Genomic DNA, 72,089 nt, shown 5'->3' with positions numbered 1-72,089 from the left:
CAGCACAACCAGCTCGGGTCTCAGACCCACCACCTCGGGCCTTGCCGGAAGACCGAGCTGCACGTTTCAGGTAACCCTCGGAACAATAACCATAGCTTGCTTCAAGCCGACAATCTCCGTGGGATCGACCCTTACTCACATAAGGTATTACTTGGACGACCCAGTGCACTTGCTGGTTAGTGGCACCAGAGTTGTGAAACGTGTAAATCACAATTTCGTGCACCACGTATGCGCAGCTGTGTGCGCACGCACGGGGGCAAAAAGAGTGGATGTGCATGCGCACAACCTGTGCTAACGCTCCCACCAGAGGGACTGCAAGCTTGCGTGCGGTTACACAATGCTGTGCGCTCGCACAAAGTAGCGAAAATATGGTATGTGTGTGTACGCATGAGTAGGTGCACATGCACAGATGTCCTATTTTGTAAAATTTTTCTTTCATTTCTAAGATGTTATGCCTTAGCTCAATCAACATTTCAACCCCAAAATATTCAAAACATCACAAAATCATGATCCATTTGAAATTCAACCTATCTAAACTCAAATTTAAACTAACCCCTAAGCTAACTAAGATAAATAAAAATGCAAGAAACCAAGACTACAGACAAAGAGAAAGGGTAAGAAAGATGTTACCATGGTGGGGTGTCTCCCACCTAGCACTTTGGTTTATATTCCTTAAGTTAGAATTGTTGAGAAGGCTCTTGCTAGGCTGGCTTGTGTTTCCACTCCTCCTTGAACCTCCATCCGTGCTTGGTCCTTAAGGTTCCTCTGGGATCCCACATTTGAGTTCCCCATTCACCTTCTTGCGGATTTTTATGCTCCAAGCCGGATGGACAAGTTCCCAATTGACCCTTGAAGTACCTCAACACTCTCCAGAATCCACTTAATCGTGCTTCACACCATGCTTGAGTCCCAAAGCTTGATTTGGCTCTCTTGATGAGCTTTAGACTCACTTGGCAACTAACACTCAATTTCTCCACCATGTACCAACCCAAGAAGGACCTTGAGTTGGTAATCCGTTTTCAAGATAGTATATTGGTGGGGGCCAATAAAGCTCATAGGTGAAATTGCCACCCACTCAATATGCTCTTGGAACAGAATTGCTTCCTCGCCAACTTCCTCTTCTCCATCGCTCAAGTCATAACAAGGAGGTTGTGAGAAGTCTACCTCCATGTCTCTCTCAAACTCAATGGGAAGAGGCTCATTAAGATCATTGAGGGGATTGACCAAGGAGGACAAAAAATCATTAATGATGGAATCATCCTCTTGATCAATCTCCCTCAACTCCTCCTTTCTCTCCTCCGGTTCACATACTTCCCTTTCTTCCTCTAGTTGCACTTCAAGCTCTAACACTTCTTCTTTCCATTGTGGCTCTATGCTCTCCTCTTCACTACAAGCCTTAGTTGTTCCCTCTCATTCCTCAAGAGGAATGCCTCAATCGGATGAGCGTAGAAGGATTAAGCGGTTTACCGTTTCGCCTATAGTAGCCATGAAGTGACCTTGTGTCCTTCGAAATCCTTCTTGCTCTTGGAGAAATGCTTGAAGGTCTTGTGGTTCTTGGGCCAAGGGTCGGGAAGCTTCATAATTAGATAGGAGGGAAGGTTCATTAGTTGGAAAGAAGGTTGGATATGTGGAAGGTAGTTCATGTTGATAGGCATCTCGAGGTGGTGTGTAAGGAGGTGGATGATGGTATTGATGTGGTGTTTGAAAATATGGTGATTGAGGGTTGTGTTGAGGGTGGGGGTCATAGGTACATGGTGGTGGAGGTGTATAGTCATAGTGAAATCTACCATATCCTTGGTTTGGGTATGCATATTGGGGAGGGTATGGTTCATTGTAATATGGAGGGGGTTGCTCCTCCTAAAATTGATGCTCCAAACCCATGATGCAATCCACAATTGAAGTTATCAAACCCTACAAAATGATCACAACCAAACTCCAAACCAAGAGGGTGATAACTCATAGAGAAAATGAAAAATAAAAACTAAAGACATCAAGTGACAAAAGAAATAAAATGCTAATTATCAACAAAAGCAAACCAATTACCAAAAAGTATGTATTCACACTATGGACATATTTACAACAACCAAAATATAGCACTCATGACGCTAGCTCCCCAGCAACGGCGCCAAAATTTGATAAGGAGAATTTTACCAATTCGGAATTAAATAGATTTCCATTGTGAGTATAGTCCAAACCGGTAATGAATCCTCTCAATCAAATTTAATTCAAAAGGATAGTCACAAATCAAAGTAAATATAAATCAAGAGTATTTAGACTCCCGGGTCTTTCTTCCTAGGAACTAATGCCAATGAGCGCACACAATTTTGGTTGTGGAAAGCAAGGGGGGTTTCAATAATTGAAGTAAACAAAAAAAGAGATAAAAGAACAAGCCCAAATTGCAATTAATAAACTAATAAAGAAATAAAGGAACTATGTATGCAATATGAACAAGTAAAGCTATAAAGTGAATGAAAAGTGGTTCAAAACATAAATGAAACCTTGACTTGGGATGAGTTATGGAATCCCTTCCTTGCCATGACCACAACTATGATAATTGTGATGGATTAATCTCACTAAGTCAACCCTCACATCGGAGAGTAAGTCGAGTGAGCATAATTGTTATCAATCCACAAGTCCTGGCTAACTTACTAATTACCTTAGTAAAAAGCTAGCGTTAGTGGAAACAATAACAACTAACAACCCAAGAATTATCACTAAATGTTGGATATTATGGCTCTAGTAATCCATACACTCATTTTTTCCAAGCTAAGGGGTGGAAATTACCCCATAATCAAAATTGGCATTTTATCAAACACATAGTGGGTGATGACAAGTCATCATATACCCATTTTTCACGCTAATTTCACTTGTTTTGTTAGCATTTATGCACTTTCTTGCATCCTAAGTAAGTGATTTGGAGTGAAAATGCATAACTTCTCTAGATCAAGCAACCACCATGAAATTAATGTTAAATCATGAGGTTTAAGCTAATTTTAATTGCATTTTAATTGATTTATAAGTCTCTTGAATTTAGTGATACTTTGAGTGGTTGTTTTGGTTTATTGTAGGTGAAGAAAAGAAAAGAAAATGAAAAGCGTGGCCTAAAAAGTGTAGCAAAAGAAAGAAGAGCGTGGCCGAATCAAGATGAAGCGTGCCGCATTGCAATGGGGGAAGCAACATTGCCCTCCACAAGGGCAGACTGCCCTCTAGGAGAGCAACATAGAGAACCAAACAAGAATAGGCAACTCTGCCCTGCCCACTACAAGGGCAGAGCACAAAATGGTGCCTTGGGACTAAGAGAAAGCAAACTCTGCCCTGCCCTTGTGGAGGGCAGAATCGGGCACTTCAAGGAAAGAAAACAAGAAAAAAAGGTCACCCATGCATGCTACAAGGTTCGAACAAGGAACCATGAGGAAGCCAAGCACTAAGGTCCACTACCGTGCCAAGAAGCCAAGAAAAAAATAGCGTGTTTGCCTCCTCCCAGTTTCGAACACGGGCCATGAAGGAAAGGACCTTGCCCTGCCCTTGGCGCGGGCAGGGCAGCATTTGGATGGCACATGAACTTGGCGCACCAAGAAGCACCAACGCGCGCACCAATTCCTTCCTTGGCACGATCCGCGCGCACCAACCCATCCCTGGCGCACCAATCTCTTCCTGCCCTGCCCTTGGCGCGGGCAGGGCAGCGTCCCACGCGCATCAACAAAATTTTGGCGCACCGTGGCCGCGCCAGACTCGCACGTTGCCGCACCAAGTCTCGAGCCATGCATCAATTTTCTGCCCTGCCCTCCACAAGGGCAGGGCAGCCTCCTGGGAGTGAATTTCATGGGCCGAAAATTTAAATTAAAATCCCATTTTAGTTCATTTCTTCACCAAATCAAAAGCCCATCCAAGTCCCAAAATCCAAGAATAGAAAGTGTATAAATAGGAGTTAGTTTGATGTAATTAGAACCTTTTTAGCTACCTTGAGCTTTTACTTTTACTTTTTACCACCTAGACTTTTACCTTAGCTTTGGAATTTCATTTTTCTTTGAGCTTTCTTGAGAGACTTGTCCGAGAACTAAGAGGATCAAGGGAGAATTGACTGATCTCCTTCCTCATTTTCCCTTGGGCAATTCTACTCTCTTGTTTTCTGAGTTTTGGGTGTGTGAAATTGGGGGAATTCTGTCCCAATTCCCATTCAAACTCTTTGCACTTTGTTTTCTGCATAATTCAATTCCAATTCTGTTCTTCTATTACTTCTTCTTTAATTTTCTATCAATTGCTTAGTAAATTCAGATCTGGGAAGGAAATTGGGTTTTAGGCTCTGCTACCTAAGCCCTTGGGTCCTGAGATCACAACTTATTTTGGGTTCTTCTGTGAACCTTTACTGCATTTTATTTTCTTTCTGTTTGAATGCTATTTGCTTCTGATTTAAATTCTGCTCAATCAATTGCTGCAATTTACTTCTTCTTTGTTTAGATCTTGCAATCCCATTCCTCAATTCCCTTTTATATTCAAGCCATTTATCTTTCTTGCCATTTAAGTTACTGCACTTTAAGTTTCTTGCACTTTAAGTTTCAGTCATTTACTTTCTTGCTCTTTAAGATTCTGCAAATTTACAATTCTGTTCTTCAATTTACTGCACTTTTTCCTTCCCCCTTTACATTTACTGTCATTTACTTCCTGTTAAACACAACTCACTCAATCAAAACTTGATTCGCTTGACTAAATCACCCACTAAACTAAAATTGCTCAATCCTTCAATCCCTGTGGGATCGACCTCACTCATGTGAGTTATTATTACTTGATGCGACCCGGTACACTTGCCGGTGAGTTTTGTGTTGGGTCGTTTTCCACACATCAGTGGGAATAAACATAAAACATGGAAAAATTGGTAAATTAATGAAAGCTATGAACCACAAATGATCAAAATCAATAAAAGCAACACAAATAAATATAAAATAAGCATCAAACATCAAATTAGCAACTAGGAATCCAAAATAGCAAACTATGTAGATATTGACAAAGGAAATTAAAGTAGAAGAAAGTGTAGAACAAGTAGTGTAATAAAAGAGGAATTAAAGAAATACTTACAATGAGATAGCAAAATCCACGAACAAAATTGAAGTATAAAATGCTACATTGAAACCCTAATTAAAAACTCTAAGAGAGAAAACCTAAAAATAAACTACTCTAAAACTACTCCTAAAAATTATTCTATGAAGGATGGTAATGTATGATATGATATATAGTTGCTTCCCCCTTCAAATATGCTCCAAAGCCTTCAAAAATGGGCCAAAAAGGCGCCAAAATGCGAGTGCACGTGCATTTTTAATGAAGGCACGCATTGTTACCTGTGCGTCTGCACATGTCTGTGCATTGGCACACTTGCTGATTTTCTTCCTGTGTGTGGGCACAGACCTGTGCATCCGCACAGGTCCTGATTTCCATTCTATCCTGAGCATGGGCACAGCCTGTGCGTGGGCACAGCCTGTGTGAACGCACAGGTCCTGATTTTGACCCATGTGCGTGGGCACAGGCTAAAATGCTTTTTTCTCCTTTGTTATCTTCATGTTTTCTCCCTTTTTGCATGCTTTCTTCCATTTCTACCAAACCATTCTTGCATCTAGGACCTGAAATCACTCAACAAACATATCATGGCATCGAATGGAATAAAAGTGAGATTAAATTGCTCAATTTAAGCACAAAAATGCATGTTTTCACATTTAGGCTCACTTTACGGATCAAACACAAAAGTATGTTATTTTGGTGAATAAGTGCGAGTTTATGTGATGAAATCCATCCAATTCAAGCTAAAATATATCGGAAAATATGGACTCATCAGTAGGTGAGGGTATTGAGGTGGTGTATAAAGAGGTGATGGATCATATGGTTGGTGGCAAGGTATATAAAAATTTGGATTGCATGGAGGTGGATGGTGTGGTGGTTGAAGGATTGGTAGTTGAGGGTTGTGTAGGGGGGTGCATTCATACTTTTGGGTTTGGTATGCACATAGGGGAGAGTTTGGCTCGTTGTAATATGGAGGAGGTTGCTCCTTCCTCAATTGATTCTCCCACTCCATGATGCATCCTAATTTGAAGTCATCATACCCTACAACACAATCACAACCAAGCTCCAAGCAGCAAGGGTAATAACTCATAAAGAAAGTAGAAAATAAAAGCAAAAGACATCAATAAAACAAGAAAACAAACAACTAAGTATTAACAAAAACAACCAAATAACCAAAAAGTAAGCTATTTACACTATAGACATATTCACAACAACCAAAAACATAACACCAATTACATTCCCCGGCAATGGCACCAAAAACTTGACGTGAAAGGGATTTGTACCGGTTCGGAAAATAGATAAAATAATTCCGTTGTGAGTATAGTGCAAACCAACAATCTATCCTCTCAATCAAAGTTTGATATTTTTCAATTAAAAATAATACCGAGAGTAATTAAACCTCGGGTCGTTCTCCTTAGGAATGCAATTGAAATGTCACGCTCTTGGTTGTGAGGATACGGGGTTTTGAAATCAAAGAACGAAAGATTAAAGGAACTAAGAATAAAAGAACTAAGAAATGATTAAAATTGAAATTAATGTAAGTAAAGAAAAGATAAAGTCAAAACTAGTGAAAATGCTATAAATGCATAAAGAGCCTTGACTTGTGAATAAAGATCCAAGGAATCCTATCATCGCCATAACCACAACTATGATAATTATAATTATGCATAAAGAGCCTTGACTTGTGAATAAGGATCCAAGGAATCCTATCATTCACCTAGTCAACCCCTAGCATCGAGGAGTAAGTCAAGCAAGCATAATTGACTTTAATCCATAAGTCCTAGCTAACCTACCAAATTAATTGGTAAAAAGCTAGCGTCAATGGAAACAAGAGTCAACTAACTACCCAAGAATTACCACTAAATGTCAGACTTTATGACTTTGGAATCCTAAGAACTCATTTTCCAAGCCAAGGTGTGAAAATCTACTCAAAATCTAAAGTTGGCATTTTCACAAACACCTTGTGGGCATAAAATCAAAACATGGAAATTTGCTAAGGAAAATGAAAACTATAACCAAACTATTCACAATATTAACAATAAACATTCAAACAAGTAAATATAAATCATAAAAAACTAAATTCATCAACCAAAACTTCAAGAAACCAAAAATTGCATATATTGACAAAGTAACTTGAACTAAGAGAAAATATGGCAAGAGTAGTATAATTAAAGAGAAAACTGAAGAGTACATACAATAAGAGAAGCAAAATTCAAGATCAAACTTGAAACTATAAAAAGCTACAATAAAAATTAAATAAACCTTAAGAGAGAATTTCCTACACTACTCCTACTCCTAATTATCTTTGGAAGCTTCCTAAAAACTAATAAAACCTAATATACGCTAATGCTTTTATATGTGATGTTGTCCCCTTCATATAGCCTTGAAATTCAGCTTCAGCACACTCAAAACTGAGCCAAAATGCCCCCAAAATCACGAGCCACATGCTTCATTAACAAAGTCACGCGCTGGTACCTGTGCGTACGCGCACTTGCTGATTTTTCCTCCTGTGCGTACGCACAGAAGTTGTGCATAGGCACACTTGCTGATTTTCATCTTGTGCGTACGCATTAAAAGTGTGCGTGGGCATACTCTGAAATACTTTTCTCCTTTGTTTTCTTCATGTGTTCTCCCTTTTTGCATGCTTTCTTCCACTTCTACCAAACCATTCTTGCCTCTAGGACCTGAAATCACTCAACAAACATATCACGGCATCGAATGGAATAAAATTGGAACTAAATTACTCAATTTAAGCAGAAAATGCATGTTTTCACATTTAGGTTCAATTTAGGGATCAAACACAAAAGTATGCTATTTTAATGAACAAGTGTGAGTTTATATGATGAAATCTATCCAATTCAAGGCAAAAATTATCATCAAATATTAACTCATCAGCGTCCAAGGGGGTGCTACCAGCTTTCTTCCTTTTTAGCTCCAAACTCTGCCAAACTACTCCGAATTTCACCTGAAATCATAAAAGCACTAAAATAACTCAAAGTAGCATCTAAAGGATATTTTAGCACTGAAATCAAGTAAAACTAAATAAATCCAACTAAAAACAACTATAAAATTCTAAGAAAAAAGGTACAAGATGCTCATATATCATGGGTTGAGTGGGCAAATGGGATTTGTATCTATCTGTTGTGATTCTTAGGTAAAGTGATCATTTAACAATTTTCAAGATGGCATTAAATTTGTGTAGTAAGAGAGACAGGTGTTTTTCATATTTGCCTTTCTTCTTTTATTTTCCTATCTCATATATATTCGCAGGGTCTTCTTTCGACTTTTCAGAGACTTTTCTCCTTCTTTTCTATTTCCTCCGTTCTATATTCCGTGCACTACTTCTACTCAATTTCAGCATTTTCTTGTGACCATTATGGGCTTTGTGTTTTGTGCCTCTTTGTGCATTTTGCATTTCTATGAAAGGTACGCCATTTTTTATCCTATTACTTACTCCTTTTGTCATTTTTGTTTTATGTCTTTTAGGTTACTATTTTTAGGGTTGACTGGTAGTCTATTTTATATTCTACCTTTCTATATTCCTTCTGTTGTGTGTAGGTAGATAGGGGGTGCCACTATTTTTTGCTTAAAGAATTTAGTAGTTAGTGGATTGTTGATGTGAGATTGACATAGGATAGGATTTATATGTGCTCTGCATTTTTGGGTTGTAGGCTGATAATGGTGCCCCCTTTAGCTATAAGTATGGTGAGATAGAGGGCGGTTCAAGAGAACCCAGGTCTGATTTCCCCGACCAGGGGTGTACCCGATCATTATCATTGGGTGACTTCTAATATGTCAGGTACACCCTCTAAGTTGGGTGAGAGCAATCTTCAAAAACATCAGAGCGAGGGGGTCATATATGGTGGTGGCTAGGCAGAGCAACAGTACGAACTCGTGCTCGCCCATGAGAATGAGAGGGTGTGCTATTTGAACTTACACTCCCCTCGAGTTCCCAATTCGATGTGGGTGCACGAGCCTTCATTCACAAATTTAGGGGTTCGGTTTCCCTTCTCCGATTTCACCATGGCCGTTCTAAATTTGGTTTATGTAGCACCGTCCCAATTGCATCTGAACATTTGGGCGACCATCCGAACCATTGAATTAGTATGTGAATTTTTGGAGGTTCCAGCTCGGGTTGAGGTTTTTCTATTTTTCTTTGTGTGTACTATTCCGCATAAGGAGGGAAGCATCAGAAGGACTATATTTCTTTCTGGGCTCAGCAGAATTGTTGGATTTTTTACTTATGATAAACACCAATTTTATGGTTTATCTTGTGCTTATTTTGGGAGATTTTATCACCTTTTCTCACATTTATTCAACGAAATAGCATGATTTTGTAATTCTCCCTTGATTTGTGCTTAAGTGTAAAAACATGCTTTTTAGGCCTTAAAATTGGTAATTTTAATTCACCTTAATTCCATTTGATGCCTTGATGTGTTTGTTGAGTGATCTCAGGTTCATAAGGCAAGTATTGGATGAAAAAAGTGAATAGAAAAGCATGCAAAGTGGAGAATTCATGAATAAATGAGCATTTGGAGAATTAAGGGCCACACGCACGTGTCACCCACGCGTACGCGTGAGGAGGAAATTAGCCAGCGATGCACACGCGTTGTCCACATGCACGCGTGATGAGCAGCACGTGACTCACTTAAAGTGAATTAGCTGCGGGCGATTTCTGAGCTTTTGATAAATCACTATTTTATGGTTTATCTTGTGCTTAATTGAGTAGATTTTATCAATCTTTCATACACTTATTCATACTAAATGCATGGGTTTACATTCTCCTTCCTGATTTTGTGCTATGATTGAAAATATGCTTCTTTGGTCTTAATTTTGCTATGTTTAATCCTCTCTTATTACCATTCGATGTCGTGATATGTGTGTTAAGTGATTTCAGGGATTACAGGGCAAGAATGGCTAAGAGGATGGAAAGGAAGCATGCAAAAGTTGAAGGAATACAAGAAACTGAACAAACTGCTAAAGTTGTCAGCCAGACCTCTTCGCATTCAAACGGTCATAAGTTGAGCTATAGAAGTTCAAATGATGCGGTTTCAGTTGCGTTGGAAAGCTAACGTCCGGGGCTTCGATTTGATACATAATTTGCTATAGTGGCTATACCGCTAGACGACGTGAACGCATGATTAACGTGGACGCGTCGTAGTGACGAAAAACCAATGTGGCAGATTTCGTAACCAGCGAATTCTAGGCTGTTTTTGACCCAGTTCTCGGCCCAGAAAATATATTAGAGGCTATAAAGTGGGGGAGTGCATCCATACTTCATACAACATTCATAATATACACAATTTTAGGATTAGATGTAGTTTTTAGAGAGAGAGGTTCTCTCCTCTCTCTTAGGATTAGGATTTCTATTAGGATTAGGATTTCATCTTCTTCAATCACAGGTTCAATGTTCATTGTATTTATTTTCTCAATTTGGTTTATGAACTCTTTATGTTTATATTGATTTTCTTATTTAATATAAATTTGAGGTATTTCAGACTTATGATTGCTTTCTTTTATTTATTATATAAATAATTTGGATTTTTCCCTTTTGGCTTTGGTTGAGTAATTGGTGACACTTGAGTTATCAAACTCATCAGTTGATTAATATTTGAAGTTTGCTTGATGATTTGGATCCCTCTAAAGCTAGTCTTTCCTTAGGAGTTGACTAGGACTTGAGAAATCAAATTAATTGGTCCACTTAACTTTCCTTTATTTAGTAAGGGTTAACTAAGTGGGAGCAACGGACAATACTCATCACACCTAATAAGGATAACTAGGATGAGATTTCCAATTCTCATACCTTGCCAAGAAATTTTCTAATTATTAATTTATTTTTCTTGTCATTTAAATTACTTGTTCCTTTGTTTCAAAAACCCAAAAATATACCTTTTTCCATAACCAATAATAAATCATACTTCCCTGCAATTCCTTGAGAAGACGACCCGAGGTTTGAATACTTCGGTTTATAAATTTTATTGGGTTTGTTACTTGTGACAACCAAACGTTTGTACGAAAGGATTTTCTGTTGGTTTAGAAGCTATACTTACAACGCGATTATATTTGTAAATTTCTTTACCGACAGGAAATCCGATTCGTCAAAATGGCGCCGTTGCCGGGGAATTGCAAACGTGTGCCTTATTATTGGTTATTGTAAATATTTTTCTTTGCCGATTGTTTGTTTTCTTTGCTTTGATCTAAAAATTCTAAGTTTGGTGTCAATTTACTGTTTTTCTCTTTCCTCATTAATCTCAAAAATATCTTTTCTCTTTATTTTAATCGATTTATTCAAAAATTACAAAAAAAAATTTCAAATTTTTATTTTAAAATTTTTATCTTATCTTATCTTAGTTTTAAATTTCAAAAATCAAATCTTTTTTTTTTCAAAAATCATATCTTTTTCAAAATCTTATCTTATCTTTTTTTTTTTTAAAAATCATATCTTTTTCAAAATATTCTCTTTTTGTTAGTTTTTGTTTTTATTTTCCCCTATTACTATGAACTCTCACCCCTTTGGCTATGAGTGTGGTTACAACTATGTTGCAAAAAGAGGAGATTACAATGAGAATATACATCAAGGATGGAACAATCAAAGATGGAAGGAGCCACAAGGATTTGATCAACCCTCATGGCAACAACCACCTCCAATGGACTATCAACAACCATCCTGTGATGCATACCAAGATGACGGCTATGGTGAGCACTCTTTTGATTATCGACAACCACCATCATATACCTATGAGCCCCCTCTTCAACATAGCTTTGGACCACCATACTCACAAGCCCCTTTCCACCATTCACCTCCATATGACCCTAACCCGTATCCACCATACCCACCACCTTATGAGCCACATGAACCATACATAGAACCACCCCCATTCCAACAAAATTACTCTCATAAGCCACCACCTTAATATTCACCATCTCCATGCCATTATCAAGATGAACCACCTTCCTACCATGAACCCTTTCTCCAAAATAATCCACCCCAAACCTCCATAGAAAGCACAATTACCTCTCTTATTGGTCTCACCTCTAAACTCCAAAATCTCATATCCTGCATGGACCAACCCTCAAACTCCAGTGCACTTCCATCTTAACCACATAATGATCCACCTATCCCATCACAACCCTCCATGGAAGAGCACCCACATCCATCAATCCAAGAGCAACATGATCCCAATGATGCTATTGATATGGAACAAGAGAGAAGGGATCATCTTCGCGAATCCATACTTCATAAGAAGCTAGAGGAGGCACTAAGGGTGAAGGTAGAAGAGACCTTTGCAAATGAAGGAATAGTTAAATGGGAGTTGTCATAGAAAAGAAATCATCAAGGAGGAGTGCGATTTTATACTTAAACAACTGGACAAAGTAGCAATTATTGAAAAGGAAAAAGTGGTTGCAGACTTAGGAGATACTGAACCTCCATGGGAAGGTCAAGTCATAGAGCCTCCTTCCAAGGTGTTTGATGTTGATGTTGAGGAAGGTGTACAACCTCCAAGGCATATCATAGTTGAAGACTTGGAAGAGGTTGATCAAGAGATGAAGATTTAAGAAGAAAAGGCACAACCTCCCATGCCCTTAGTGAGCAATGAAGAAGAGATTAAATTGGAAGAAAGCCACCAAGAGAAAGAGGTTGATATTGAAGAAGCTTGCAAAGAGGTGGAAGTTGTCAGAGAAGAGCACAAGGGAGTGGAGCTTGCAAATTCATTAGAAACACCTCTCCCAAGGCCATTACCGTCCAACACAACCTTTCCCACTGGAATATGGGCTACTGGAGACGGATGGTCAACTTAGAGCTCTTTGTGGCATTAAGAGTAATAGGAAGATGGTTAGTGGTTGGAGTTGTCAGACAAGGTTCATTAAGGTTCTATATTCCGCACTGGAGTACAAGTATTGGTGCAGAGCTCAATTGAATGGGTTTAGGAAGTTGTTTGGACGCTTCAGTGAGAATTCTAAAGCTGAACCACCCAGATGGAATCATGATAATCAACTTGAAGACGGGTGTAGAAACAAGATTTGGGATCCCGGAGGATATTAAATTTGCAAACATTGGTGGAGATTCCTGGATGAGTTCAAGCACAAGCCGCCATGACAAGGAGCTCACCAAATATCCAACTTAAGGACTTTAACTAAAAGTGCTAGGTGGGAGACAATCCACCATGATATCATCATTCCTTTTTTTTTTCAATTTTAATTCTAGTCTGATTTGTTTGTTTTTGAGTTTTGATTGGACCTGGAATCATGCATAACATTCATATTAGCATTGCATTCTGCATACTGCATTATTAAAAAAATGGCACGCAACGCGACAGCGTCGCCGACGCGTCTGCGTCATATGTGCCTCAAGGAAGAAAAGAGATTTAACAGAGAGTCATGCGAAAGTGTGGCTGGAGGCGTGCCTTAGGCACAAATACGCCCACGCGACCGCGTCACTGACGCGTCTGCGTCATGTGGAAAAAATGCCACCCACGCGTCCGCGTCACCCACGCGAACGCGTTGCCCTGTAAAATCAACGTAAATGGGTGTATGGCAGAGAGTTATGCTGGAGTTGGGATGGACTCGTGCTATAAGCACAAGCCCTACCACGCGAACGCGTGCCCCACGCGTCCGTGCTGTTTTTCAGAAAAAGGCCAATCACGTGATCGTGTCCCCCACGCGACCGCGTTACCCAAAATTTTGGCAAATTGAGTTTTTCACCAGAGAGTTGCGCGACCGCGAGGCTGCCCTCGCGCTAATGGCACAAATCACCCCATGCGAACACGTGACCCACGCGTCCGCGTCATTTCATAGAAGCGCTATCCGTGCGAACGCATCACTCACGCGTCCGCGTCACAAGCGGCGCACAACTTATCCAGATCAGCCAAATATCTTATCTTTTCTTCCCCATATCTAAATCTTTTCTTTCCTTCTTATTTCTTTCTTCCTCCTTTCTTACTTTCTTTTCTTTTCCATTGGTGTTAAAATTCACTTTTCAACTATTGCATATTTTCTTGAATTATTCTGGTGCTTCATGACTTGTTTTATTCTAATTGGGTATTATTATTCATAAGTCAATGCTAATTTTTATAATATTGATATTCCTTTTGCATCGATATGCACTTACACTATCTTGCATTACCCACACTCTCTTCCCCATTGTTGTAACTTTTGCACTATTGGTATGCCATTTGCTTCCACTATTTTCTCACATGCATGTTGTAGCTACCATGTAATTGAGACCCTTATTATTTGGCATTAACACCGATATTTTCTTTATGTTCTTATCTTTATTTCTGGGTTACTTTCCTTCTTTTTCTCTTCTTTCAGGATGGCCACCATGAAGTGAGAGAAAAAGCTTCTTAATGGGGAGACAGGCAAGTCAATCTGCACAATCTATAGAGAAAGGCATCAGTTGGAGCAGCCCGTCTACTTGTACATCTTAGCATGCACCGAGGACGGTGCAATCTTTAAGTGTGGGTAGATCGATATCGATCTCCATGGGTTAGCTATTCTCTTCTCAACACCAATGTCTTATTTTCTTTATTAGTTCATTATTGCATTGCATAATAGATTGCATGTGTAGTTGATTGTTTACATTTAAGTACTACTTGGTTGAAAAATAATAAGTTTCTTTTTATGACCCTGTTTTTGAAAATTTTCACTAATTTAAATCAAAACTTTTGTGTTAAATTTGTTTGGGAGTTGTATTTGGAACATGATTTTTGAGCTAAAGAACACACAACCTGTGAGATTTTGAGCTTATTTATATGGTTACATTATTTAACCATAATATTTTATTCTTGTGTGTTTTCTTCTCTATGATTGCAATCTTTACTTTGTTTCAGTCTATAAGTCCATTATTTAGTGCATTTACGTGCTTGCATATGATTGAGGCCATTACTTGTTTTTGCTCACTTATCCCAAGTAGCCTACCCTTTCAATCACCTTTGTTAGCCCCCTTGAGCCTTTTTACCCCTTCTTCTGTTTTATAACCACATTACTAGCCTTAGGCAGAAAAACAAAATAAAAATCCCAAGTTAAATTCTTGGTTAGCTTAAGATAGATATTGTGTATAAATTTAGTATGAAAAATTTTATGGGAACATGGGATGATAAAAAAAAGGAACTAAATTGAATAAGTTATCTCAAAAAAAATTTGGGAAGCATGCTCATGTGGAATCAAAATAAATTAAGTTACCATGTGCATAGATAAAAAAAATTAAGTAATTAAATAAGGGGATATAAAAATTTCCCCAATGCAAAATAAAAAGAATCAATGCACATGGGACAAAATTCAAAATTAAATTTGGTGCATGAGCATGTAATACAAAAGTGAAAAAATTTGGGTAAGTAGGTAAAAGAACTTTGAATTTATATAAAGTATGTATGTTAAGTGAGATCTTAGACTAATCAAGGATTCACTTTGTTAACTCACTTAGCCTTATATATACATCCTTACCTTTACCTCAGCCCCATTACAACCTTGAAAAGACCTCATGATGTGTGCATTGGTACATTAAATATTTATTGGTTGGTTAGATGAAGAACAAAGTTTAGAAAGCATGACTAGAGAAGAGCCGAGTGGATTACCCTAGACACTTGAGAGAGCAGAGTGATATACACTACCAGTGAGGGTTCAATGCTTGATTCTATGTTCCCTGCTTTCATGAGCTATCTTCTTACAAGTTTACTTGTCTTTTATTTTGTAATTTGAATTAGTGGAATTTGATTCATATTTATCTTGGAGAACTTATTTACTTTTAACCAAGTAGGTAGAAACATTTTGCATGTAATTGCATTCATATAGATAGGTTGCATTGCATACTCTTTATCATTCCTCTTCACTCCTTTATAGCTTCTCTTAAGCTTAGCATGAGGACATGCTAATGTTTAAGTGTGGGGAGGTTGATAAACCACTATTTTATGGTTTATCTTGTGCTTAATTGAGTGAATTTTATCAATCTTTCATACACTTATTCATACTAAATGCATGGGTTTACATTCTCCTTCTTGATTTTGTGCTATGATTGAAAACATGCTTCTTTGGTCTTAATTTTGCTATGTTTAATCCTCTCTTATTACCATTCGATGCCGTGATATGTGTATTGAGTGATTTCAGGGATTACAGGGCAAGAATGGCTCAGAGGATGGAAAGGAAGCATGCAAAAGTGGAAGGAATACAAGAAACTGAAGAAACTACTAAAGCTGTCAGCCAGACCTCTTCACATTCAAACGGTCATAACTTGAGCTACAGAGGTCCAAATGACACGGTTTTAGTTGCGTTGGAAAGCTAACGTCTCGGGCTTCGATTTGATATATAATTTGCCATAGTGTCCGAACAGCTAGACGACGCGAACGCGTGCTTCACGCGGACACATCGCAGTGACGAAAAACCAACGTGGCAAATTTCGTAACCAGTGAATTCTGGGGTGTTTTTGAGCCAGTTCTCGGTCCAAAAAACACAGATTAGAGGCTATAAAGTGGGGGAGTGCATCCATACTTCATACAACATTCATAATATACACAATTTTAGGATTAGATGTAGTTTTTAGAGAGAATGGTTCTCTCCTCTCCCTTAGGATTAGGATTAGGATTAGGATTTCTATTAGGATTAGGATTTCATCTTCTTCAATCACAGGTTCAATGTTAATTTTATTTATTTTCTCAATTTGGTTTATGAACTCTTTATGTTTAGATTGATTTTCTTATTTAATATAAATTTGAGGTATTTCAGACTTATGATTGCTTTCTTTTATTTATTATATAAATAATTTGGATTTTTCCCTTTTGGCTTTGGTTGAGTAATTGGTGACACTTGAGTTATCAAACTCAGCAGTTGATTAATATTTGAAGTTTGCTGGTTGATTTGGAGCCCTCTAAAGCTAGTCTTTCCTTAGGAGTTGACTAGGACTTGAGGAATCAAATTAATTGATCCACTTGACTTTGCTTTATTAGTAAGGGTTAACTAAGTGGGAGCAACGGACAATACTCATCACACCTGATAAGGATAACTAGGATGGAATTTCCAATTCTCATACCTTGCCAAGAGATTTTCTAATTATTAATTTATTTTTCTCGTCATTTAAATTACTTGTTCCTTTGTTTCAAAAACCTAAAAATATACCTTTTTCCATAACCAATAATAAATCATACTTCCCTGCAATTCCTTGAATACTTCAGTTTATAAATTTTATTGGGTTTGTTACTTGTGACAACAAAACATTTGTACGAAAGGATTTTCTGTTAGTTTAGAAGCTATACTTACAACGCGATTATATTTGTGAATTTCTTTACCGATAGGAAATCCGATTCCTCAGCTTTCCAGGCCCAAATCCAACTCGTTTCTGAGGCTATTTCATACAGAATTCAAGCTTGGGTAAAAGGGGGAGTTGTAGGATAGCATCATGTAGGTTAGTTTTCTAGAGAGAAAAGCTCCCTCTTCTCTCTAGAATTAGGGTTCTTAGGGTATTTTCATCTTAGATCTAGGTTCAATTTCTTGTTTTCATCTTGTTTCCTTTATAATTTCTTACTTCTACACTTCCATTCTCTTAGTTTGTAGTGTTAATTTTTCTTTTATGCCTCTATTTAGTTTTATGAATGCTCATGTTGGATTTGGATCTCTTTTAATGCAATTGATGTTTTATGTTCCTTTTATTGTTGAATTGAGTTGTTAATTTTACTTTTCTTACATTGGGTAGTTGGTAGATTTTACTATTTCTTGTCATTTACCATACTTTCCTTCTATGCCTTTCAAGTGTTTGACAAAATGCTTGATTGGATGTTAGAGTAGCTTTTTGAGCATTCTTGGCTTGGAAAGAGAAATTAGGTGATCTTGAGTCATCAATACCCAATTTAGATTGGTGATCTAGAGTTGTTAGTTAATATTATTTCCATTGACTCTAATCTCTTGCTAATTCAATTAGTGAGTTGATTAGGACTTTTGCATTGAGATTAACTAGTCTTATTTGACTTTCTCTCGTGTTAAGATAACTTTTGTACCTTCTTCCAATGCTAGAGTTAACTAGATAAGATAAATTCTTGTTAATCATTGTTATGATTAGTGACTAGGATAGAAAGCCTATATTCTTACTTCTTGCCATGAATGTCTCTCTTTATTACTTTCTTTCTTTAGTTACTTGATTTACTTTTCCTGTCATTTATTTTCTCGCCCTTTTATAAATCAAACCCCGTGTTCCTTCATAGCCAATAATTGACCACTTCATTGCAATTCCTTGTGAGATGACCCGAGGTTTGAATACTTTGGTTAATTTTTATTGGGGTTTGTACTTGTGACAAAACCAAACAAGTTAAATTTGATGTGAGAGTGATGATCGGATAATTTATACGCTTTTTGGCATTGTTTTTAGGTAGTTTTTAGTAGGATCTAGCTACTTTTTGGGATGTTTTTATTAGTTTTTATGCAAAATTTATATTTCTGGACTTTACTATGAGTTCGTGAGTTTTTCTGTGATTTCAGGTATTTTCTGACTGAAATTGAGGAACCTGAGCAAAAATCTGATTCAGAGGCTGACAAAGGACTACAGATGCTATTAGATTCTGACCTCCCTGCACTCTAAGTAAATTTTCTGGAGCTATAGAACTCCAAATGGTGCTCTCTTAGTTGCGTTGGAAACTAGACGTCCAGGGCTTTTCATCAATATATAATAGTCCATACTTTGTGCGCATTTTGATGACGTAAAATAGATTCAAAACTCCAGCTCTCTGCCATTTTCTGGCATCAAAACGTCAGAACTGGCATAAAAGTTGGAGTTAAATGCTGAAACTGGCACCAAAGCTGGTGTTTAACTCCAAGGAAGACCTCTACACGTGTAATGCTCAATGCTCAGCCCAAGCACATACTAAGTGGGCCCGGAAGTGGATTTCTGCATCATTTACCTATTTTTGTCAACCCTAGTAGCTAGTTTCATTATAAATAGGACCTTTTACTATTGTATTTTCATCTTCGGATCATAGAGACATTCTGGATGTTATATTTTCATATTTGGGGAGGCTAGCCATTCGGGCATGCCTGGACCTCCAGACCACTTATGTATTTTCAACGGTGGAGTTTCTACACACCATAGATTAAGGTGTGGAGCTCTGCTGTACCTCGAGTTTTGATGCAAGTACTGTTATTTTCTATTCAATTCAAGCTTATTCTTGTTCTAAGATATTCACTCGCGCTTCAACCTGATGAATATGATGATCCATGACACTCATCATCATTCTCACCTATGAACGCGTGCCTGACAACCACTTGCATTCTACTTAAGATTGAGCGTGTATCTCTTGGATTCTTGGCTTCTGCGTGTTGATTGCCTCTCCTGACAGCAGAGCCTTCAACTCCTTGAGATCAGAGTCTTCGTGGTATAAGCTAGAATCCATTGGTGGCCATTCCTGAGATCCAGAAAGTCTAAACCTTGTCTGTGGTATTCCGAGTACGATCTGGGATGGGATGACTGTGACGAGCTTCAAACTCACGACTGTAGGGCGTAGTGACAGACGCAAAAGAATAGTAAATCCTATTCCTACATGATCGAGAACCAACAGCTGATTAACCATGCGCGAAACTGTAGAGGACTTTTTTCATTGAGAGGATGGGAGGTAGCCATTGACGCTAGTGAAACCCAACATACAGCTTGCCATGGAAAGAAGTATGAAGGATTGGATGAAGGCAGTAGGAAAGCAGAGATTCGAAAGGGACAAAGCATCTCCATACACTTATCTGAAATTCTCACCAATGATTTACATAAGTATCTCTATATTTATTTTATGTTTTATTTATCCTTTAATTATGAAAACTCTATCACCCATTTGAATCCGCCTGACTGAGATTTACAAGGTGACCATAGCTTACTACAAGCCGACAATCTTCGTGGGATCGACCCTTACTCACGTAAGGTTTATTACTTGGACGACCCAGTGAACTTGCTGGTTAGTTGTGCGGAGTTATGAAGAAAGTGCTGAGATTATGAACGCACATACCAAGTTGAGCGCCATTATTAGAGATCACAATTTCTTGCACCATGTTTTTGGCGCCGTTGCCGGGTTTGTTCGAGTTTGGACAACTGACGGTTCATCTTGTTGCTCAGATTAGGTAATTTTTATTTTCTTTTCAAAAAGTTTTCAAAAATCTTTCAAAAGTTTTCTTTATTTGTTTTCGTTTTCCCCAAAATTATTTTCAAAAAAATAAAAAAAAATTCATAAAAGCATAAAAACTCAAAAATATTTCATAGTTCTTGTTTGAATCTAGGGCCAAAATTTAAGTTTGGTGTCAATTGCATGATTTTAATTGTCTTGCAATTTTTGAAACACATACATTGTGTTCTTGATGATCTTCAAGTCGTTCTTGATAAATTGCCTTGTTTGATCTTCATGATTTATTGATTTGCACTGCATGATGTTCTACATATGCATTCTTGCATTCATATGGCCCAAACATGAGAAAGTTCTAAGTCGTCCTCCATGTTTTCTTTCATTAAGAAAACTGAGTTCTTGATGTTCATCTTGATCTTCAAGATTGTTCTTGGTGTTCATCTTGACGTTCATAATGTTCTTGCATATATCTTGTCCTTTGAAAACATATTTTGACTCATTTTGTTGTTTTTCAAAATTGAAAACATATCTTCTTGAATAAAGGATTTAGCAAAATGAAGATCCAAGAACATAAAGTAGAGGAATTACAGAGAAAAAGCTGGGCGTTCAAAACGCCCAGTGAAAAAGGAAAACTGGCGTTTAAACGCCAGCCAGGGTACCTGGCTAGGCGTTTAAACGTACAAACCATGCAGCAATTGGGCGTTAAACGCCCAAAACATGCAGCTCCTGGGCGTTTAACGCCAGGATGACACATGGAGAGGAATTTTGTTTTCAAAACAAATCTTTTTCAAATCTTCATAATTTTTCAAAATCAAATCTTTTTCAAATCAAATATTTTCAATCATATCTTTTTCAAAATCATATCTTTTCAAACATATCTTTTTCAAAAAAATCAAATCTTTTAAATTTCCCTTTCAAATCTTTTTCAAAATAAATTTCAATCATATCTTTTCAAACATATCTTTTTCAAATCATATCCTTTTCAAAATCAATTTCAAAATCTTTTCTAACTTCTTATCTTTTCAAAATTGATTTTCAAATCTTTTTCAACTAATTAATTGACTTTCTATTTGTTTTACTATTTCTTATCTTTTTCAAAACCACAACAAATTTTTCAAAAATTTATTTTAAATTTTATTCTTTTCATTTTCGAAAATTCTTCCCCCTCTCTTATCTTTATCTATTTAAACACTAACATTCCTCCTCCATTGTCAATTAGAACTCCATCTCTCTTTGTGTGTTCGAATTCTTCCTTACCTACCTCATCCTTCCATTCTTGTTTTCCTCTGACACCTCAAGGAATCTCTATACTATGACATAGAGGATTTCATATTTTCTTTGTCTTCTTCTCTTTCATATGAGCAAGAACAAAGATAAAGGCATACTTGTTGAAGCTGATCCTGAACCTGAAAGGACTCTGACGAGGAAGCTAAGAGCAGCTAAAGCACAAAACTCTGAAGAGGACCTCACTGAAATTTTCGAAAAGGAAGCAGCAAAAGAAACAATTATGGCCAAACCAAACAACAATGCAAGGAAGATGCTTGGTGATTTTACTACACCAACTTCCAACTTTTATGGAAGAAGCATCTCAATCCTTGCCATAGGAGCAAACAATTTTGAGCTAAAGCCTCAATTAGTTTTTCTATTGCAATAAAGCTGTAAGTTTCATGGACTTCCATCAGAAGACCCTTATTAGTTCTTAACTGAGTTCTTGCAGATCTGTGATACTGTTAAGATCAATAGAGTTGATCCTAAAGTCTACAAGCTTATGCTTTTCCCTTTTGCTGTAAGAGACAGAGCTAGAACATGGTTGGACTCACAACCCAGAGATAGCCTGGACTCTTGGGATAAATTGGTCACGGTTTTGTTTTAGCCAAGTTTTTTCCTCCTCAAAAGCTGAGCAAGCTTAGAGGTGATGTTCAGACCTTCAGACAAAAAGATGGAGAGTCCCTCTATGAAGCTTGGGAAAGATACAAGCAACTAACCAAAAAGTGTCCTTCTGACATGCTTTCAGAATGGACCACATTAGATATATTCTATGATGGTCTGTCTGAATCTTTCAAGATGTCACTGGACCACTCTGCAGGTGGATCTATTCACCTAAAGAAAATGCTTGCAGAAGCTCAGAAACTTATTGAAATGGTTACAAATAACCAGTTCATGTATACCTCTGAGAGAAATCCTGTGAGTAATGGGACGCCTCAAAAGAGATGAGTTCTTGAAATTGATGCTCTGAATGCCATGCTGGCTCAGAACAAAATATTGACCCAACAAGTCAATATGATCTCTCAGAGTCTGAATGGATTACAAAATGCATCCAACAGTACTAAAGAAGCATCTTCTGAAGAAGAAGCTTATGATCTTGAGAACCCTGCAATGGCAGAGGTGAATTACATGGGTGAAGCCTTTGGCAACACCTATAATCCTTCATGGAAAAATCATCCAAATTTTTCTTGGAAGGATCAACAGAAGCAGGGCTTCAATAATAACAATGGTGGAAGAAACAGGTTTAGCAATAGCAAACCTTTCCCATCATCATCTCAGCAACAGACAGAGCATTCTGAGCAGAAATCTTCTATTTTAGCAAACATAGTCTCTGATCTATCTAAGGCCACTCTTAGTTTCATGACTGAAACAAGATCCTCAATTAGAAATTTGGAGGCACAAGTGGGCCAGCTAAGTAAAAGGGTTACTAAAACTCCTCCTAGCACTCTCCCAAGCAATACAGAAGAGAATCCCAAAGGAGAGTGCAAGGCCATTAATATAATCAAAATGGCCGAAACCTTAGAGGAGTAGGAGGACGTGAATCCCAATGAGGAAGACCTCAGGGGACATCCGATGGTCAGTACAGAATCCCCTAATAAGGAACCAAATGAATCCGAGGCTCAGACAGACACCATAGAGATTCCCTTGGACTTCTTTTTACCATTCATGAGCTCTGATGACTATTCATCTTCTGAAGAGGATGAAGACATTGTTGAAGGGAAAGTTGCCCAATATTTAGGAGCAATCATGAAGCTGAATGCCAAGCTATTTGGTAATGAGACTTGGGAGAAGGAGCTTCCCTTGCTCACCAATGAACTGAATACATTGGTTCAGCAAAATTTAACTCAAAAGAAACAGGATCCTGGTAAATTCTTAATACCATGTACCATAGGCACTATGACCTTTGAAAAAACTCTGTGTGACCTGGGGTCAGGGATAAACATTATGCCATTCTCTGTCACGAAGAGACTGGGAATCTATGAGGTACAGGCTGCCAAATTCTCATTGGAGATGGCAGATAAATCTATGAAAAAGGCTTATGGACTAGTAAAGGACGTGCTAGTGAAGGTTGAAGGCCTTTACTTCACTACTGATTTCATAATCCTAAACACTAGGAGGGATGAGGATGAATCCATCATCCTTGGAAGACCCTTCCTAGCCACAACAAGAGTTGTGATTGATGTTGACAGAGGAGAGTTGATCTTTCATGTGAATGAAGAATGCCTTGTAGTAAAGACTTAAGGTTCTCCATCTGTAACCATGGAGAGTAAGCATGAAGAGCTTCTCCCAATACAAAGTCAAACAGAGCCCCCACATTCAAACTCTAAGTTTGGTGTTTGGAGGCCACAGCCAAACTCTATGTTTGCTGTTGAGAGATCTCAACCACACTTTGATCAACTGTGAGGCTCCATGAGAGCTCACTGTCAAGCTATTGACATTAAAGAAGCGCTTATTGGGAGGCAACCCAATTTTATTTTAATTTTATCTATATCATTTTGTTTTCTTTTAGGTTGATGATCATGTGAAGTCACAAAGACAATTACAAAAATAAAGAAAAATCAAAAACAGCACTGAAAATAGCACACCTTGGAGGAAGGACTTAAACGCCAGTAAGGGCAGCAAAATGGGCGTTTAAACGCCCAATCTGGCACCTTTCTGGGTGTTTAAACGCCAGAATATCGCACCAGATTGGCGTTTAAACGCTAGAACAAGGCAACAAACTGGCGTTTAGACGCCAGAACAGGACGGAAAACTGGCATTTAAACGCCAGAACAGGGCAGCAGACTAGCTTTTAAATGCCAGAATTGCACTCTAAGGCATTGTGAACGCCCAATTGGAGCAGGGATGAAGAATTCCTTGACCCTTCAGGATCTGTGGATCCCACAGGATCCCCACCAACCTCAACTCACTCTCTCTCCTCTTCACACCTTTCTACAACATTCTTCCCCAAATACCCTTCACCAATCACCTCCATATCTCTACCCCAAATACCCTTCACCAATCACCTCCTTCAAGGGTCCATAGCTCAGTAGTAGAGCTTTTTACTGCACATCAAGAGAGCCTACTCATGGACCTCAACAAGAGCATGAGGAAGATCCTCATCAAAAAATCTCTGAGATGCCTCAAGGGACATAATTTCCTCCACATAATTATTGGAGCAACTCAACACTCCTTTGGAAAGCTTGAGTTACAACATGGACTAATTAAGGGTGGAACACCAAGAGCACTCCATCATTCTCCATGAGATTAGAGAAGATCAAAGAGCTATGAGGGAGGAGCAACAAAGGCAAGGAAGAGACATAGAGGAGCTCAAGAGCACCATTGGTTCTTCAAGAGGAGGAAGACGCCACCCTCACTAAGGTGGACTCATTCCTTAATCTCCTTGTCTATTTATTTTCTGTTTTTCGCTTTATGCTGTATGTTCTATCTATGTTTGTGTCTTCACTACATGATCATTACTGTCTAGTGTCTATGTCTTAAAGTTATGAATAACTCCATGAATCTTTCACCTCTCTTACATGAAAAATGTGCTTAATTTCAAAAGAACAAGAAGTACTTGGATTTCAAATTTTATCTTGAAACTAGTTTAATTATTTTGATGTGGTGGCAATACTTTTTTGTTTTCTGAATGAATGCTTGAACAGTGCATATTTTTTATCTTGTTGTTTATGAATTTTAAAATTGTTGGCTCTTGAAAGACTGATGAACAAAGAGAAATGTTATTGATAATCTGAAAAATCATGAAATTGATTCTTGAAGCAAGAAAAAGCAGTAAAAAAAAGAAAAAAATGGCAGAAAAAAAAAGAGAAAAAGAAAAAAAAGCAAGCAGAAAAAGCCAATAGTCCTTAAAATCAAATGGTAACGGTAAAAAAGGTATCCAAGGCTTTGAGTATTAATGGATAGGAGGGCCCAGAGAATAAAATCCAGGCCTAAGCGGCTAAATCAAGCTATCCCTAACCATGTGCTTGTGGCATGCAGGTCCAAGTGAAAAACTTAAGACTGAGTGGTTAAAGTCATGATCCAAAGCAAAAGAGTGTGCTTAAGAACTCTGGACACCTCTAACTGGGGACTTTAGCAAATCTGAGTCACAATCTGAAAAGGTTCACCTAGTTATGTGTCTGTGGCATTTATGTATCCGGTGGTAATACTGGAAAACAAAGTGCTTAGGGTCACGGCCAAGACTCATAAAGTAGCTGTGTTCAAGAATCAACGTACTGAACTAGGAGAATCAATAACACTATCTAAAATTCTAAGTTCCTATGGATGCCAATCGTTCTGAATTTCAAAGGAAAAAGTGAGATGCCAGAACTGTTTAGAAGCAAAAAGCTACAAGCCCCGCTCATCTAATTAGGACTAAATTTCATTGAACTGTGGAATTCATTGTATATTCTCTTCTTTTTATCCTATTTTGTTTTCAGTTGCTTGGGGACAAGCAACAATTTAAGTTTGGTGTTGTGATGAGCGGATAATTTATATGCTTTTTGGCATTGTTTTTAGGTAGTTTTTATTAGGATATAGCTACTTTTTGGGATATTTTTAATAGTTTTTATGCAAAATTCATATTTCTGGACTATACTATGAGTTTTTGTGTTTTTCTATGATATCAGGTATTTTCTGGCTGAAATTGAGGGACCTGAGCAAAAATCTGATTCAGAGGCTGACAAAGGACTGCAGATGCTGTTGGATTGGATTCTAACCTCCCTGCACTCGAAGTGGATTTTCTGGAGCTACATAATTCCAAATGGCACGCTCTTAATTGCGTTGGAAAGTAGACATCCAGGGCTTTTAAAAATATATAATAGTTCATACTTTGCATGAGTTTTGACGACATAAAATGGCGTCAAAATGCCAGCTCTTTGCCCTTTTCTAGCGTCAAAACGCCAGAACTGGCATAAAAGTTGGAGTTAAAAGCCCAAACTGGCACCAAAGCTGGTGTTTAACTCCAAGGAAGACCTCTACATGTGTAAAGCTTAATGCTCAGCCCAAGCACACACCAAGTGGGCCTGGAAGTGAATTTCTGCATCATTTACCTATTTCTGTAAACCCTAGTAGCTAGTTTCATTATAAATAGGACCTTTTACTATTGTATTTTCATCTTCGGATCATAGAGACATTTTGGATGTTATATTTTCATATTTGGGGAGGCTGGCTATTCGGCCATGCCTGGACCTCCAGACCACTTATGTATTTTCAACGGTGGAGTTTCTACACACCATAGATTAAGGTTTGGAGCTCTGCTGTACCTCAAGTTTTAATGCAAGTAATGCTATTTTCTATTCAATTTAAAGCTTATTCTTGTTCTAAGATATTCACACGCACTTCAACCTGATGAATGTGATGATCCGTGACACTAATCATCATTCTCACCTATGAACACGTGCCTGACAACCACTTCCATTCTACTTAAGATTGAGTGTGTATCTCTTGGATTCTTGGCTCCTGCGTGTTGATTGCCTCTCCTGACAAAAGTGCCTTCAACTCCTTGAGATCAGAGTCTTCGTGGTATAAGCTAGAATCCATTGGCAGCCATTCCTGAGATCCGGAAAGTCTAAACCTTGTCTGTGGTTGATGAGCGGATAATTTATACGCTTTTTGGCACTGCTTTTAGTATGTTTTTAGTACATTTTAGTTAGTTTTTAGCATGTTTTTATTAGTTTTTATTTAAAATTCACTTTTCTGGGCTTTACTATGAGTTTGTGTGTTTTTCTGTAATTTCAGGTATTTTCTGGCTGAAATTGAGGGACCTGAGCAAAAATCTGATTCAGAGGCTGAAAAGGACTGCAGATGTTGTTGGATTCTGACCTCCTTTCACTCGAAGTGGATTTTCTGGAGCTACAGAAGCTCAATTGGTGCGCTCTCAATTGCGTTGGAACGTAGACATCCTGGGATTTCCAGCAATGTATAATAATCCATACTTTGCTCGAGATTTGATGGCCCAAACTGGTGATTCAAATCAGCTTCAGAATTCCTGGCATTTAATGCCGGAACTGGCACAAAAATTGGAGTTAAACGCCCAAACTGGCACAAAAGCGGGCGTTTAACTCCAGAAAAAGTCTCTACACATGAAAGCTTCAATGCTTAGCCCAAGCACATACCAAGTGGACCCCGAAAGTGGATTTTTACGTCATTTACTCATTTCTGTATATCCTAGGTTACTAGTTCACTATTAATAGGACCTTTTGGACATTGTATCTCTACCTTATGACACTTTACACGTTTCATATTGTACCTTCTACGGCATGAGTCTCTAAACCCCATGGTTGGGGGTGAGGAGCTCTGCTGTGTCTTGATGGATTAATGCAATTACTACTGTTTTTCATTCAATCACACTTGCTTTCATTCTAAGATACCACTTGTTCTTCAACCTGATGAATGTGATGATCCGTGACACTCATCATCATTCTCACCTATGAGCGTGTGCCTGACAACCACCTCCGTTCTATTTTCGATTAAGTGTGTATCTCTTGGATTTTTTAATCAGAATCTTCGTGGTATAAGCTAGAATTGATGGCGGCATTCAAGAGAATCCGGAAGGTCTAAACCTTGTCTGTGGTATTTTGAGTAGGATTCAAGGATTGAATGACTGTGACGAGCTTCAAACTCCTGAAGGCTGTGCGTTAGTGACAGACGCAAAAGAATCACTGGATTCTATTCCAACCTGATTGAGAACCGACAGATGAATAGTCGTGCTGTGACAGAGCGCGTTGAACATTTTTACTGAGAGGATGGGAGGTAGCCATTGACAATGGTGAAACCCTACATACAGCTTTCCTTGGAAGGAGCCTTGCATGCTTGAAGAAGAAGACAGTAGGAAAGTAGAGATTCAGAAGATAGAGCATCTCCAAAACCTCAACCTGTTCTCCATTACTGCAAAACAAGTATTTATTTCATGTTCTTTTACTCATCACAATTAAACCTGAGAATTATTGATCTCCTGACTAAGAGTTACAAGATAACCATAGCTTGCTTCAAGCCAAAAATCTCCTTGGGATCGACCCTTACTCACGTAAGGTATTACTTGGACGACCCAGTACACTTGCTGGTTAGTTGTGCGGAACTGCAAAAGTGTGATTGCAATTTCGTGCACCAGTGGTATTCCTAGTAGGATCTGGGATGGGATAACTGTAACTAGCTTCAAACTCGCGACTGTAGGGCGTAGTGACAGACGTAAAAGGATAGTAAATCCTATTCCTACACGATCAAGAACCAACAGCTGATTAGCCATGCGGGAAACCGTAGAGGACCTTTTTCACTGAGAGGACGGGAGGTAGCCATTGATGCCGGTGAAACCCGACATACAGCTTGCCATGGAAAGGAGTATGGAAGATTAGATGAAGGCAGTAGGAAAGCAGAGATTCAAAAGGACGTAGCATCTCCATACACTTATCTGAAATTCCCACCAATGATTTACATAAGTATCTCTATCTTTATTTTATGTTTTATTTATCCTTTAATTAATAAAACTCTATCACCCGTTTGAATTCGCCTGACTGAGATTTACAAGGTGACCATAGCTTGCTTCAAGCCGACAATCTTCGTGGGATCGACCCTTACTCACGTAAGGTTTATTACTTGGACGACCCAGTGCACTTGCTGTTTAGTTGCGCAGAGTTGTGAAGAAAGTGCTGAGATTATGAACGCGCATACCAAATTGAGCGCCATTGTTAGAGATCACAATTTCGCGCACCAGAGAGTTATTTGTTGGTTTGGAGCAATACTTATAACGATGTAGTTCTTTCCTATAAGAGAAATTCTAGACCGACGATAATTTTCGCTCATCAACTTGTTCAAGGATTCCTTCCTTGGTTTTAAGGTAGACAGTATTTCAAGGTGCTCCTCGCCCGAGGTCATTACCCGTTTTGGTTGACTTAGGAGGGCGAGCGCAAAATTGGCACTTATTGGAATTCAAGTTACGAAGGTTTGTCTCCCAAGAACAAAGATATTGTCGATATTTTGTTGGCAAAATTTTTGGGATGAGCCATTGAATCCTCACGATGTTTTGGGGGATCTCGAGGCGGGTAGATCTTACATGGGTAGGTCTCCCTCCTTTCTAAGTTTATGAGTTTGTGGTTTGTTGCTTGTATTTTCAGGTTTATAACTTGTGATTTTTGCTTTGTTTCGTAGCTGAGATGGCTGGCGGGAAGACATCCTTGCCGAGGTTGAAAGCCACTATTCTTTGTGATTCGGAAGGTAGGGGAGATGGGGCCTCACCATCGACTCCTCCGATTGTTTCACAGTTGGGCTCACAGATAGTGTCTTAGGACGTGGTTACTACCAGGGCCACTAGTGCCAATGCCGTAATTGTGGAGATCCCTGTTCCCCAGTCCGGTAAGAAGCAGAAGAGGCTAGTCGATGGAAGTAGCGGGGAAAATTTTGAGGAAGAGGTAGGTGTTACCTCCGTGATGGATAAGGGTTTTGATGCTCCAACCTTTATTGATCAACATCTCCTGCTAGGTAACAAAAAGTTTGTCCGTGATTGTGACCTCGCGGGCCAGGCCAACTCTGTGTATCGGGCCCTTCTCCGCTTTGCTACAATTGTGCAAAAGTCGAAGCTGATGCTATCTCAAGTGCTCCTTCTGATGTCAAGTTTCGCCATTCCCAGGCAGAGATTGGAAAACTGAAGAAACAGTTGGAAGAAGCTGAGACTACCCGGAAGAAGGCTGTGAAGGATGCGAAGGAATATGACTTGGAGATTCTGCGTCTTTCTAAATGGGAGACCGAGCTTGTTTCCCAGCTGGCTCGAGCTCGAAAGCAGACCATTGATACTGAGTTGATGGCGTCTTCCGCCTGTTCTGCGGTAGTGTCTCTGAAGACCGAGATCGCCCAACTGAAGAAGGATAAAGAAGGCCTACTAACTGATGCCAAGGAAATTATATCAGCGATCGAGGAGGTTTTGAAGGCTCAAGTTCAGGTGCTGGCTCTTGACATGGATGGGTCGGTGATGGAGGCCTTCCAGACCATGAAGGATGGTCAGTTTGTGGATCTTGAATGATTTGTTAGCACTTTGTGGAAAATGGAAATATTTTGCTAAGTTTGTAAGCCTTTTAGTGCCGTTGTGAAAATTTTGGGCCTCATGGTGACCCTTTTTTTATTAATTTATTTTGTTGTTTTGGATATTCATTTTTTGTTGGCTTCGAGGGTAATCGGTCCCCGATTTTGTTTTTTCCAAGTTTCCATCTTATGATTTTTGGGATTTCACTTGTTGGAAGTAATACGAGTAAATATGTAAAGAAAAGGAAAATTTTATTAAAGGTTTTAAGAGAATATGGGCCTCGTTAAAACCTCCACGCAACTTGGATAGGAAAAAGTGCACGAATTTAAAACAAAATAAAACAAGAAGAAAAAAGGAGAAAAAACTTTCCTAAGTAACCCACTCGGGAGCTCAATTTTTATGAATAATAGAATCGTACCGCGTTTCATGACCTCGGTAGTTCGATACCGTTGAGCCATTCCAACTTAGAAGCCCTTTTTTCTGGATCATAGCTTTGACTCGGTAGGGTCCTTCCCAATTTGGAGTTAGCTTTCCTTTTCCTGGAGTTGGGAGACCGACGTTGTTACGTCGTAGGACCATGACTCCTTGTTTGAATTCTCATTTCACGACATCTTAGTTGTATCTCAAGCTTACCCTTTATTTCAAGGCGAGTTCTCATACATGGGCTATGTTTCTTACCTTATCTACGAGGTCTCATTTTGTGGCTTCGTCGTGTCCTTCGATGATTCTTCGAGGGATTGGTTCTTTGACTTCCACCGGGATGACAGCTTCCATACCATATGTCAACCTAAAGGGTATTTCTCCGGTTGAGCTCTGGGGTGAAGTTCGGTACGACTATAGGACAAATCCTAGCTCGTCAACCTATAATCCCTTGGATTCATCTAGCCTCTTCTTATGTCCTTTTAGGATTATTTCTTTGGCCGCTTCAACCTGGCTATTGGTCTGTGGGTGCTCTACCGAACTGAATTTTTTGTTGATTTTGAGTCCTTCCAAGAATTCTCTGAATCACTTATCTGTGAACTGGATTCCATTATCTGAGATTACGATTTCAAGGATACCGAAACGGGTGATGACTTGCCTCCAGCAGAACTTTCGACATTGGCCGACATGACGAAAGGGTCGTCTTCCTCAGCCATGCCGTTTTGACAGTCATCGGATGAGAACGTCATGGTTGGTGTGGAAGAGTGGCCTTTGTTTTTCTTTCATGGCTAATACTCTAAGGTCTTTTTTCAATGTGGACTTGGATTTCTCGGGAGGAATCTTTCTCGGCAGACCATTTTTATACCCCCTCGGGTTTTACCTTTCGTGTTCGGGGAGTTTTTCTCCTTCCATCCTTTGGGGCTCTCGAATGACTTTCTATCCTCCAGAATTTTTCTCTTTCTGTCCTTAGCAATAATCACAGTGCAGGATTTTATTTCCACCTGTGCATTCTTTTAGTTGTCTAGCTTTCGGGAGCACGCCCCTTTCTACTATCTGGTGGTAAATTTTGGTGATTGCGGCCGATAAGGCTGTAATTGGTGAATTTTTTCACCCTTGGTGTTCAATTGTGGACAGAAAGTCTCGGCTAATTGATAAAACCACATTTCACGGATTTTTATTTGCTCTAATTAGGTGGATTTTATCAACTTTTCCACACTTATTCAATGAAATAACAGAGTTTTATGATTTCTTCTAAATTGTGCTTGAAAGTGAAAACATGTTTTTTAAGCCTTTTAATTGCTAAATTTTATTCACTTTAATCCCATTTGGTGCCTTGATGTATTTGTTAAGTGATTTCAGGTTTCCTGACAAGTATGGGATGAATAAGTGAGGAAAAGAGCATGCAAAAGGGAAGAAACCATGAAGAAATGGAGCTTGGACATTCCAAAATCCGTGCGTACGCACAAGTATGTGTGCATACGCACAAGGGAGATTTGCGAGTGATGCGTATGCGTGACCCACGCGTACGCGTGGATGGATTTTTGCCGGGCGACACGTACGCGTGACCCGAATCACGTGAGCTCATTAATGCAAATTACTGGTGGTGAATTCTGGGCCTCCAAAACCCAGTCCAATTCATTTCTGAAGCTATTTTAACCCCAATTAAAGAGGAAACAAGGGGGCAATTAGTTTTAGCTTTTACATGTTTTTCTCTTAGTTTCTAGAGGGAGAAGATCCCCCCTCTCTCTCTAGAAGTAGGGTTTCTTAGTTTAATTTCTTGCAATTTCTACTTTTAATTCTTGTTTTTATTTGCTTTTTCTTGTCATTTATTGTTATCGCATCTTTGTTCTTTCCCTCTATTTTGTTATTTCATTTCTTTTGTTTCCTTTATATTTATGACACTCTTGTTAGTTTAATTTACATTTAATGCAATTTATGTTTTCATGTCATTTATTGCTTTCTTTAGTTGTTATTATGATTTTCTTGCTTTTGGTAGTTAGCTTTTATTTTTAATGCAAGTTAATTTTTTTTTGTTTTCATGCACACCAAGTGTTTGATAAAATGCTTGGCTTAGTTTTTACTTAGTTTTTCCTCACTCTTGGCTTGGAATTGATGACATTGGTGATGCTTGAGTCATTGATGTCCATTCTTGTTTGATACATTAGAGTAGTTAGTTGATGTGGTTTCCATTGACTCTATGTGACCCTTAGTGTTGACATAGGACTTATGGATTGGAATCAACTATGCCTATTTGACTTATCTTCAATGTAAGGTTGACTAAGTAGGATTAACTCTTCATAATCATCATGTGTTTGTGGTCAATGGCTAGGATAGGTAACCTTAGCTCACAATTACAAGCCAAGAGGTTTCTTGCATTTTAATTTTCCTTGCTTTGACTTTTATTGCTTTGACTTTTATTTCTTGCATGTTTAGTTTTCACACTCTTGGTTGAGAGATTGGTTTTTGGGGTGGAATTGAGTTGTGGATGTCCATTCCGCATTGTGTGAGGATTGTTAATTGGTTTGGTTTCCCTTGACTCTAGTTGACCCATTAGTGTTGACTTGGGACTTAGCGATTGGAATCAATTATGCCCTTTTGACTAATTCTCAAGTAGGATTGACTAATTGGGATTAATTCCACGCAATTGCCATGTTTGTGGTCGATAACTAGGATAGGAATCCCTAATTATCCACTTCTTGCTAGGAGTTGCCATTTACATTCCTTGCATGTTTATTTGCTTCATTGCTACTTACATTTATTGCTCTCTTGCTTTCCCAATTCCCCATGCTCTCTCATAGCCAATGATAAACACTTAATTGCAATTCCTAGGGAAGACGACCCGGGACTTAAAACTCCCAATTATTTTTGTATTGATTGTGACATTTTTAGATTAAAATTTAATATTGGTCAATTGTTGGGTTTGAAACTATACTTGCAACAAAAATCTAATTTTGAGATAAATTCCGAACCTGCTTTAGGCTTATTATCAAATTTTGGCGCCGTTGCCGGGGAGTTGCAATGGTGTATGTTTTTGGCTATTGTGCATATGTAGATATTGTGAATAGCTTATTTCTGATTGATTGTACATATGTTGCTTGCATGTTTTTAGCTATTATGAATATGTTAACATGTGAATATCTTGCATTTTGTTTTCCATTGTGAATATGTTTTTCTTGGGTGCTTTTTGTTTTTTTGGGAACTCATAGCTTGTTGGAAACTCAATCAAAACTTGGTGCAATCAATGGAGAAATTGGAGACCCAAGTGTTGTTAGAGCTTCTCAATAAAGTCCAACTTAAGGACTCTAAATAGAAGTGCTAGGTGGGAGACACCCCACCATGGTAACACCTTTCTATCCCTCTCTTTGTACATAGTTTTTATTCATTGCATTTTGTCTCTTGTAAATAGCTTAGGTATAATTTAAATTCAAGCTTAATTTACTTAGATTTTAGTTTAGATTATGTGTTTTCGATGAATAATACCTTTTGGGGTTGAAAAGCTATTTTGGATATCAAGTTTGGTGCCTTAGAGCACTAAAAATTATTGATAAAAACAGAGCATGTGCGTGCGCACACACCTGTGCGTATGCACACAACCCCAATTTTTAAGTTTTGTGCGCGCGCACATGAACCTTCTGCTGGGAGCGTTAGCACACCTTGTGCGTCCGCATCTCTCTCTTTTTGCGTTGTGTGCGCACGCACGGACCTGTGTGCGTACGCACACATGGCGTGATAGCTGACATTTTTGATGTTTTTTCTTTAAAAAAATCGCCTTTCTATCCGTGGGCACAGCCCTGTGCATGGGCACAGCTCAAAACAAGGCCTCTGTTCGTGGCGTTTGCACGCATAGTGCGAACGCACAACCTTTTTAATTTTTCCCATCAATGCGTATGCGTCACCCCTCGCGTACGCGTCGCCCTGCATTTTTGCCATCCCATGCGCACGCGTCCTTGACGTGTACGTGTGACACCTTGTGCGCGCGCACACCTCTTTGTGCATACGCACGCCCCTATTTCCTCACCACTACACTTTTCCTCTTCTCTTCTCTCTAATTCTTCCCTTGTTTTCTCTTCTCCCCTCTTCTTTCCCTCCTCCAACCACCATTCACCGCTGTACTTCACCACCGACGACACTCACCTTTAGCTAGTTAGTTAGTTAGTTAGTTATTGCATTAGTTAATTTATTTTCTATTTTTGGTGTTAAGTGTTGGATAATTGAGTTGATTTATTGTTTGTGTTGAGATATTGCTACTTAATTATTGATATTTTTATTGTTGTTTATTGTTGGATATTTTTATTAAGGTTATAAACAGTTGCTTGGTATCAAGTTCTTTATGTTTAATTTTGTGCATACCAAGTACTCATAAGATTGCCTTTGAGAATACTTTTGGATTTGTAAATTGCATGTTTGATCACCATGTAATTTGAGTTCATTATCAATAGTTAGGCAATTTGTTCTTAGTGATGCATTTTTTTTGTTAGGTGATGTTTGTTATGATTTATTTTTTTATGTAAGTCACCTATGTGATGCATTCACATTGAGAGTTGTGAAATTGGATCATGAGCTTACCTAATGACACTTTTTGAGCTTTCTAAGCTTTGTGGATTATGCTTGCCATGTTTTCTACTTTATGTCAATTAGGTGTTGCTTTATTATCCAATTCACAATTCCTTAATTCTTGCTTGAATGCTTTTATGCTTCCTTATTGCTTGTTTGCTTATCTTGGCATACAAGTTTCTTTTTAAGTATCTCAAGCACACTAGAATGAGTGAAGTGCATGCTTATTTTGTCTAATTTGCGACATAGCTTTCCATGCTAGTGTGTGTGTTCTAAACCGCGCAACTTAGAATACACACTTGTTCCCTTCATGTCACAAACTTATTCACTCACCTCATTCTAGTGCATATCACCTCATTCCAATAATCCATGCTTCCTTGTTTTTACATTCATTGATCTTACTATTCTATCTTCTATCTTTCATGAGTGATTTACCATAGCAACTGATGAGCGGATAATTTATACGCTTTTTGGCATTGTTTTTAGATAGTTTTTAATAGGATCTAGCTACTTTTAGGAATGTTTTTATTAATTTTTATGCAAAATTCACATTTCTGGACTTTACTATGAGTTTTTGTGTTTTTCTATGATTTTAGGTATTTTTTGGCTGAAATTGAGGGACCTGAGCAAAAATCTGATAGGAGGCTGACAAAGGACTGCTGATGCTGTTGGATTCTGACCTCCCTGCACTCAAAATGGATTTTTTGGAGCTATAGAAATCCAAATGGCGCGCTCTTAATTGCGTTGGAAGATAGACATTCAGGGCTTTCCAGTAATATATAATAGTCCATACTTTATTCGAGTTTAGATGACGCAAACTAGCATTCAACGCCAGTTCCATGTTGCATTCTGGAATAAAACGCCAGAAATACGTCACAAACCAGAGTTAAACGCCAAAAACACGTTACAATTTGGCGTTTAACTCCAAGAGAAGGCTCTGCACGTGTAAAGCTCAAGCTCAGCCCAAGCACACACCAAAGTGGGCCCCAGAAGTGGATTTCTGCACTTAGACTTATTTTTGTAAACCCTAGTAGCTAGTCTAGTATAATAGGACTTTTTCTATTGTATTAATCATCTTTTGGATTATCTTTTGATCCTTTGATCACATTTTGGGGGGCTGGCCTCACGGCCATGCCTGAACCATTATCACTTATGTATTTTCAACGGTGGAGTTTCTACACACCATAGATTAAAGTGTGGAGCTCTGCTGTTCCTCGAGTATTAATGCAAAGTACTATTGTTCTTCTATTCAATTCATGCTTATTCTTATTCTAAGATATTTTCTGCACTTCAACATGATGAATGTGATGATCCGTGACACTCATCATCATTCTCACCTATGAACGCGTGCCTGACAACCACTTCCGTTCTACCTTAGATTGAGCGCGTATCTCTTAGCCTCCATTCCAAAAGATCGGAGTCTTCATGGTATAAGCTAGAATTATTGGCAGCCATTCCTAAGATCCGAAAAGTCTAAACCTTGTCTGTGGTATTCCAAGTAGGATCTGAGATTGGATGACTGTGACGAGCTTCAAACTCGCGAGTGTTGGGCATAGTGACAGATGCAAAAGAATCACTGGATTCTATTCCAACATGATCGAGAACCGACAGATGATTAGTCGTGCGGTGACAGCGCATTTGGACCATTTTCACTGAGAGGACGGGAGGTAGCCATTGACAACGGTGAAACCCAACATACAGCTTGCCATGGAAAGGAGTAAGAATGATTGGATGAAAGCAATAGAAAAGCAGAGATTCAGAAGGAACACAGTATCGTCATGCACTTATCTGAAATTCCCACCAATGAATTACATAAGTATCTCTATCTTTATTTTATGCATTATTTATCTTTATATTCGAAAACCATTATAACCATTAGAATCCGCCTGACTGATATTTACAAGATGACCATAGCTTGCTTCATACGAACAATCTCCGTGGGATCAACCCTTACTCACGTAAGGTTTATTACTTGGACGACCCAGTGCACTTGTTGGTTAGTTGTGCGAAGTTGTGAAAAAAAGTGATATTACAATTGTGCGTACCAAGTTGTTGGCGCCATTGAGATCACAATTTCGTGCACCAGCAACAAAGGAACCAGGAGGAAGAGCACGCAGCAGCCGATTGATCCACCAACTAAAGGTGGAAATCCGAAGTCACCATACCCCCTTGCTCACCTTTGAGTGCACAGAGGACCGTGCAAACCCTTAAGTGTGGGGAGGTCGTCTCCGATCGGCAACCTTGGGTGACAAACTCTAATCCTAACACTTGCACATTCTTTTTGAATTCTTGGTTGCATCTTTCTTAGTTTGTATATATTTTAGAGCTTTAATTACATGTTTCTTAGTTCATTGCATTCCCTTGCACACATATAATAAGCTTAGTTAATTTAATGAAATTTTCCAAGAAAAATATTCTCAATAGGGTATTGACATCCTAATTGATTTGAGTTGATACTTGTTTGATTGAAACTTGCTTGAAATATATTGTGGAACATGTTTTTTAGTTAAAGAACATACAACTTGTGAGTTTTTGAGCCTTATTGTGTGGTTACACTATATAACCACTATTTTCATTATTATGTGTGTTATTCTCTTTTTATAATTGCAATCTTCGATTTGTTTGATTCTTTATGTCCATTGTTTGATGTATGATGAGCGGATAATTTATACGCTTTTTGGCATTGTTTTTAGGTAGTTTTTAATAGGTTCAAGCTACTTTTAGGGATGTTTTCATTAGTTTTTATGTTAAATTCACATTTCTGGACTTTACTATGAGTTTGTGTGTTTTTCTGTGATTTCAGGTAATTTCTGGCTGAAATTGAGGGACTTGAGCAAAACTCTGAAAAAGGCTGACAAAAGGACTGCTGATGCTATTGGAATCTGACCTCCCTGCACTCGAAATGAATTTTCTGGAGCTACAAAACTCCAAATGATACGCTCTCAACGGCGTTGGAAAGTAGACATCCAGAGCTTTCCAGCAATATATAATAGTCCATACTTTATTCGGAAATTGACGACGTAACTTGACGTTGAACGCCAAGTACATGCTGCTGTCTGGAGTTAAACGCCAGAAAAACGTCATGATCCGGAGTTGAACGCCCAAAACACGTTATAACTTGGAGTTTAACTCCAAGAAAAGCCTCAGCTCGTGGATAGATCAAGCTCAGCCCAAGCATACACCAAGTGGGCCCCAGAAGTGGATTTATGCATCAATTACTTACTCATGTAAACCCTAGTAGCTAGTCTAGTATAAATAGGATGATTTACTATTGTATTAGACATCTCTTGACAGTTTAATCTTTTGACAGTTTAATCTCTTGACTGTTTAGCCTTTGATTATTCGGTCTCTTGATCACTCAGGGGGCTGGCCATTCGGCCATGCCTGAACCTTTCACTTATGTATTTTCAACGGTGGAGTTTCTGCACACCATAGATTAAGGGTGTGGAGCTCTGCTGTACCTCAAGTTTCAATACAATTATTATTACTTTCTATTCAATTCTCTCTTATTCTTATTCCAAGATATACGTTGCACAACACTTTGATGAATGTGATGATTCGTGACACTCATCATCATTCTCACCTATGAATGCGCGTGACTGACAACCACTTCCGTTCTACCTTAGGCCGGGCGCATATCTCTTAGATTCCCCAACAGAATCTTCGTGGTATAAGCTAGAATTGATGGCGGCATTCATGAGAATCCGGAAGGTCTAAACCTTGTCTGTGGTATTCTGAGTAGGATTCCGGGATTGAATGACTGTGACGAGCTTCAAACTCCTGAAGGCTGGGCGTTAGTGACAGACGCAAAAGAATCAAGGGATTCTATTCCAACCTGATTTCAAACCGACAGATGATTAGCCGTGCTGTGACAGAGCATAGGACCATTTTCACTGAGAGGATGGGATGTAGCCATTGACAACGGTGATACCCTACATACAGCTTGCCATGGAAAGGAGTAAGAAGGATTGGATGAAAGCAATAAGAAAGTAGAGATCCGAAAGGATTCTAGCATCTCCACACGCCTAACTGAAATTCCCACTATTGATTTACATAAGTATTTCTATCCCTTTTTATTTTCTATTTATTATTAATTATTCGAAAATCCATAAACCAATTTAATCTGCCTAACTGAGATTTACAAGATGACCATAGCTTGCTTCATACCAACAATCTCTGTGGGATCGACCCTTACTCGCGTAAGGTTTATTACTTGGACGACCCAGTACACTTGCTGGTTAGTTGAACGGAGTTGTGAATTCAAATAGAGCCAGTTATTAAATTTCATACAAGTACAAAGAGCATGGATCACAATTTCGTCCACCAAGTTTTTGGCGCCGTTGCCGGGGATTGTTCGAGTATGGACAACTGACGGTTCATCTTGTTGCTTAGATTAGGTAATTTTCTTTTCAAAAACTTTTTCAAAATTTTTCTTTTCTTTTTCGTTTTTTTCAAAAATATGTTCAAAAAAATTAATAAAAATTCAAAAAAAAATCATAAAATCATAAAAACCAAAAATATTTTGTATTTCTTGTTTGAGTCTTGAGTCAATTTTTAAGTTTGGTGTCAATTGCATGCTTTAAAAATTTTCTTGCAATTTTTTCGAAAATTTCATGCATTCATAGTGTTCTTCATGATCTTCAAGTTGTTCTTGGTAAGTCTTCTTGTTTGATCTTGATGTTTTCTTGTTTTGTGTTGTTTGTTGTTTTTCATGTGCATTTTTCGTTTGTTAGAGTCCATGCATTAAAGATTTCCAAGTTTGGTGTCTTACATGTTTTCTTTGCATCAAAAATTTTTCAAAATTATGTTCTTGATGTTCATCATGATCTTCAAAGTGTTCTTGGTGTTCATCTTGACATTCATAGTGTTCTTGCATGCATCTTGTGTTTTGATCCAAAATTTTTATGTTTTGGGTCATATTTGTGTTTTTCTCTTTCATCATTAAAAATTCAAAAATCAAAAAAATATCTTTTTCTTATTTTTCTCATAATTTTCGAAAATTTGAGTTGACTTAGTAAAAAATTTTTAAAATTAGTTGTTTCTTACAAGTCAAGTCAAATTTTCAATTTTAAAAATCTTATCTTTTCAAAATCTTTTTCAAAAATTATATCTTTTTCATTTTTTTTCTATTTTTCGAAACTTTCAAAAATCTTTTTCAACATATTTTCAAAATCTTTTTCTTATCTTTTATATCATATTTTCGAAAATATGCTAACAATTAATGTGATTGATTCAAAAATTTGAAGTTTGTTACTTTCTTGTTAAGAAAGGTTCAATCTTTAAATTCTAGGATCTTATCTTGTAGTTTCTTGTTAGTTAAGTCATTTTAAAAATTAAATCTTTTTTTAAAATATCTTTTTCTTAAAATTTTTATCTTATCTTTTTATCTTATCTTTTTCAAAATTTAATTTCAAAAATATCTTATCTTATCTTATCTTCTTATCTTTTCAAATTTGATTTTAAAATCTTTTTCAACTAACTAATTAACTTTTTGTTTGTTTCTTATCTTTTTCAAAACTACCTAACTACTCTTTCCTCTCTAATTTTCGAAAATATCTCACCTCTTTTTCAAAAATTCTTTTTGTTCTAAATTTTAATTTTAATTATATCTTATATTTAATTTTCAAAAATTACTAACCTCTTTTTCAAAATTATTTTCGAAATTCTCCCTTTATTTTCTTATTCTATTTAATTATTTAATTACTAACACTTTTCTTCACCTCTCTCCATCTAAATATACGAACCCACTCTTCTACATTCTTCTCCCCTTTCTTTTTCTACTAACATAAAGGAATCTCTATACTGTGACATAGAGAATTCCTCTTCTTTTCTTGTTTTCTTCTCTTTCATATGAGCAGGAACAGGGAAAAAGGCACTCTTGTTGAAATTGATCCTGAACCTGAAAGGACTCTGAAAAGGAAACTAAGAGAAACTAAATTACAACAATCCAGAAATAACCTTTCAGAAATTTTTGAACAAGAGAATGAGATGGCAGCCGAAAATAATAATAATGCAAGGAGAATGCTTGGTGACTTCACAAAGCCAACGTCCAAATTTGATGGAAGAAGCATCTCCATTCCTGCCATTGGAGCCAACAACTTTGAGCTGAAACCTCAGCTAGTTGCCTTAATGCAACAAAACTGCAAGTTTTATGGACTTCCATCTGAAGACCCTTATCAGTTTTTAACTGAGTTCTTGCAGATCTGTGAGACTGTAAAGACGAATGGAGTTGATCCTGAAGTCTACAGACTCATACTTTTCCCTTTTGCTGTAAGAGACAGAGCTAGAATATGGTTGGATTCACAACCTAAGGATAGCCTGGACTCTTGGGATAAGCTGGTCACTGCCTTCTTGGATAAATTCTTTCCTCCTTAAAAGCTGAGCAAGCTGAGAGTAGATGTTCAAACCTTCAAACAAAAAGATGGTGAATCCCTCTATGAAGCTTGGGAAAGATACAAGCAGCTGACCAAAAGATGTCCATCTGACATATTTTCAGAATGGACCATAATAGATATATTCTATTATGGTCTATCTGAATTTTCGAAAATGTCATTGGACCATTCTGCAGGTGGATCTATTCACCTAAAGAAAACGCCTGAAGAGGCTCAAGAACTCATTGACATGGTTGCAAACAACCAATTCATGTACACTTCTGAGAGGAATTCCATGAATAATGGGATACCTCAGAAGAAAGGTGTTCTTGAAATTGATGCTCTGAATGCCATAATGGCTCAAAACAAAGTGTTGACTCAACAGGTCAACATGATCTCTCAAAATCTGAATGGATGGCAACATGCATCCAACAATACTAAAGAGGCAGCTTCTAAAGAAGCTTATGATCCTGAGAACCCTGCCATGGCAGAGGTTAATTACATGGGTGAACCTTATGGAAACACCTATAACTCATCATGGAGAAATCATCCAAATTTCTCATGGAAGTATCAACAAAAGCCTCAACAAGGCTTTAACAATGGTGGACGCAATAGGCTGAGCAATAGCAAGCCTTTTCCATCATCTTCTCAGCAACAGACAGAGAATTCTGAACAAAGCACTTCTAATTTAGCAAATTTAGTCTCTGATTTGTCAAAGGCCACTTTCAGTTTCATGAGTGAAACAAGATCCTCCATCAGAAATCTGGAGGCACAAGTGGGCCAGCTGAGTAAGAAAGTCATTGAAACTCCTCCCAGTATTCTCCCAAGCAATACAGAAGAGAATCCAAAAGGAGAGTGCAAGGCCATTGATTTAGTCAATATGGCCGAATGCACAAGGGAGGAGGACGACGAAAATCCTAGTGAGGAAGACCTCCTGGGACGTCTCTCAAGCAAGAGGGAGTTTCCTATTAAGGATCCAAAGGAATCTGAGGCTCATATAGAGACCATAGAGATTCCATTAAATCTCCTTTTGCCATTCATGAGCTCTGAAGACTATTCTTCCTCTGAAGAGGATGAAGATGTGACTGGAGAGCAAGTTGCTCAATATTTAGGAGCTATCATGAAGCTGAATGCCAAGTTGTTTGGTAATGAGACTTGGGAAAGTGAACCTCCCTTGCTCATTAGTGAACTGGATACCTGGATTCAGTAAATTTTACCTCAAAAGAAACAAGATCCTGGCAAGTTCTTAATACCTTGTACCATAGGCACCATGACCTTTGAAAAAGCTCTATGTGATCTGGGGTCAGGGATAAATCTTATGCCACTCTTTGTAATGGAGAAGCTGGGGATCATTGAGGTACAACATGCCTTGTTCTCATTACAATTGGCAGACAAGTCATTGAGACAAGCTTATGGAATAGTAGAGGACGTGTTAGTAAAGGTTGAAGGCCTTTACATCCCTGCTGATTTCATAATCTTAGACACTAGGAAGGAAGAGGATGAATGCATCATCCTTGGAAGACCTTTCCTAGCCACAGCAGGAGCTGTGATAGATGTCAACAGAGGTGAATTAGTCCTTCAATTGAATGGGAACTTCCTTGTGTTTAAGGCACATGGCCAACCCTCTATGACAAAAGAGAGTAAGCACAAAGAGCTTCTCTCAGTTCAGAGTCAAGAAGAGCCCCCACAGTCAAACTCTAAGTTTGGTATTGGGAGGCCACAACCAAACTCTAAGTTTGGTGTTAAGACCCCATATCCAAACTCTAAGTTTGGTGTTGGGACTATACAACATTGACCTGATCACCTTTGTGGCTCCATGAGAGCCACTGTCAAGCTATTGACATTAAAGAAGCGCTTATTGGGAGGCAACCCAATTTTATTTATCTAATTTCTATTTTATTTTATTTTGTTGTTATTTTGTGTTTTATTAGGTACATGATCATGAGGAGTCACGAAAAAAATATAAAAATTAAAAATAAAATCAAAAACAGCAGAAGAAAATCACACCCTGAAGGAAACACAGGCTGGCGTTCAACGCCAGTAAGAAGCATCTGACTGTCGTTCAACGCCAGAACAGAGCATCAACCTGGCACTGAACGCCAGAAACAAGCAACATTCTGGCGCTGAACGCCAGGAATGTGCCTAAGAGGAAAAGCTGGCGCTGAACGCCAGTAACAAGCATGAAACTGGCGTTCAACGCCAGAAACATGTTACATGTGGGCGTTGAACGCCCAGAACGTGCACCAATGAGCGTTTAAACGCCAGAATGGTGCGCAAAGGCATTTTACATGCTTATTTGGTGCAGGGATGGAATTCTTTGACACCTCAGGATCTGTGGACCCCACAGGATCTGTGGAACCCATAGGATCTGTGGACCCCACAGGATCCCCACCTACTATATTCCCACCTTACCTCCTAATCCTATTTTTGTGATTACTCTTCCCCATGTCACACTTCCCAACACCCTTCACCAATCACCTCAATCTCTCTTCCCAATTACCCCCTTCACCACTCACATCCATCCACTCTTCCCCATAAACCCCACCTACCTTCAAAATTCAAAAATATTTTCCCACCTAATCCCACCCTATATGGCCGAAAACTTCACTATCCCCTCTCCCTATATATACCCTTCCATTTTACTTCATTTTCACACAACACTACCCCCTCTTCCTCACCTTGGCTGAACCTACGTCTCTCCTTCTCCTCCATGTTTTCTTCTCCTTCTTCTCTTCTTTCTTCTCTTGCTCGAGGGCGAGCAATATTTTAAGTTTGGTGTGGTAAAAGCATAAGCTTTTTGTTTTTCCATTACCATCAATGGCGCCTAAGGCCGGAGAATCCTCTAAAAAAGGAAAACGGAAGACAAAAGCTTCCACCTCCGAGTCATGGGAGATGGAAAGATTCATCTCCAAGAGCCATCAAGACCACTTCTATGATATTGTGGCAAAGAAGAAGGTGATCCCTGAGGTCCCTTTCAAGCTCAAGAAAAATGAGTATCCGGAGATCCGACATGAAATCCGAAGAAGAGGTTGGGAAGTCCTAACCAACCCCTTGCAACAAGTCAGAATCTTAATGGTTCAAGAGTTCTATACCAATGCATGGATCACTAGGAACCATGATCAAAGTATGAACCCGAGTCCAAAGAATTATCTCACAATGGTTCGGGGGAAATACTTAGATTTTAGTCCAGAAAATGTGAGGTTGGCATTCCACTTGCCCATGATGCAAGGAGATGAACGCCCCTACACTAGAAGGGTCAACTCTAATCAAAGGTTGGACCAAGTCCTTATGGACATATGTGTGGAAGGAGCTCAATGGAAGAGAGACTCCAAAGGCAAGCCAATCCAACTAAGAAGACTGGACCTCAAGCCTGTAGCTAGAGGATGGTTGGAGTTCATTCAACGCTCCATTATTCCCACTAGCAACCGATCTGAAGTTACTGTGGATCGGGCTATCATGATTCATAGCATCATGATTAGAGAGGAAGTAGAAGTTCATGAGGTCATCTCCAATTAAATCTACAAAATAGCCGACAAGCCCTCCACCATGGCACGGCTAGCTTTTCCTCACCTTATTTGCCATCTATGTTACTCAGCTGGAGTTATCATAGAAGGAGACATCTCCATTGAAGAGGATAAGCCCATCACCAAGAAGAGGATGGAGCAAGCAAGAGAGACCCTTCACGGTTCTCAAGAGATGCATGAGGAAGCTCATCATCAAGAAATCCCTGAGATGCCTCAAGTGATGCACTTACCTCCCAACAACTATTGGGAACAACTCAACACTTCCTTAGAAGATTTGAGCCACAATGTGGAACAATTAAGGGTGGAACATCATGAGCACTCAATCATTCTCCATGAAATAAGAGAAGATCAAAGAGCAATGAGGGAGGAGCAACAAAGGCAAGAAAGGGACATAGAAGAGCTTAAGAACATCATTGGTCCTTCAAGAAGAAGACGCCACTAAGGTGGACTCATTCCTTGTTCTTATTTCTTTCTGTTTTTCGATTTCTATGTTATGTTTATTTATGTTTTGTGTCTCTACTTCATGATCATTAGTATGTAGTAACCATGTCTTAAAGCTATGAATAAAATCCATTAATCATTCACCTCTCTTAAATGAAATATGTTTTAATTCAAAAGAACAAGAAGTACATGAATTTTGAATTTATCCTTGAATTTAATTTAATTATATTGATGTGGTGACAATACTTTTTGTTTTCTGAATGAATGCTTGAACAGTGCATATTTTTGATTTTGTTGTTTATGAATGTTAAAACTGTTGGCTCTTGAAAAAATGATGAATAAAGAGAAATGTTATTGAAGATCCGAAAAATCATGAAATTGATTCTTGAAGCAAGAAAAAGCAGTGAAAAGTAAAAAGCTTGCGAAAAAAAAGGCGAAAAAAAATATAGAAAGAAAAAGAAAAAGCAAGCAGAAAAAGCCAATAGCCCTTAAAACCAAAAGGCAAGGGTAAAAAGGATCCAAGGCTTTGAGCATCAATGGATAGGAGGGCCCAAGGAAATAAAATCCAGGCCTAAGCGGCTAAATCAAGCTGTCCCTAACCATATGCTTGTGTCATGAAGGTCCAAGTGAAAAGCTTGAGACTGAGTGGTTAAAGTCGTGATCCAAAGCAAAAAGAGTGTGCTTAAGAGCTCTGGACACCACTAACTGGGGACTCTAGCAAAGCTGAGTCACAATCTGAAAAGGTTCACCCAGTCATGTGTCTGTGGCATTTGTGTATCCGGTGGTAATACTGGAAAACAAAGTGCTTAGGGCCACGGCCAAGACTCATAAGTAGATGTGTTCAAGAATCAACATGCTTAACTAGGAAAGTCAATAACACTATCCAAAATTCTAAGTTCCTAGAGAAGCCAATCATTCAGAACTTCAAAGGAAAAAGTGAGATGCCAAAACTATTCAGAAGCAAAAAGCTACAAGTCCCGCTCATCTAATTAGAATTGATATTCATTGATATTTTGGAATTCACAGTATATTCTCTTCTTTTTATCCTAATTGATTTTCAGTTGCTTGGGGACAAGCAACAATTTAAGTTTGGTGTTGTGATGAGCGGATAATTTATACGCTTTTTGGCATTGTTTTTAGGTAGTTTTTAATAGGTTCAAGCTACTTTTAGGGATGTTTTCATTAGTTTTTATGTTAAATTCACATTTCTGGACTTTACTATGAGTTTGTGTGTTTTTCTGTAATTTCAGGTAATTTCTGGCTGAAATTGAGGGACTTGAGCAAAACTCTGAAAAAGGCTGACAAAAGGACTGCTGATGCTGTTGGAATCTGACCTCCCTGCACTCGAAATGGATTTTCTGGAGCTACAGAATTTCAAATGGCGCTCTCTCAACGGCGTTGGAAAGTAGACATCCAGAGCTTTCCAGCAATATATAATAGTCCATACTTTATTCGGAAATTGACGACGTAACTTGGCGTTGAACGCCAAGTACATGCTGCTGTCTGGAGTTAAACGCTAGAAAAACGTCATGATCCGGAGTTGAACGTCCAAAACACGTTATAACTTGGAGTTCAACTCCAAGAAAAGCCTCAGCTCGTGGTTAGATCAAGCTCAGCCCAAGCATACACCAAGTGGGCCCCGGAAGTGGATTTATGCATCAATTACTTACTCATGTAAACCCTAGTAGCTAGTCTAGTATAAATAGGATGATTTACTATTGTATTAGACATCTCTTGACAGTTTAATCTTTTGACAGTTTAATCTCTTGACTGTTTAGCCTTTGATTATTCGGTCTCTTGATCACTCAGGGGGCTGGCCATTCGGCCATGCCTGAACCTTTCACTTATGTATTTTCAACGGTGGAGTTTCTGCACACCATAGATTAAGGGTGTGGAACTCTACTGTACCTCAAGTTTCAATACAATTATTATTATTTTCTATTCAATTCTCTCTTATTCTTATTCCAAGATATACGTTGCACAACACTTTGATGAATGTGATGATCCGTGACACTCATCATCATTCTCACCTATGAACGCGCGTGACTGACAACCACTTCCGTTCTACCTTAGGCCGGGCGCATATCTCTTAGATTCCCCAACAGAATCTTCGTGGTATAAGCTAGAATTGATAGTGGCATTCATGAGAATCCGGAAGGTCTAAACCTTGTCTGTGGTATTCTGAGTAGGATTCCGGGATTGAATGACTGTGACGAGCTTCAAACTCCTGAAGGCTGGGCATTAGTGACAGACGCAAAAGAATCAAGGGATTCTATTCCAACCTGATTGAGAACCGACAGATGATTAGCCGTGCTGTGACAGAGCATAGGACCATTTTCACTGAGAGGATGGGATGTAGTCATTGACAATGGTGATGCCCTACATACAGCTTGCCATGGAAAGGAGTAAGAAGGATTGGATGAAAGCAATAAGAAAGTAGAGATCCGAAAGGATTCTAGCATCTCCACACGCCTATCTGAAATTCCCACTATTGATTTACATAAGTATTTCTATCCCTTTTTATTTTCTATTTATTATTAATTATTCGAAAATTCATAAACCAATTTAATCTGCCTAACTGAGATTTACAAGATGACCATAGCTTGCTTCATACCAACAATCTCTGTGGGATCGACCCTTACTCGCGTAAGGTTTATTACTTGGACGACCCAATACACTTGCTGGTTAGTTGAACGGAGTTGTGAATTCAAATAGAGCCAGTTATTAAATTTCATACAAGTACAAAAAGCATGGATCACAATTTCGTCCACCAATGTATATATATATAAAACCTTACCCTTACCCTAGCCCCATTACAACCCATGGAAAAGCCCTCATGATATTTGTATTCATACATTGAATAAGTGTTGATTGTTAGATGAAAAACAAATCTTAGAAAGCATGATTAGAAGAGAAATGAGTGAATTGACCCTATACACTTGAGTGATTAGAGCAGATACACATCCGGTGAGGGTTCAATTGCTCAATCACATGTTTCCACCATTGATTATCTCCTTCTTGCAAGCACTTAAATGCTTTTCAATAACTCTAATCAATTATGGATTTGGTTTGATTTAGATTGCTTTAGCCCTTATGTTCATATATGTATTCTTGGAAATTGATTTATTTTGACTAAGTAGTTGCATTCATTTAGATAGGTTGCATGTAGGTAGTTCACTTGCTTTGAATAAATGTAATACCCCTTGTTTCTTTCTTGAGTTTAGCATGAGGACATGCTATCGTTTAAGTGTGGGGATGTGATAAATTCACATTTCATGGTATTTATTTGCTCTAATTGGGTGGATTTTATCAACTTTTTCTACACTTATTCAATGAAATAGCATAGTTTCATGATTTTTTCCTAAATTGTGCTTAAAGTGAAAACATACTTTTTAGGCCTTTTAATTGCTAAATTTTATTCAATTTAATCACATTTGGAGCCTTGATGTATTTCTTAAGTGATTTCAGGTTTCCAAGGCAAGTTTGGGTTGAAGAAGTGAGGAAAAGAGCATGCAAAAGGGAGGAAACCATGAAGAAATGGAGTTTGGACATTCCAGCATCCGTGTGTACGCACAAGTATGTCTGGGTACGCACAAGGGAGATTTGCGAGCAATGCATACGCATGACCCATGCGTATGCATGGATAGATTTTTGCCGGGTGACGCGTATGCGTGACTCGAATCACGTGAGCTCATTATTGCAAATCGCTTGAGGTGAATTCTGGGCCTCCAAAACCCAGTCCAACTCATTTTTGAAGCTATTTCAACCCCAATTCAAGTGGAAACAAGGGGGGCAATTAGGTTTAGCTTTTACATATTTTTCTCTTAGTTTCTAGAGAGACAAGCTCCCCCCCCTCTCTCTAGAAGTAGAGTTTCTTAGTTTAATTTCTTGTAATTTCTACTTTTAATTCTTGTTTTCATTTGCTTTTCCTTGTCATTTATTGTTATTGCATCTTTGTTCTTTCCCTCTATTTTGTTATTTCATTTCTTTTGTTCCTTTATGTTTATGACTGATGAGCGGATAATTTGTATGCTTTTTGGCATTGTTTTTAGTATATTTTTAGTATGATCTAGCTAGTTTTTAGTATATTTTTATTAGTTTTTAGTTAAAATTCACTTTTCTGGACTTTACTATGAGTTTGTGTGTTTTTCTGTGATTTCAGGTATTTTCTGGCTGAAATTGAGGGACCTGAGCAAAAATCTGATCCAGAGACTCAAAAGGACTGCAGATGCTGTTGGATTCTGACCTCCCTGCACTCGAAGTGGATTTTCTGGAGCTACAGAAACCCAATTGGCGCGCTCTCAACGGCGTTGGAAAGTAGACATCCTGGGCTTTCCAGCAATATATAATAGTCCATACTTTGCCCAAGATTTGATGGCCCAAACCGGCGTTCAAAGTCACCTCAAGAAATTCCAGCGTTAAACGCCGGAACTGGCACCTAATTGGGAGTTAAACGCCCAAACTGACACTAAAGCTGGCGTTTAACTCCAAGGAGAGTCTCTACACGAAAAAGCTTCATTGCTCAGCCCAAGCACACACCAAGTGGGCCCGGAAGTGGATTTTTATGTCATTTACTCATCTATGTACTAGTTTTCTATAAGTAGGACCTTTTACTCTTGTATTAAAGAGACTTTTGGTAGCTATTTCTGTTTTATGCTATCTTAGACCTTTGGGAGGCTGGCCATTCGGCCATGCCTAGACCCTGTTCTTATGTATTTTCAACGGTGGAGTTTCTACACACCATAGATTAAGGTGTGGAGCTCTGCTGTACCTCGAGTATTAATGCAATTACTATTGTTCTTCCATTCAATTCCGCTTGTTCTTTGTCCAAGATATCACTTGTTCTTCAACATGATGAAGGTGATGATTGACGCCCATCACCATTCTCACTCATGAACAAGGTGACTGACAACCATTCTTGTTCTACAAGCATCTGAGGCTTAGTGAATATCTCTTGGATTCCTGATTGCACGATGCATGGTTGATCACCTGACAATCGAGTGCTCGCCTGACTAACGAGCCAACCATTCCGTGAGATCAGAGTCTTCGTGGTATAGGCAGGACCTGATGGCAGCATTCAAGAGAATCCGGAAGGTCTAAACCTTGTCTGTGGTATTCTGAGTAGGATTCAATGACTGAATGACTGTGACGTGCTTCAAACCCTGAGGGCGGGGCGTTAGTGACAGACGCAAAAGAATCACTGGATTCTATTCTGCGCCTGATTGAGAACCGACAGATGAATTCCGCTATGCTGTGACCAGAGCATATGCAATCGCTTTCACTGAGAGGATGGGAGGTAGCTGCTGACAACAGTGAAACCCTACACGAGCTTGCCATGGAAAGGAGTAAGAAGGATTGGATGAAGGCAGTAGGAAAGCAGAGAGACGGAAGGGAAGGCATCTTCATATACTTGTCTGAAGCTCTTACACCAATGATATACATAAGTATCACTATCTTTATCTTTTATATTATTTTCGTTCATCATCATAAACAATTGAGTTTGCCTGACTAAGATTTACAAGATGACCATAGCTTGCTTCAATGCTAACAATCTCCGTGGGATCGACCCTTACTCACGTAAGGTATTACTTGGACGACCCAGTGCACTTGCTGGTTAGTTGTGTGAAGTTGTAGTGATCACAATTTCGCGCTACCAAGTTTTTGGCGCCGTTGCCGGGGATTGTTCAAGTTTTGAGCAAGCTTTTGGTAACAATGCCTGGGATTGTTCTAGTTTGGACAACTGACGGTTCATCTTGTTGCTTAGATTAGGTATTTATTTTTTTTTCGAAATTCTTGAAGATGAATTCTAGAGTTTCATGATGATTTGTTGAAATCTGGCTGGCTGAGAGGCCATGTCTAATCTGATTGGACCGAGGTTTCAACTTATCACCACAAGAGCTTGTTGATTTTCATCAATTTTGCTTTTGGAGCAGTGATTTGCTAAGGCTTGGCTGACCTTTGGTCATGTCTAGTGTTTTGGACCGAAGCTTTCTTTGAAAGCTTGGCTGGCTGTGAAGCCATGTCTAATTCCTGGACCGGAGTCTTAGACTAGCATTGCACTGATTCCTGGAATTCTCATTAAGAATTTTGATACCTTTTTCCATTTAATTTTCGAAAAACACAAAAAAATTACAAAATCATAAAATCCAAAAAATATTTGCTGTTTCTTGCTTAAGTCTAGTGTCTCATCTTAAGTTTGGTGTCAATTACATGCATTCATTCATGTGTCTTAAGGATCTTCAAGTAATTCTTGATGATTTCTTACTCTGATCTTTGAATTCTTTTGGCTTGAGTATTTATGTGTCTCATATAGTGTCAGTAGTACACAAACTGCTAAGTTTGGTGTCTTGCATGCATTGTTATTTGATTCTTGTTGCATTTTGATTATTAAAAAATCCAAAAATATTTTTAATTTGTGTCTTTTCAAGTCAATAATACAAAGAATTGAAGATTCAGAACATACTGCAGAGGAATTATACAGAAAAAGCTGAGCATTCAAAAATGCCCAGTGAAGAAGGCAGACTGGCGTTTAAACGCCAGCCAGGGTACCTGGTTGGGCGTTTAACGCCCAAAAAGGTAGCATTTTGGGCGTTAAACGCCAGAATGTATACCATTCTGGGCGTTTAACGCCAGGATGGTGCTAGGGGGAAGATTTTGTTTTCAAATCAATCTTTTTTCAAGTTTTCAAAGTTTTTCAAAACCAAATCTTTTTCAAATCATATCTTTTCAATCAAATGTTTTCAAAATCAATTTCTTTCCTTTTTCAAAGATACTTACTAACAATTAATGATTTGATTGAACATTTTTTTTGCCTTTTCTATTAAGGAAGGTTTTATGTTTGAATCATATCTTTTCGTGTTAGGCAAGTCATCAAATTTTTTTTAAATCACATCTTTTCAAATTGTTTTCAAATCATATCTTCTCAAATTGTTTTCAAATCATATCTTCTCAATCACATCTTTTTAAAACCATAACTTTTCAATCAAATCTTTTTAACCTCATCTTTTTTAAATAGCTTTCAATCAAATCTTTTTAATTTCTAATTTCAAAATCTTTTTCAAAAATCACTTGATTTCTTTTTCACTTTTGATTTTCGAAAATTATCAATCAAATTTTCAAAATGTTTTCAAAATCTTTTAATTGAATTTTCAAAAATTCTCTTCCCTCCTTCCCACATCCTTCTATTTATGGAGTACTACTCCTTCTTAATGCACAATTCGAACTCTAACTAATAAAGTTCGAATTCTTCTTCTCCTTCTTCTTACTATTTCTCTTTTTCTCTGACACTTCAAGGAATCTCTATACTGTGACATAGAGGATTCCACATTTTCTTTTTCTCTCCTCTTTCATATGAGCAGGAGCAGAGACAAAGGCATTCTTGTTGAAGCTGATCCTGAACCTGAAAGGACCTTGAAGAGAAAGCTAAGAGAAGCTAAAGCACAACTTTCTTTAGAGGACCTGACCGAATTCTTCAAGGAAGAAGAACACATGGCAGCCGAAAACAACAACAATGCCAACAATGCAAGGAAGGTGCTGGGTGACTTCACTGCACCTACTCCTGATTTTTATGGAGAAGCATCTCTATCCCTGCCATTGGAGCAAACAACTTTGAGCTTAAGCCTCAATTAGTTTCTCTAATGCAACAGAATTGCAAGTTCCATGGACTTCCAATGGAAGATCCTCATCAGTTCTTAGCTGAATTCTTGCAAATCTGTGACACAGTCAAGACTAATGGGGTTAACCCTGAGGTCTACAGACTGATGCTATTCCCTTTTGCTGTAAGAGACAGAGCTAGAATATGGTTGGATTCTCAACCTAAAGAAAGCCTGGACTCTTGGGAAAAGCTAGTCAATGCCTTCTTGGCAAAGTTCTTTCCACCACAAAGATAGAGTAAGCTTAGAGTGGAAGTCCAAACCTTCAGACAGAAGGATGGAGAATCCCTCTATGAAGCTTGGGAAAGATACAAACAATTAATCAGAAGATGTCCTTCAGACATGCTTTCTGAATGGAGCATCATAGGTATTTCCTATGATGGTCTCTCTGAACTATCCAAGATGTCTTTGGATAGCTCTGCTGGAGGATCTCTTCATCTGAAGAAGACGCCAGCAGAAGCTCAGGAACTAATTGAAATAGTTGCAAATAACCAATTCATGTACACTTCTGAAAGGAATCTTGTGAACAATGGGACTAGTCAGAAGAAAGGAGTTCTTGAGATTGACACTCTGAATGCCATATTGGCTCAGAACAAGATATTGACACAACAAGTCAATTTGATTTCTCAAAGTCTGTCTGGAATGCAAAATGCACCAAACAGTACTAAGGATGCTTCATCTGAGGAAGAAGCTTATGATCCTGAGAACCCTTCAATGGAAGAGGTGAATTACCTAGGAGAACCCTATGGAAACACCTATAATTCTTCATGGAGAAATCACCCAAATTTCTCATGGAAGAATCATGAGAGACCTCAACAAGGTTTCAATAACAATAATGGTGGAAGAAACAGGTTTAGCAATAGCAAGCCTTTTCCATCATCTTCTCAGCAACAGACAGAGAGTTCTAAGCAGAATACTTCTGACTTAGCAACAATGGTCTCTGATCTAATAAAGACCACTCAAAGTTTCATGAATGAAACAAGGTCCTCCATCAGAAATTTGGAAGGACAAGTGGGACAGCTGAGCAAGAAAATTACTGAACTCCCTCCTAGTACTCTTCCAAGTAATACAGAAGAAAATCCAAAAGGAGAGTGCAAAGCCATAAACATGGCCGAATATGGAGAGGAAAGAGAGGAGGAGGACGCCACTGAGGAAGACCTCAGTGGGCGTGTACCAATCTCCTCTGAATTCCTCAATGAGGAACCATGGGAATCTGAGGCTCAAAATGAGACCATAGAGATTCCATTGGACTTACTTCTGCCATTCATGAGCTCTGATGAGTATTCTTCCTCTGAAGAGGATGAGTATGTCACTGAAGAGCAAGTTGCTAAATACCTTGGAGCAATCATGAAGCTAAATGACAAGTTATTTGGAAATGAGACTTGGGAGGAAGAACCACCTTTGCTCACCAAAGAACTGGATGACTTGTCTAGGCAGAAACTGCCTCTAAAGAGGCAAGATCCTGGGAAGTTTTCTATACCTTGTACCATAGGCACCATGACCTTCAAAAAGGCCTTGTGTGACTTAGGGTCAAGTGTAAACCTCATGCCCCTCTCTGTAATGGAGAAATTAGGGATCTTTGAGGTGCAAGCTGCAAGAATCTCATTAGAGATGGCAGACAATTCAAGAAAACAAGCTCATGGACTTGTAGAGAATGTTTTGGTGAAGATTGAAGACCATTACATCCCTACTGATTTCATAGTCCTAGAGACTGGGAAGTGCATGGATGAATCCATCATCCTTGGCAGACCCTTCCTAGCCACAGCAAAGGCTGTGATTGATGTTGATAGAGGAGAGTTGATCATTCAAGTGAATGAAGAAACCTTGGTGTTTAAGGCCCAAGGACATCCCTCTATCATCATGGAGAGGAAGCATGAAGAGCTTCTCTCAAGACAGAGCCAAGCAGAGCCCCCACAGTCAAACTCTAAGTTTGGTGTTGGGAGGCCACAACCAAACTCTAAGTTTGGTGTTGAACCCCCATATTCAAACTCCAAGTTTGGTGTTGGGAAGTTCCAACACGGTTCTGGGTATTTCTGAGGCTCCATGAGAGTCCTCTGTCAAGCTAATGACATTAAAGAAGCGCTTGTTGGGAGGCAACCCAATGTTTTATAGCTAACTATTTTCTTTTGTTATTTTATCTTTTTTGTAGGTTGATGATCATAAGAAGTCACAAAAACAATGAAAAAAGCAAAAACAGAATGAAAAACAGAAAGAAAAACAGCACACCCTGGAGGAGAAGAAGCTGGCGTTCAAACGCCAGTAATGCTAGCTGTTGGGCGTTTAACGCCCAGTCTGGCACCATTCTGGGCGTTTAACGCCAGAAAGGGGCACCAGACTGGCGTTAAACGCCAGTAAAGGGCAACAACCTGGCGTTAAACGCCAGGAATGGGCATCAGCCCGGCGTTTAACGCCAGAAATACCTCAAAACGTGATTTTGAGCAACATTTGGTGCAGGGATGACTTTTCCTTGACACCACAGGATCTGTGGACCCCACAGGACCCCACCATCACTCTCTCTCTTCTTCCCCCATTCACCAATCACCTCAATACCTCTTCCCCAAAAACCCTTCACCTATCAAATCCCATCTTTCTCTTCACCACTCACATCCATCCTTCATAAATCCCCACCAACCTCACCCTTCAAATTCAAACCACTTTCCCTCCCAAACCCACCCATCATGGCCGAACCATTACCCCCCTCTCTCCTATATATACCCTTCTTCAACCCTTCATTTTCACACAACCTAAACACCCCTTCTTTCCCTTCTTGGCCGAACACACCACCTTCCCCCTCTTCCTCATTTCTTCTTCTTCTACTCTCTTCTTTCTTCTTTTGCTCGAGGACGAGCAAACATTTTAAGTTTGGTGTGGTAAAAGCGTTGCTTTTTCGTTTTTCCATAACCATTTATGGCATCCAAGGCCGGAGAAACCTCTAGAAAGAGGAAAGGGAAGGCAAAGGCTTCCACCTCCGAGTCATGGGAGATGGATAGATTCCTCTCAAGGGTGCATCAAGTCCACTTCTATGAAGTTGTGGCCTTGAAGAAGGTGATCCCCGAAGTCCCCTTTTCACTCAAAAAGGGTGAATATCCGGAGATCCGCCATGAGATCCGAAGAAGAGGTTGGGAAATGCTTACCAACCCCATTCAACAAGTCGGAATCTTGATGGTTCAAGAGTTCTATGCCAATGCATGGATCACCAAGAACCATGACCAAAGTGTGAACCCAAATCCAAAGAATTACCTCACTATGGTTCGGGGGAAATACTTGGATTTTAGTCCGGAGAGTGTAAGGGTGGCGTTCAACTTGCCTATGATGCAAGGAGATGAGCACCCTTACACTAGAAGGGTCAACTTTGATCAAAGGTTGGACCAAGTCCTCACAACCATATGTGAAGAGGGCGCACAATGGAAGCAAGATTCAAGAGGAAAGCCGGTTCAATTGAGAAGGCATGACCTCAAGCCCGTGGCTAGAGGATGGTTAGAGTTCATACAACGCTCAATCATTCCCACTAGCAACCGGTCCGAAGTTACCATAGACCGGGCTATCATGATCCATAGCATCATGATTGGAGAAGAAATAGAAGTTCATGAGGTTATAGCCCAAGAACTCTACAAGGTTATACCCCCATTGATGAGGACAAGCCCCTCACCAAGAAAAGGATGGAGTACACAAGAGACCCCTCTCACCATGAGATCCCTGAGATTCCTCAAGGGATGCACTTTCCTCCACAAAATTATTGGGAGCAATTAAACACCTCCCTAGGAGAGTTGAGTTCCAACATGGGACAACTAAGGGTGGAGCATCAAGAACACTCCATTCTCCTCCATGAAATTAGAGAAGACCAAAGAATCATGAGGGAGGAGCAACAAAGACAAGGAAGAGACATTGAGGAGCTCAAGCACTCCATAGGATCTTCAAGAGCAAGAAAGAGCCGCCATCACTAAGGTGGACCCGTTCCTTGATTTCCTTGTTCTTTATTCTTCTGTTTTTCGAATTTTTATGCTTATGTTATCCATGTTTGTGTCTTGTGATCATTAGTGTCTTAGTGTCTATGCCTTAAAGTTATGAATGTCCTATGAATCCATCACCTTTCTTGAATAAAAACGTGCTTAATTGAAAAGGAAAGAATTGCATGAATTCTGAATTTTATAATAGTTTAATTAATTTGATGTGGTGGCAACACTTTTGTTCTCTGAATGTATGCTTGAACAGTGCATATGTCTTTTGAACTTGTGGTTCATGAATGTTGGCTCTTGAAAGAATGATGAAAAAGGAGACATGTTACTGAGGATCTGAAAAATCATTAAAAATGATTCTTGAAGCAAGAAAAAGCAGAAAAAAAAGAGAAAAAAAAAGCAAACGAAAAAAAAAAACCGAAAAAAAAAAAGAGAAAAAAAAAAGAAATAAAGTTGTGATCCAAGGCAAATAAGAGTGTGCTTAAGAACCCTGGACACCTCTAATTGGGGACTTTAGCAAAGCTGAGTCACAATCTGAAAAGGTTCACCCAATTATGTGTCTGTGGCATGTATGTATCCGGTGGTAATACTGGAAGACAGAGTGCTTTGGGTCACGGCCAAGACTCAAGAAATAGCTATGTTCAAGAATCATCATACTTTACTAGGAGAATCATTAACACTATCTGGATTCTGAGTTCCTAAAGAAGCCAATCATTCTGAATTACAAGGGATAGAGTGAGATGCCAAAACTATTCAGAGGCAAAAAGATAAAAGCCCCGCTCATCTAATTAATACTGATCTTCATAGATGTTTTTGGAGTTCATTGCATATTCTCTTCTTTTTATCTTATTTGACCTTCAGTTGCTTGGGGACAAGCAACAATTTAAGTTTGGTGTTGTGATGAGCGGATAATTTGTATGCTTTTTGGCATTGTTTTTAGTATATTTTTAGTATGATCTAGCTAGTTTTTAGTATATTTTTATTAGTTTTTAGTTAAAATTCACTTTTCTGGACTTTACTATGAGTTTGTGTGTTTTTCTGTGATTTCAGGTATTTTCTGGCTGAAATTGAGGGACCTGAGCAAAAATCTGATCCAGAGACTCAAAAGGACTGCAGATGCTGTTGGATTCTGACCTCCCTGCACTCGAAGTGGATTTTCTGGAGCTACAGAAACCCAATTGGCGCGCTCTCAACGGCGTTGGAAAGTAGACATCCTGGGCTTTCCAGCAATATATAATAGTCCATACTTTGCCCAAGATTTGATGGCCCAAACCGGCGTTCAAAGTCACCTCAAGAAATTCCAGCGTTAAACGCCGGAACTGGCACCTAATTGGGAGTTAAACGCCCAAACTGGCACTAAAGCTGGCGTTTAACTCCAAGGAGAGTCTCTACACGAAAAAGCTTCATTGCTCAGCCCAAGCACACACCAAGTGGGCCCGGAAGTGGATTTTTATGTCATTTACTCATCTATGTACTAGTTTTCTATAAGTAGGACCTTTTACTCTTGTATTAAAGAGACTTTTGGTAGCTATTTCTGTTTTATGCTATCTTAGACCTTTGGGAGGCTGGCCATTCGGCCATGCCTAGACCCTGTTCTTATGTATTTTCAACGGTGGAGTTTCTACACACCATAGATTAAGGTGTGGAGCTCTGCTGTACCTCGAGTATTAATGCAATTACTATTGTTCTTCCATTCAATTCCGCTTGTTCTTTGTCCAAGATATCACTTGTTCTTCAACATGATGAAGGTGATGATTGACGCCCATCACCATTCTCACTCATGAACAAGGTGACTGACAACCATTCTTGTTCTACAAGCATCTGAGGCTTAGTGAATATCTCTTGGATTCCTGATTGCACGATGCATGGTTGATCGCCTGACAACCGAGTTCTCACCTGACAAACGAGCCAACCATTCCGTGAGATCAGAGTCTTCGTGGTATAGGCAGGACCTGATGGCAGCATTCAAGAGAATCCGGAAGGTCTAAACCTTGTCTGTGGTATTCTGAGTAGGATTCAATGACTGAATGACTGTGACGTGCTTCAAACCCTGAGGGCGGGGCGTTAGTGACAGACGCAAAAGAATCACTGGATTCTATTCCGCGCCTGATTGAGAACCGACAGATGAATTCCGCTATGCTGTGACCAGAGCATATGCAATCGCTTTCACTGAGAGGGTGGGAGGTAGCTGCTGACAACAGTGAAACCCTACACGAGCTTGCCATGGAAAGGAGTAAGAAGGATTGGATGAAGGCAGTAGGAAAGCAGAGAGACGGAAGGGAAGGCATCTTCATACACTTGTCTGAAGCTCTTACACCAATGATATACATAAGTATCACTATCTTTATCTTTTATATTATTTTCGTTCATCATCATAAACAATTGAGTTTGCCTGACTAAGATTTACAAGATGACCATAGCTTGCTTCAATGCTAACAATCTCCGTGGGATCGACCCTTATTCACGTAAGGTATTACTTGGACGACCCAGTGCACTTGCTGGTTAGTTGTGTGAAGTTGTAGTGATCACAATTTCGCGCTACCAATGACACTCTTGTTATTTTAATTTACATTTAATACAATTTATGTTTTCATGTCATTTATTGCTTTCTTTAGTTGTTATTATGATTTTCTTGCTTTTGGTAGTTAGCTTTTATTTTTAATGTAATTTAATATTGTTTTGTTTTCATGCACACCATGTGTTTGATAAAATGCTTGGCTTAGTTTTTACTTAGTTTTTCCTCACTCTTGGCTTGGAATTGATGACTTTGGTGATCCTTGAGTCATTGATGTCCATTCTTGTTTGATACATTAGAGTAGTTAGTTGATTTGGTTTCCATTGACTCTATGTGACCCTTAGTGTTGACATAGGACTTATGGATTGGAATCAACTATGCCTATTTGACTTATCTTCGATGTAAGGTTGACTAAGTGTAACGACCCAATTTTCAGTACACCTAGGACATACCAGAAACTGAGTGCTACCAATTTGTCATCCTAATTATTATCTATCATTTATTATATAAGCCTGTTTTGTTGGTAAAAGCGTAGTTAGTTTGCGAGGTACTTTTTTTTTAAATATTTGGATTAATAAACAGAATCATTTATAATCAGTTCACAAATAATAATAGATAAACAGTTATAAATAACCACACATACATACATCACAAGTTGTTGACAACATTCGGTGATTCAGCCTTTATTAGAGTATAGACTTTTAGTTAGAACACCCCTAGTTATAGCTAGATAATAACTATATACATATATATATACATAGAACATCCCAGGCCCTGACCTGTTCAAGAAGTCCCTAAGCTGGCGCCTAGGCTAGCCTAGACTATATACTCACCTAGTCCCTCTAAACTACTAAAGCGAGGGAGAGTACGTTCTAAGTCTTCAAAACTCAAGTTAGGTGGAACATCATCAAAAGGTAGAACATCATTTATTACTCCTCTGCACGATTAGACATTGCTATATGACGTATCTCCGGTACCTCATCAAGTAGCCATACAACAAGAGTTTCGTACACAGGATTTAGGTTAAATTTCACGTACAAATGGGGTGCAGACATTGGCTGGTCTCACAGTATATACATATAAATAGAGAACAATATTCACCCTAGACTCAGAAGACTTTCAGAGCAGAATCCTTTTTGTTAACGGTCGTCAGCGAACTACTGAAGGGTACTCATACTTCCATCTGAAGGGGGAAGGGAGAGAGAAGGGGTAAGAACTGGGGAGTTCTTAGTAGGGCCGGGGTTATTAGTTAAGTTCATTAATCCGTGTTGTTTAATAGATAAATAGCAGAATACCGAGAAGCAGTAAACAGAAAAAAACAGATAAACAGAGAAAATAGAGAAAACAAAAAGCAAAACACAACAAAAGAATACAAGAAAACAAAACACAGACACAGTGAATAGAATACAAACAAAAAAGCATACATTCAAACAACAATGATAACAGAGGAAATGCGCAACCAAGTATGATGCATGTCTGTCCTATGCAGGCCATGAGCTCACGTGTCGATTTACACCCTGCAGCCCGACATTACCTAGGAACAAGTCCCAGATATGGTTTTCCTTTGTGTCCTTAGTGTATATGTGTCGGTGGTAAGAATACCACTCCTTCGTGACTACCGGCAGTCGGCACAAAACTCGACCCCATAATATACGCACAAGGGGAAACAGTGATCCTCAGTTCGTGGGTGTCCCTGAGATCAATTCACAAACAAAATAATGATCCTCAGTTCGTGGGTTTCCCCGAGATCAACATACAACAACAAACACGATCCTCAGTTTGTGGGCTATACCCGAGATCAATACTCAACAATACAATAATCTTCAGTTCGTGGGTTATACCCGAGATCAATACACAATAAACATGATCCTTAGTTCGTGGGTTTTTCCCGCACACAAAATAGTTAACAGTTCGTAGGTTTTCCCGAGACCAATGATCATTCAGTTCATGGGTACTTCCTATATTTAACATTATCAGTTCGTATGTTTTACTGCTCTTCTCTCTGTGTCTCTTTACTCTGCTCTGATTACTCTTTTCTCTTGATCCCTTTATTCTGCTTTGGTTACACTTTTCTCTATATCTCTTTACTTTTCTCTGATTACTCTTTCCTCTGTATCTATATTACTCTTTTTCTTTTTATCTCTTTACTTTACTCTGGTTGCTTTGATCCTCTGTGTTTCTCTACTCTGTTCTGACTTCTCTGCTTGACGTATGTATTTAAAGCTTATGTAAATTTTGGTATGAATAATTAGCATGTCCCAAGTATAGGTTCATTAAGTCTATACTGAAATAGTTTAACTTTTCATATTATACCTAACCCTAGTCACAACTCAAAAACTTACCATGTTGCCCTAGTTCCTTCACTAATCTCTGTCTGTTTTTCTATCATTAAAACTTTACAGACTTTTTCTTCGATTTTCATTTCTTCATTAACTTTCTATATTTCCTTTATCTTTTCCTCACTAATATGTTATTACCACTCCCTATGTGTTTTATGAAGGTAATTATGAGATTCTACGCTTAAAGTTGTCTTTCTAAAGCTTTTACAGAAAACTGCATTTTTTGCATTATTTTATTATTTTTATTAAAATATTATTTTTAATTAAATATTATTATTTAATATTTTATTATTATTTATTATTTTATTACTAAATTTTCGAAAATTATCCCACTTTAACCTTTAACCTTTAAAAATTCACTTTTTACTACCCGTAACTTTTAATATTTCTACTTTAACCACCCGAACTTTTAGAAATTACCAAATAACCCCCCAAACACCAAAAATTTTACTTCCTTGCCCTTTTCAAGATCTAAGGCCTGTTCTTCCATGTTCTTCATCACACTTAAAGTGTTCTTCGTGTTCTTCATAAATTCTTCGGATTCTTTCTCTGTTTTTACCCGTTTTTCAGTCTTTTCAGCAACCGATATTTACCATAATTCAAAATAATTTAGCAGCCACTAAAACCCCATCTTTTCTACATGAATTTAACACAAATTGAACCCCAATTTAGGGCCCAGGGTTTTGTTTTCCAGCAACTTCAAGAACATGAACTCAAAGCTTGAATTTCATCAAATTTCATCAAAATTTCAAAAAAAAATTTCACCAAGATCAATCATATATGCAACCAATTTTTAGCACAGCCAAATCATACAACATTCACACAACTCAACACATATAATCAAGATTAATTTCGCCACACCCTACCTGGTTTAGCTGCTCCTAATTCGGTTGTGTCCTTAGGTGGTCCTTTAGCACTTTTTCCTCCTAAATCACATCAAGAACAACTTTAAATCCACAAACCCTCAACTGACCAAATCTCTCTCAGCATGTTAGAAAGGGATATCTCACCTTATACTTGCTGAAAATTAACGTTTCTTGGCCCTCAAGTCAAGTTAAGCATGATTCCTAAGGAAGAACATCAAGAAAACACATGTTTAAGCATGTTTCCTTGAAAACCAAATTGAAAGGGGAAAGGAATAGCCATCTCACCTTATTTCCATCCTTGATAAGTTACATGGTTATGTAGAGGAAGAAGAGAGGATCATTTTGGTGAAACTGGAGTTTTGATTTGAGTTTTAGTTCAAAAGAAATCTAGCTTTGAAGATTTATGAACCAAGAACTTTCTCTCCTTTTTCTCTTGATGATTTTCGGCCACAATGAGAAAATGAGGCAGCCTTGGGGGTTTTGGGGGGGTGTAGGGTAAGTTCTGATTGGTTGGCTAGGAGATGGATTAAAATAATATTAAAAAATATCTCTAGTGTATAACTACTAAAACTAGATGTATCGGAACACTTGTAAAAATATCTCTAAAAATTCTTTTCTGAGCTACTAGCATAAATGACACTAGTAACATATTTAATATAAGAATAAAACTTGTATGATGAGGCCTTAGCATTGCTAAAGTCATCAGAGAGTGTTGGTGCTAAGCTACACCAGTAAACTGTGAACCCAGTTAAACTGATTTCCTGTTTTTAACTAAAACAGACTAGGTAACCTTATAATATCATTCAAGCATCTTCTAATACTAATGTAATGATAATATTATACTATTATCTCTCTTCTCTCATTAATCGAGTCTGGTTCGTCAAACTAAGACTATTTTACGAAAAATAGAATCAAAACTCCTAACCGATACAGTTCAAAACTAGGTTTTTCGCAATTGCGTTGTCGGGCTTGTCTCAACTAAGGTCCTGAGTTAAAGATAACATAATGATAATGAAGATTGAGATGCTTGATGATATAGCAGTGGTTCTCCCCTTACCGATCTTTTGGAGAAATCAGTATTTTCAGAAAAGATCTAGCGTACTCAAAAACTGGGGTTGTTACACTAAGTAGGATTAACTCTTCATAATCATCATGTGTTTTTTTGTGGTCAATGGCTATGATAGGTAACCTTAGCTCTCAATTACAAGCCAAGAGGTTTCTTGCATTTTAATTTTCCTTGCTTTGACTTTTATTGCTTTGACCTTTATTTCTTGCATGTTTAATTTCTTGCATGTTTAGTTTTCACACTCTTGGTTGAGAGATTGGTTGTTTGGGGTAGAATTAAGTTGTGGATGTCCATTCCGTATTGTGTGAGGATTGTTAATTGGTTTGGTTTCCCTTGACTCTAGGTGGCCCACTAGTGTTGACTTGGGACTTAGGGATTGGAATCAATTATGCACTTTTGACTAATTCTTAAGTAGGATTGACTAACTAGAATTAATTCTACACAATTGCCATGTTTGTGGTCCATAACTAGGATAGGAATCCTTAATTACCCATTTCTTCCCAAGAGTTTCCATTTACATTCCTTGCATGTTTATTTGCTTCATTGCTACTTACATTTCTTGCTCTCTTGCTTTCCCAATTCCCCATGCTCTCTCATAGCCAACGATAAACACTTAATTGCAACTCCTAGGGAAGACGACCCGGGACTTAAAACTCCCGGTTATTTTTGTATTGATTGTGACATTTTTAGATTAAAATTTGATATTGGTTAATTGTTGGGTTTGAAACTATACTTGCAACAAAAATCTAATTTTGAGATAAATTCTAAACCCGCTTTAGGCTTATTATCACTAATCTCTGTTTGGTTCTTTTGATGGGGCTTGGTTCGTGGTGCCGTGTTGCTGTGGTGCTGTTTATTGACCGCCACGACTTGGCTCATGGTGCACAAATTTGTGATCCGCACAACTAACCAGCAAGTGCACTGGGTCGTCCAAGTAATACCTTACGTGAGTAAGGGTCGATCCCACGGAGATTATTGGTTTGAATCAAGCTATGTTTATCTTATTATTCTTAGTCAGGATATTAATCAAAATTATCAGTTGGAATTATTAGATTGGAAAAATAAAAGAGAATAAAAGCGTTACTTGTTGTGCAGTAATGAGATATATATTGGAGTTTTGGAGATGCTTTGTCCTCTGAACTTCAACTCTTCCTTGAAATCCTTTTCCACACGCAAAGTCCCTCCCATGGCAAGCTCTATGTAGGGTGTCACCATTGTCATTGGCTACTTCCCATCCTCTCAGTGAAAACGTTCCTATGCTCTGTCACAGCACGGCTAATCGTCTGTCGGTTCTCAATCAGGTTGGAATAGAATCCATTGATTCTTTTGCGTTTGTCACTAACGCCCAGCCTTCAGGAGTTTGAAGCTCGTCACAGTCATTCAATCCCAGAATCCTACTCAGAATACCACAGACAAGGTTTAGACTTTCCGGATTCTCATGAATGCCGCCATCAATCCGGCTTATACCACGAAGATTCTGAGTAATGAATCTAAGAGATACTCATTCAATCTGATGTAGAACGGAGGTGGTTGTCAGTCACACGTTCATGGATTGAGGAAGGTGATGAGTGTCACGGATCATCACCTTCTCCATAATTAAGCGTGAATGAACATCTTAGATAAGAACAAGCGTGTTTGAATGGAAAATAAAGGAATTGTATTAATTCATCGAGACGCTGCAGAGCTCCTCACCCCCAACAATGGAGTTTAGAGACTCATGCCGTCAAAAAGTATGTAATTCAGATCTGAAAATGTCATGAGATACAAAATAATTCTCTAAAAGTTGTTTAAATAGTAAACTAGTAACCTAGGTTTACAGAATATGAGTAAACTAAGATAATTGGTGCAAAAATCCACTTCTGGGGCCCACTTGGTGTGTGCTGGGGCTGAGACTAAAGCTATCCATGAGTAGAGGCTTTTCTTGGAGTTAAACTCCAAGTTATGACGTGTTTTGGGCGTTCAACTCCGGATCATGACGTGTTTCTGGCGTTTAACTCCAGACAGCAGCATGTACTTGGCGTTCAACGCCAAGTTACGTCGTCTATCTTCGCGCAAAGTATGGACTATTATATATTGCTGGAAAGCCCTGGATGTTTACTTTCCAACGCCGTTGAGAGCGCGCCAATTGGACTCCTGTAGCTCCAGAAAATCTATTTCGAGTGCAAGGAGGTCAGGATCCAACAGCATCAGCAGTCCTCTTTCAGCCTAAGTCAGATTTTTTGCTCAGCTTCCTCAATTTCAGCCAGAAAATACCTGAAATCACAGAAAAATACACACACTCATAGTAAAGTCCAGAAATATGATTTTTGCCTAAAAACTAATAATATTTAACTAAAAACTAATTAAAACATGCTAAAATCTACATGAAATTACCCCCAAAAAGCGTATAAAATATCCGCTCATCACAACACCAAACTTAAACTGTTGCTTGTCCTCAAGCAACTAGATAAATAAAATAGGATGAAAGAAATTAAGAAGTAATAATATCTAAGAGTTTTAAATGGAGCTCAGATTCTTTTTAGATGAGCAGGGCTTGTAGCTTTTTGTTTCTGAACAGTTTTGGCATCTCCCTTTATCCTTTGAATTTCAGAATGATTGGCATCCATAGGAACTCAGAATTCAGATAGTATTATTGATTCTCCTAGTGTATTATGTTGATTCTTGAACACAGTTATTTTATGAGTCTTGGCCGTGGCCCTAAGCACTTTGTTTTCCAGTATTATCACCAGATACATAAATGCCACAGACACATGACTAGGTGAACCTTTTTCAGATTGTGACTCAGCTTTGCTAGAGTCCCCAGTCAGAGGTGTCCAGAGCTCTTGAGCACACTCTGTTTGCCTTGGATCATGACTTTAACCACTCAGTCTCAAGTTTGTAACTTGGACCTGCATGCCACAAGCACATGGTTAGGGACAGCTTGGTTTAGCCGCTTAGGCCTGGAACTATTTCCTTAGGCCCTCCTATCCACTGATGCTCAAAGCCTTGGATCCTTTTCACCCTTGCCTTTTGGTTTTAAGGGCTGTTTGGCTTTTATTCCTTTTGATCCAAATATTTTTTTTTTACTGCTTTTTCTTGCTTCAAGAATCAATTTCATGATTTTTCAGATCATCAATAATATTTTTCGTGTTCCTCATTCTTTCAGGAGCCAATATTCATCAAATTCAAAATACAAGTTATGCACTGTTCAAGCATTCATTCAGAGAACAAAAAGTATTGCCACCACACATAGTTAATTATAATTTTTATTATTAAGAACTCGAAAAAAGAAAAATTACTTCTTTATTCTAATTATCTACTATTTTATTCATGCTTGATGATGATGAGAAAAAATAAATTATAACTTAATTGGGAATAAAACCAGAATAGATATACTATACTAATTACTATTACTACTATATATATATCTCCTAAGGTAAATTTCTATAAAAACACTATCACAGAGTTAAAGCTAAAAATTGGAACTCAGCAACCTGTTGTTTTGAGAAGTAGATGTTCCTCTAATCTGTGGGGTGCTTTTCAAGGATTAATTTTTGGCGCTTCAGCTCCCTTAGATCACGCCCTTGCTCTTCCTGTTTCTTAAGCAGTTTGCAAAGCATGCTACTTTGATTGTTCTGTTCTTCCTTTATTTGGTCCATAGCTTCTTGCAATTTGGCAATAGAGGCTTCAAGATGTCCCCAATATTCGAATTGAGGGAGTTCTGGGAGGACTTCCTGTGCTCTCCTCTTGATTGGATCATCCTGCAGCTGTTGTCTATCCATTGATATTCTGGTGATTGGCCTCTCAACTGAGATATACTCTGTTATTCCCATCTTTACTCCGGCATCTTTGCAGAGCATAGAAATTAAGCCTGGATAGGCCAATCTGGCGTCCTTGGAATTCCTGTTTGCTATTTTGTATAATTCGCATGAGATCAGTTGATGGACTTCTACTTCTTTTCCCAACATGATGCAGTGAATCATTACTGCTCTTTTAATGGTAACTTCAGAACGGTTGCTGGTGGGCAATATGGAACGCCCAATGAAATCCAGCCAGCCTCTGGCTACTGGTTTTAGATCTTCTCTTTTGAGTTGAATTGGGGTGCCAGTCGTGCTGGTGGTCCACCTGACTTCAGGGATGCATATATCCTCTAGAATCTTGTCTAGACCTTTATTTACCCTCATCATTCTCCTATTAAAGGAGTCTGGGTCATCTTTCAGTTGAGGAAGCTTAAATATCTCCCTGATCTTGTCAGGATAGGTATGAACAATCTTTCCTCTGACTAAGGTCCGATGGTCATAGAGAGCAGCTCCAATTATTCTTTGCCTGTCTGTCTGCCATAGATTAGCATAGAACTCTTGAACCATGTTCCTTCCCACTTTCGTTTCAGGATTGGCCAGAATTTCCCAGTTCCTGTTTCGAATTTGCTCTTGGATCTCCGGATATTCATCTTCTTTCAGATCAAATTTGACTTCCGGGATCACTGATCTGTGACTCATTATTTTGTAGTAATGGTCTGAATGTTCTTTAGTTAAGAACTTCCCTTGATTCCAAAGTGGCTTTGGAGTACTCTCTTTCTTGCCTCTTGGGGTGGGTTGTTTTCCTTTAGGAGCCATGATCTTAATGAGTATGTTTTTGTGATCATGGATAACCACACCAAACTTAGAGCTTTGCTTGTCCTCAAGCAAAAGAGAAGAAAGGAGAGGGATAGGAGGAGAGCAAGGGTGGCATGGTGATGATGAGAGGGGCGCCGAATTCAATATATAGGGAGGGGGTGGGAAATTTCGAAAATAAGAAAAGAATAAGATAGAAGATATGATTTAGAAAAGATAGATATGATAAGAAAGAGATATAGTTTAAAAAGAGAAAGATATGAATAATAATTAAAAATATAAATCTGAATTTTTAATTTTAAAAAAGATTTTAAAAAGATAATTGAGTTTTGAAAACAAACTTAAAAGAGTTGGATTGGATTGGAAAACAATTTGTCTTTATGGATTAAGATATATTTGAAATTTTTGAAAAAGGGATTTTAGAAATTAGGGTTCTTAGAAAACTAATTTGATTTGAAGGATGACATTTTGAAACATGTTTATGCAAGAAATCATGGATTGAAACATAGAAAAAAAAAATTAGAAAAATTATAAAGAAAAACGAATTTTACCTCCTCCCCACCATCCTGGCGTTAAACGCCCAAACGATGCATGTTTTGGGCGTTTAACGCCCACATGCTGCTTCTCCTGGGCGTTCAACGCCCAGCTGATGCTTCTTTCTGGCATTGAACGCCAGGAAGTCCTTTGTCACTGGGCGTTTTTCTGAACGCCCAGGATGCTGTCAATCTGGCGTTAAACGCCCAGAAGGTGCTTCTTTCTGGCGTTTAACGCCCAGATGGCTACCTTTACTGGCGTTGAACGCCCAGTGGGTGCTTCTTTTGGGCGTTCAACGCCCAAAATGTTTCTTACTGGCTTTTTTTCGCCAGTGAACTTCCAAATTCCCCTGTAACTCTGTGAATTCAATCAATTGCTTTTTTACCTTGAAGATATTTTGACCTATACCTGTAAAAATCATCAGAAACAAATAAAATTAAATTTTGTGATTGGCTGGGTTGCCTCCCAGCAAGCGCTTCTTTAATGTCATTAGCTGGACTATTACTGAGCTTTAATTAAGTCTCAGTTTTGAGCATTCTTGCTCAAAATTGTCCTCAAGATAATGTTTAACTCTTTGTCCATTAACAATGAACTTTTTGTTAGAGTCATTATCCTGAAGCTCTATGTATCCATATGGTGATACGTTTGTAATTACATATGGACCTCTCCACCGGGATTTTAATTTCCCGGGGAATAATTTGAGCCTAGAATTAAATAGCAGAACTTTCTGCCCCGGCTCAAAGACTCTGGATGACAATTTCTTATCATGCCATCTTTTTGCTTTCTCTTTGTAAATTTTTGCATTCTCGAAAGCATTGAGTCTAAATTCCTCTAGCTCATTTAACTGGAGCAGTCGTTTTTCTCCAGCTAACTTGGCATCAAGGTTTAGGAATCTGGTTGCCCAGTAGGCCTTGTGTTCTAGTTCCACTGACAAGTGACATGCCTTTCCATACACAAGCTGGTATGGAGAGGTCCCTATAGGGGTCTTGAATGCTATTCTGTATGCCCACAGAGCATCATCCAAGCTTCTTGCCCAATCCCTTCTACGGTTAATTACAGTCCGTTCCAGGATTCTTTTGAGTTCTCTATTTGAGACTTCAGCTTGCCCATTAGTTTGTGGGTGATATGGAGTAGCTACCCTATGGCTAACTCCATAACGAACCAGAGCAGAGTAAAGCTGTTTATTGCAGAAATGAGTGCCCCCATCACTGATTAACACTCTATGGATACCAAATCTGCTGAAGATGTGTTTCTAGAGGAATTTTAACACTGTTTTAGTGCCATTAGTGGGTGTTGCAATAGCCTCCACCCATTTGGATACATAATCCACTGCCACCAGAATATAAGTGTTTGAGTATGATGGTGGGAAAGGTCCCATGAAGTCAATACCCCATACATCAAACAACTCAATCTCCAGGATCCCTTGTTGAGGCATGGCATAACTGTGAGGTAGATTGCCAGATCTTTGGCAACAGTCACAATTAAGCACAAACACTCGGGAATCTTTATAGAGAGTAGGCCAGTAGAAGCCACTTTGGAGGACTCTTGTGGTTGTTCGCTCACTTCCAAAATGTCCTCCATACTGTGATCCATGGCAATGCCAAAGGATCTTCTGTGCTTCTTCTTTAGGCACACATCTATGGATTACTCCGTCTGCACATCTCTTAAAGAGATACGGCTCATCCCAAAGATAATACTTTGCATCTGTGATCAGCTTCTTTGATTGCTGTCTACTGTACTCTTTGGGTATGAATCTCACTGCCTTGTAGTTTGCAATGTCTGCAAACCATGGCACTTCCTGGATGGCAAAGAGTTGCTCATCCGGAAAGGTTTCAGAGATCTCAGTGAGAGGGAGGGACGCCCCTTCTTCTGGTTCTATTCGGGATAGGTGATCTGCTACTTGATTCTCTGTCCCTTTTCTGTCTCTTATTTCTATATCAAACTCTTGCAGAAGCAACACCCATCTTATAAGTCTGGGCTTTGAATCCTGCTTTGTGAGTAGATATTTAAGAGCAGCATGATCAGTATATACAATCACTTTTGATCCTACTAAATAGGATCTGAATTTATCAATGGCGTAAACCACTGCAAGTAGCTCTTTTTCTGTGGTTGTGTAATTCTTCTGTGCGTCATTTAAAACACAGCTGGCATAGTAAATAACGTGCAGAAGCTTGTCATGCCTTTGTCCCAACACTGCACCAATGGCATGGTCACTGGCATCACACATCAATTCAAATGGTAATGTCCAGTCTGGTGCAGAGATGATTGGTGCTGTAACCAATTTAGCTTTCAGAGTCTCAAATGCCTGCAGACACTCTTTATCAAAGATAAATGGCGTGTCAGCAGCTAGCAGGTTGCTCAGAGGTTTGGCGATTTTTGAAAAATCCTTTATAAACCTCCTATAGAATCCTGCATGCCCCAGAAAGCTTCTGATTGCCTTAACATTAGCAGGTGGTGGTAATTTTTCAATTACCTCTACCTTAGCTTGATCCACCTCTATCCCCTTGTTCGAAATTTTGTGCCCAAGGACAATTCCTTCAGTCACCATAAAGTGACACTTCTCCCAGTTTAAAACCAGGTTAGTCTCTTGGCATCTCTTTAGAACAAGTGCTAAATGGTTAAGGCAGGAGCTGAATGAGTCTCCAAATACTGAAAAGTCATCCATGAAGACTTCCAGGAATTTTTCCACCATATCAGAGAAAATTGAGAGCATGCATCTCTGAAAGGTTGCAGGTGCATTGCACAGGCCAAATGGCATCCTTCTATATGCAAATACTCCAGATGGGCAGGTGAATTCCGTTTTCTCCTGATCCTGGGGATCTACTGCAATTTGATTATAACCTGAATATCCATCCAGGAAGCAGTAGTATTC

At 38.7% G+C, this 72,089-nt stretch overlaps 3 non-coding genes across 3 annotated transcripts; all 3 read right to left on the bottom strand.

Moving 5' to 3' along the window:
• Positions 1–22,031: 22,031 nt before the first annotated feature.
• Positions 22,032–22,139, bottom strand: LOC130971647 (small nucleolar RNA R71). Its single transcript, XR_009082858.1, has one exon. It is a non-coding gene; the product is annotated as a small nucleolar RNA R71 (small nucleolar RNA).
• A 19,606-nt stretch (positions 22,140–41,745) lies between these two features.
• Positions 41,746–41,849, bottom strand: LOC130972204 (small nucleolar RNA R71). Its single transcript, XR_009083397.1, has one exon. It is a non-coding gene; the product is annotated as a small nucleolar RNA R71 (small nucleolar RNA).
• An 11,740-nt stretch (positions 41,850–53,589) lies between these two features.
• LOC130971855 (small nucleolar RNA R71) lies at positions 53,590–53,697 on the bottom strand. Its single transcript, XR_009083060.1, has one exon. It is a non-coding gene; the product is annotated as a small nucleolar RNA R71 (small nucleolar RNA).
• Between the last annotated feature and the right edge of the window lie 18,392 nt (positions 53,698–72,089).

This window comes from Arachis stenosperma, chromosome 3, assembly GCF_014773155.1.
Source record: "Arachis stenosperma cultivar V10309 chromosome 3, arast.V10309.gnm1.PFL2, whole genome shotgun sequence".
In the NCBI taxonomy this organism is placed as follows: Eukaryota; Viridiplantae; Streptophyta; class Magnoliopsida; order Fabales; family Fabaceae; genus Arachis; species Arachis stenosperma.
Note: the sequence above shows the minus strand (reverse complement) of the source record. Positions and strands in the feature narration are given on the sequence as shown.